Raw genomic sequence first — 65,328 nt, 5'->3', positions numbered from 1 at the left:
TATCCGCGGATCCTTTAAAAAGTCCCTTAAAAAGTCTTAAAATTCATGTAATCTACAAAATAACGGCCTTTAAAAGTATTAAATTTATCAGAAATTTCTAAGATGGTCTTAAATTACAGTAGTCAAGGGTTTCTTTATAATTCATGGATTAAAGTTTCTTCCGTCGCCACGGACGGAATTTCCGTCATTGGGAAAAATGAGGGGGGGGAAAAAAGGTCTACACGTGTTTTTGTTGTGGTTTACTAATGCTGCTCTCGGTATTCACTCTCGCTAATTAGTGAAGGAAAAAAAAGTAATATTGTGGGGGATTATTTTTCATTCTATCATGGCAACCCTGGCCCTGCCTGCGCGTTCTTGAGCAGAGAACTTCTAATATTGTCAATTAGACTGGCTCTGTTATGAGCCGGAACCGTGACAGTCTTTCTGGACGGCAGTGGATTAGCCAAATCGCGGTTGGGTCTCCTGCCGTCGTTTGACGTTGGACAAAAAAAAAAAAGAAGAGAAGAGCGGACCTGTTGGCCCGAGTGGGCCGCGGTCCGAGCGGACCTTGGCGGCGCGCATTCGGGTTTGTTGTTTGTTTGTTTTTTTCGTGAGAAATGTCCGCGGCGCATCTGGCTGCATGGACAACTTATCAGAAAGCAAAACATTTCCATATTAAAAATGCTTTTTTAAACTTTTTTCTATACATTTTGTCTACATTTATTCCTGAATTCATTGAGATGCACCTGTATGCCCTCCTACAGTGGTTTTGTCATTGTTGGTCGGGTATCATTTCAATAACTCTGCTAATTTTTCCATTGTCCCTTGAGTAAAAGTTGATGTGAGTGATTTCAGTGTCAGTCGCGTGCCGGACTCCTTCCTTTCTTCCTTGGTGCTTTTTTCTAGTTTTTGTATTGATTATCAGTTTGTTTATTAATAACAGACAATAAGTAAACTTGACTGATTGTCATTGAGGTTGTAGTACAGTGGGATCCCCAACCATTGCTTAGCCTATATTTATAGGATTTTTTTTTTTTTTTTGGTCTTAAATTTCATTCAAGGTGGCATTAAAAAGGTCTTAAAAAGTCTTAAATTTGACTTGCTGAAACCTGCAGATACCCTGTGTCAGGTCTGTGTTCACTTTTGGAGACAAGTTAAGAACAACAGAGAGTGAGAGAGTGAAATAAAACAAACAATCACAGCAATAAATAAAAATAGACAATAACAGCTGTAAAATTAGTTTGTCTGCCCCAAATGCATCTTTCTTTATTCATAACTTCTCCTTTAATCGGTATCTTACAGTTTGGTGATAATAACTGCGATGGCAAGAACAGCAACACAAATAACTCTGACTGAGAACAGTGTAATTGCTGAAACAAGATCTTTTACAGTGTGTGTATCTGAATAAAATAAGACTCTTATTTAAATTATATTATTGATCGGCATCGATAGATATTCCCAGTATTGGATCAGTCCGGTCAGTTTTATTGATAATGTTGAGTTTAATGTGGCTGCGTAACAAGAATCTGAATCTGTGACAGACGCCTGTGTTAACGACATAGGACCGATCAGAAGAGTGTGTCGTGTTGCGTTCAAGTGCTGCTGGGATTTAACTTTTAATAATATATTTATATTATTTTAAATGATTAAACTTTTCACACAGGTTATTTAATGTACTGTGTGTGTGTGTGTGTATGTTGAATTGAATTGAATTGAAATTTGTTTATTTCGGTCATACAACACCAACATCAAAATCGACCATTTTGTGTGAACAGTTTAGCCAAAACATATTATACACAATTGCAACCACACACACACACACAAAAAAAAGAAAATATCATACAGTGACCGAAAAGGGAATAGGCTGAAGCCCAAGGCTTATATTTGCCTATCCTTTACACTCTATGAAATTAAATTACCTAGAATGTCAGCAGTCCACAATAATAAGATGAAAATAATTCATTACTGTATTTTATAATTTTTTTCATTATTTCACATTTCAAGGCTTTCCTTAAAACTCAACAAAGAACTACATGTCTTCAACTCATCACTGAGCTTATTCCACATTTTAACTCCTAAGACTGAAACGCATTTGTATTTTATATTAGTTCTCACTTTACACATTTCAAAAATCCAATAATCCTCTTAAATTATAGTTTCCTTTTCTTAATTTAAATAACTGAAGGATACAAGCTGGAAGGCTGTTGTTCTTTACTCGAAAAATGATTTCCATTGTCTTTAGGAACACAATATCTGAAAATTTTAATGCATTAGATCTTAAAAATAGTGGGTTGGTAGGTTCACAATAGCACTCTTTGTTTATTATTCTAATAACTCTTTTTTGAAGCTTGATTATAGGGTCTATGTTTGTTTTATAAACATTTCCCCAAACTTCAACGCAGTATGTCAAATATGGAAATATAAGAGAATAATATAAAATATGCAGACATTTCTTATTCAACATGTCCCTTGTTTTATAAAGAATGGCAATGGATTTGGATATTTTTCCCTTGATATATTCTATATGAGGCTTCCAACACAGTTTATGATCAATAATTACTCCCAAAAACTTAGTTTCATATACTCCTATCCGATTTCCACTTGATTTAATTTTAATTTTTACTTCACAATTGGTCCTAGCACCGCTAAACACACATACATTTTGTTTCTTTTCATTTAATGATAACTTATTAATATCAAACCATTTTTTTAGCTGAAACAACTCTACTTCTACTGTCCTCAGCACTTCCTTCAAATCCTCCCCTGAACAATATACATTAGTGTCATTACATACATTAGTGTATGTGTGTAATATGTGTGTGTATGTGTGTTGCAGCACATCATGACGGAGCCTGATGAGATCGCCACCATGTCGGGACAGAAGCTTCCTCTCAAGATGTCGGTCGACTACATCTCCTTCTCCGCTCACACCGACTACCAGCAGACCAGCGAGTTCATCCGGGCGCTCAAACCGCCGCACGTGGTAAAAACAACACACACACACAGACACACACACACACAGACACACACTATTTAAATCCACACTATTTAATTAAATCCACAAAGCGATGTTCCTGGATCCTTTGGGTTTATTGCGACACACTAACAGGCAAAAACACAGTTTTTTCATGCACTGATCAATTTTGAGATTTTGGGATATTTTTCTCTCAGAAAAGTGGAAAGAAATGGTAGAAAATCCACATTAAGGTTTTTTATTTTACTTCATTTTGTCTCTCTCATCAGTAGATTTCTCCTAAATTCACCAAAAGTTATGTCAGGTATCACTGTAAAGCTCCCTCTCTCTCCTGAACAATTATGTGGATCCAAAAACTGTCGTTTCCTCCGTATCCGCAACCAATCGTAAAAGTGCGATTCACATTAATGATCTATGGAATTTTACAGTACAAATCTTTAAAGGCCGTTTTCTCAAAATGAGTTTTTCCTCAGACTCTTGAGCTAGAAATCTCCACTTCAGCAGCACTTACAGACACCAAACCTTCCAGTTTGATTCCTGTCTATATTCTGAAGGTTTTTCCAGAGGGGATTGTTGATATATCATTCACAGCCTGATTTATACAACATTTTATTCATAAAAACATGGCGATATTTGAATTTTTAGGGCTGGTGACAGTATTTTCTCATTTACAGAGTGATACAAAGACATATCCAAAATCCTCCTCTGTAAAAACTTCTGACTCTGATATGTCAACAAAATAAAACAAGAATTTTGAAAGGTTCTTTATCCATTGTTCAGATTTCGGTTCTGGAAATGTATGCAAATTAGCGCATATTTCATCAGATATTGCCTCATTTACATATTTAAACATAAAACTTGACAAAACTTGTAATACAAAAAATATTTGTCTTAATGTAAGTGATAAACTTGGGAAGTTTCATGGTGAAATCTGTTGGTTTATTTTTTTTCCCTATTCACCTGCAGTGTCCCACCTTAATGCAGTTTGTGTGTGTGTGTGTGTGTGTGTGTGTGTGTGTGTGTGTGTGTGCATGTGCAGATCCTGGTGCACGGCGAGCAGAACGAGATGGCCCGGCTGAAGGCGGCTCTGATCCGAGAGTACGAAGACAACGACGAGGTTCACATCGAAGTCCACAACCCGCGAAACACTGAAGCCGTGACGCTGAACTTCAGAGGAGAGAAACTGGCCAAGGTGTGTGTGTCTGTGTGTGTGTGTGTGTGTGTGTGTGTTGTTGTTGTGTTGTTGTATTGGTGTGGGCCGTGTTGTTAACTCCCAGCATGCTTTGCTCTGCTCCGCTGTGCTGTGCTGCAGGTGATGGGCGTGCTGGCGGATGAGAAGTGCTCTCAGGGTCAGAGAGTCTCTGGGATCCTGGTGAAGAGAAACTTCAGTTACCACATCCTGACGCCGTCCGACCTCTCCAGTCAGTCTGCGTGTGTGTGTGTGTCTGTGAGACTGTGTGTGTGTGTGTGTGTGTGTGTGTGTGTTAGGGGTGCAACGGTACAGGTAGCCCACGGTACGATATGTACCTCGGTTTTTGGCCACGGTTCTCGGTACGGTTTCGGTATGTGTTTTGTGCAGAGAACTTTTTTTTTCTCCCAAAATAATGTTTGTTATTTTTAATATTTCTAATACAGCTCTCCTCTATCTCTCTCACTCACACTCACACACACACACACACACACACACACACACACACACACACACCTGAACTGTCAGTGAACAGCCCCTAGCTCCTCCCTCTGCACACTCCTTTAGTCTTTCAGTAGGTGAACAATCTGAAGCAGCTTTCAAACAGAGATCGCGCTATATTGCCGTCATGGAAGACGTCACTATGCTGCAGCCACAGTCTCTCACTGGGAAAGAAGGAGTTAGTCTATTGTGTTTTTTTTAAACAGCCTTTCACCACCTCTCATCCCTGTCAGTCAACTCCTGCTCGACCTCGGTCTCTCTATCGCGCGCGGACACGCGACCACACACGTGCAGTGTGCATGGACAGAGTCCTGCTGGAACTCTAATAAAAGCTAAATGTGCTAAATCGCGCTAATAACTAATTAATTTTCCCCGCGATTAGCGACCGCTCATGCTGCCGCCTGTTTGTTTTCTTTTTTTTTTTTTTTCCCCCTCTTCTGTGTGTGAGCTGCACTTTCAGTTGCAGGGGGGGAGTCACTGTGAGTGTGTGGAGGCTCAACAGTGATTGGACATCGACTGGCGGGGGCGGGCTTTCGCCTTAAACGGCCAGGCACACACATACACGGCACAGCTGCCTGTAAAGCAGTAAGAGCTGATGGAAGCTGAATCTGAAATACCGCGGTCCAAGAGCGTATTGCACCGTGCAGGCCGTACCGAACGGTTCGGTATTTTACCGAGAACCGTTGCATCCCTAGTGTGTGTGTGTATTGTCAAACACTTATTATAATTGATGAATGTTTAATGTTTTTGATCTGTCATCAAATGTTTCAAGCTGCTTCTGTCACAGAAAGTAAACCTCAACATCTGGACTGATTGGTTGGTTGGTTGGTTGGTTGATAGAAAGAAAGAAAGAAAGAAAGAAAGAAGTAAGGAAGGAAAGAAAGAAAGAGTGAAGGAAAGAAAGAAAAAGAGAGGAAGAGGTGGAAAGAAAGACAATGAAAGATTGAAATTCAAGAAAGGAAGACCAAGAAAATAATAATCAGAAGGAAAGAAACGAAGAAAAAAGAAAGAGGGAAGATAAAGAAAGAGAGAAAGAAAAGAAACAGGAAAAAAGGAAGATCAAGAAAGAAATAATCAAGGGGCGGTGTTTAGCTCAGTTGGTAGAGCACCCGCCCCATGTGTTGAGGCTATAGTCCTCGCTGCAGGCGGCCCCGGTTCGAGTCCCGCGTCGGGTGGCCCTATCCTGCATGTCATTCCCCCCCTCTCTGCCTCCCATTTCCTGTCACACTCTCAACTGTCCTATCAAATAAAGGCATGAAAAGCCAAAAAATATACTTTAAAAAAAAAAAAAAGAAAGAAATAATCAAAAGGAAAGAAAATAGAGAGAAAGAAAAGAAACAAAAGGGGCAAAGAAAGAAAAAGATAGTAGGAAGAAAAAAGAAAGAAGAAATACTTAGAAATACTAAAGGAAAAAAGAGGGAAGGAAATGAAGAAAAAGAGAGAAAGAGGAGGAAAGAAAGACAATGAAAGATTGAAAGAAAACACAAGAAAGAAATAATCAGAAGGAAAGAAACAAAGAAAAAAGAGAGAAAGAAAAGAAACAAAAAAGGCAAAGAAAGAAAAAGATAGTAGGAAGAAAAAAGACGAGCAGAAAGAGAGAAGAAATACTACTCCTCTCCTTCCTCCTCCTCCTCCTCCTCCCCCTCTTCCTCTCCTCCTCCTCCTCCTCCTCCTCCTCCTCCTCTCCTCCTCCTCCTCTTCCTCTTCCTCCTCAGACTACACCGACCTCGCCATGGGAACGGTGAAGCAGACTCAGGCGATCCCGTTCACTGGACCGATCTCTCTGCTCGTCACGCAGCTGCGCAGCCTCGCAGCCTCGCAGGTGAGTTGGCTCCGCCCCCTTCGTCCTCTAACTCCTCCCCCTTCTCCTCCTCTTCCTTCTCCTCCTCTTCTTCCTCCTCCTCTTCTTCCTCCTCCTCCTCCTCCTGCAGTAGCATAGATATAGTATATACTGACTAGATGCCGTGTTCTGCTTCTCAGCGTACGTCAACACGGCCGCCATCTTGGTCCGGGGTCTCTGACCATAGACATAATAAACGTCTGACCAGCAGTCAGACCGGTCAGACCCTTGTAAAACAAATTTCAGTGTGTTTATCAGTGTTTCCCCCAGAAAAATTGTTAGTTAAGGTGGTGTCTGACCTGTCGACGGGGGGGGGGGGGGCGGCGGCGGCGCGGATCTGTTGACGGGGGGGGGGGGGGCGCGAGCGGATCGATCGCTTTCAACGCGCGCTGCTGTTATGTATGCGCGCTTCTCTGTGGTGTGTATGTGTGTGAGACAGTGTTGGGCAAGCTACTTGGAAAATGTAGTGAGCTAAGCTACAAGTTACTCTACATGAAATGAAGCTTCACTACACTGAAGCTACCCACCAGAGAAATGTAGCAAGCTACGCTACAATAAAATGACAAAAGTAGCTTAGCTACATCAAAGCTATTTTTTTTTAGAAGTTAAATAAAGTTTTTCATTTATATCGGCCCATTGTGAGTGCTGAAAGATCTATGCAAGTACATTCCAAAAAAACCCGAGTGTCTTTTCAAACAGTGGTTCCTAAACTTTCTTGGTCAGATTTTTTTTTAATTCATCAATTAGGCTACTAGACATTTCAGGCGACCTCATTTGAATCTCAGGCGACCCCACGTGGGGTCCCGACCCCAAGGTTGGGAAACACTGTTTTAAAAGACGTCGGCCACGGACGGAGTGGGCGACATGCTGGGACAAGGAGCTTCCGTTTTAACTGCTGCAGTCGTCTCTCCCTCTCGTACTGTTCAGGGTGTTTGGTTTGATTCATTAAAAGGCGCGTTCCTACAGGAACGGTCCCGTCACTCAGCCTCTCAGTGGCCGTGTCTCCGCTGCAGACAGGACGCACCGGGCTCTTGGAGCGACGTGCAACGGTGCGCGCGGTCGCTGTGCAGCGATAAAGTTGTCCAGCTACGGCTCTGATTCACGAACTTAACTATCCCTCCTCCTCTGTCACCTGCTGCGTGCTGCCCCGCTGCAGCAGATGGGCATCAGCAGATACGTACATTACGTCACATGGAAGCGGTGCGTTTAAGGTCTAGAAATCGCTACATTTTTTTTTTTTAAGACGTTAGTTTAGGCGGCAGCTCTTTGTTGTTAAGGCGGCCGCCTTAACAGGAAAGCGCTGCGGGAATCCCTGGTTTATGCATGTGGGTGTGTGTCTGAGTATGTAAGTGTATGTTTAATACATAAAAACAAAAATTATAAAAAATTTTCAAAGATTTTTTGTTGTTGTTGTATCATAAATATATGTCTGACATTTATAATAAACCAAACGGCTTGAAAATCGGTTGAATATTAGGTGAGTTATGGCGATTTTAATGGTTGATAGACGTCTGCCTCTGTTGACTAGTGCAGTAAGTATGCTGCGTTCGATTGCACTCGGAACTCGGAAAGATCCGACCTCCAACTCGGAAAAATGCAATAGAACGGCCCTTGAAGTCGGAACTCCGACTCGGGAACTCGGATGGGATCCAAGCAGCCCGAGTCGGTCGGAATTACGTCACAGCAATATGGCGTCGCACACCGCGAGAGGTATTTATTTATTTAGGCTATTTATTTTCCAACCTAGAAGGGAGAAGTTGTGGAAAAGGGAATATAGCCTAGTTCCATGCGTACTGCAGCAAGAGTTGAATCTGCACGGCTCGCTGTGACACATGCAGGATTCCCCTCTCTGGTGAGTTCAAGACTGTGTGTTGTAGAAGTGGCGTTTCTATTTCTCTCTCTCCCCCAAGCAGCTAATGTTCTTCCCCAGCAGTACTTTTTGATGCTCGAAAGATATGAGCTTATTGTGGCCGGCCATGTTTTCCGAGGTTGCGCAATGAAACGCATTTACCTCGGAAGTCGGAATTTCCAACCGGGATCTTTCCGAGTTCCGAGTGCAATCGAACGCAGCATTAGACACGGCTTTCCCCGGACCAAGATGGCCGCCGCGTTGACGCATTCCACTCAATAGAGTTGCCTAGGAACGCGGCATCTAGTCAGTATATATATATCAGAGGAGGCTGGTCCATTGAGGCAGAGGAGGTTGGTCCTCCTCTATTTTTGAGAGGCAAAAGGAAAATTTATTTTTTATTTAAGAAAGAGTAACTGGTTGAAATAAATCATTACCAAATCTCAGTATAATTTATAAAATATTATATATGTATTTTATCATAAAAAAAGTTTGTTTTTTGGAAGAAAATCCACTTAAAACGGCTCAACTGCGCCGCCAGCAGGCTCAGGAGACAGAGCAGGCTGTGTGAGGAGCAGGGAGCAGGAAGGTGGGGGCTCTACGGAGGTGGCAAGATTTTTACTTCCCTAACTGGCCTCGGGGCGGGATCTTCTTCCATTGACTCAATGCATTTAGGATGTCTTCATCCTGACCTGTGATTGGCTAAGACACGTAAAATGACGTCATGACGGAGGAGGCTCTTCTGTACCAATCAGCAATCAGAACACAAGATTGACAGCAGGTTGGTCCAATAACAGTTCCCAAATTTCATTCTCACATTTATACAGCTGTAAACAGGAAATACCGCTATGTATTTTACAGCTTTCACTACCAGCTATGCTCGGACAAGAAATATGGAGTTTTCAGCGATATTGGAATCGGTTGGAGGACATAATGTTAGCGGCACGACCGGGACACAATACGGAGCAGCAACGAAGTTGTTTTGTTGTGATATGCTGCTGTCGTGTAGTTACTCTGACAGCTGCATTCGCGTTGACTGTCACAACGGTAACCTGGGGTCGAGGCGCGGAAGGAGAAGATATTTAGCGGCACAACAGCGGGACATAATACGGAACAGCAACGCACTTTGTCTTGGGCGAGTGTACTAATGAGTGTTGTGTGATGTGCTGTGCTGTCCTGCAGTCTTTGTAAACTGCTGCGGTAGCGTAGTGGGTAGAGCAGATGGCTGGCATGCCGGTGACTGTCCGACGGTCCGAGCCCCACTAATTACCGTATTTTCCGGACTATATGTCGCACCTGAGTATTAGTCGCATCTGCCTAAAAATACGTCATGAAGAGGAAAAGAACATATATAAGTCGCACCGGTTTATAAGTCGCATTTATTTTTCAAACATTTAATTAATAGCCGGGTGTCATATAATGACCAGGCTTTGTTTACACGAAAGGCCGGCACCTATAGCGCGCGCTGCTGTTATGCATGCGCGTTTCTCTGTGGTGTGTAGCCTATGTGTGTGTGAGGATGCGGAGATGAATGAAGGCGATCGTCCCAAGGGGGGCGGCGGCGGCGAATATCGCTACTTTTTTTTTTTTTAACACGTTAGTTTAGGCGGCAGCGCTGGAAACCCTGTGATCAGAAACCCTTTGTGGACTCTGTGAAGACAGACGGGAGTGAAGCCGACCTCTCCTCTGCTTCAGAGAGGGATAGCCTGGCACTGTCGGACCTGGCTCTCTGCTCCTCTCATGGTCCTGATGTCAAAGTCACTCTGCCTTGTGGCTTTACAAATTCTAAAGAAAAGGTGAGTACTTAATAGTTCAATTATTTTTTTCCTCAGTGTTTTTTCCAATTACTATGAAACTGACAAAGTTTGATTTCTGCTCACTCTGCACCTCTGATGTTGTCAACAGGATCTCTGCTCCTCTCATGGTCCTGATGTCAAAGTCACTCACCTCCACTCATGGTCCTGATGTCAACAGACTTTTATCATTTAATAAAATGTTTTTTTAAAGAAGTCTTGTACGTCATTGTTTTATTACTCAAATTAAATCGAATATAAGAAAGTAGAGATAGGTAGTTGACTAAAATAACATGACACCGTGGACTGGTTTTCCTCCTGTCCTCCCCAATTTTTTCAGTCACCAGCCGCCACTGATATATATATCTATGCTGCAGTAGAAGCTGTAACTTCCTGTTTCCTCTGTGTGTTTGTGTGTGTGTGTTTGTGTGTGTGTGTGTGTGTGTGTGTGTGTTTCAGGCGACGTGGAGCAGGTCGAGGGGACGGAGAAAATCACGGTGAAGATCTTTAAGAGCATCACGCTGGTTCACGAGGCCGGGATGGTCGTACTGGAGGTCGGACACTCGAACGCAACACGACACTTTTTACACTCATCATCATCCACCACATGTCGCCTGAAATGGCTAAAACTGACCTGTTTGTCAAAACTTTATTAACTCTGAGCACACGAACACGTCCGTTTTTATTTAAACCAGTTTATAAACATTAAATATACAGTTTATGACATGGTTATGTAGCTGCAGTCAGGTTTTTATTAAAGCTCAGTATTTGTTCTACATGTTTATTTCAAACTATTTTGTATATTTTATAATTTTATTTATGTTTTTAGACACAGATCTCACTCAGACCTGGTTACAGATACATTATTAGCCAGTTAATACATTCATTACACAGATATATACAATAATTATGACAATTTTTTATTTTTATCACACTTTTTCAAACACTTCAAAAATCTCAACACCAATAAACTCAAAGAGAAAAATGTAAAAACAACAGACAATTGAAGTAAAAAAACTCTATGAACTAATTGATGCAGCAATATAAATCAATAATGATAATAATGAAAATGTTCTCGTCTCAGTGGGTCGCCAACCCGCTCAACGACATGTACGCAGACGCCGTCACCACGGTGATCCTGGAGGTCCAGTCCAACCCCACCGCCCAGAAATGTCAGTGAACGCATCACGAGGGAATTTATTTTAATTTCACTGATGAACAGAAACTTTACTGACGCTTGTTTGTTTGTTTTTTTTGTTTGTTTGTTTCAGTCCACGAGGGCAGGAAGGAAACGTTCGACATGGAGCTGTTCGTCGAGCGACTGGAGCTGATGCTGCAGTGAGTCTGAACACCTGTAGCTACACCTCGAAAATGTTTTAATGGTTAAAATATCTGACAAAACTGTAGAATCTGACACTTTTTAAGTTAAAATTAAACCTAATTGATCCAAATATAAGAGAATAAAACTTTTAAATGAAGGTAGAGATTAAATATTTTCTGTTTTCACCTGGTAAAATGTTTTTTTTCTGTTTCAGCGACATGTTCGGGGACGACTGCGTGAATTTCAAAGACAGTAAAAGCCTGAGTGTGACGGTGGACGGAGTCACGGCGTGCATCGACCCAGAGACCAGAGTGAGTCCAGCGTCTGACATCTATTCTATACACAAACATTAAAGGGATAGTTCAATATTTTGGCAAATTCGCCTACAGTATAGGGGTTGTCACGATACCAGAATTTCAGTAGTCGATAACCAATATCTGTGAATTTCCACGATTCTCGATACTAATTCGATACCACGATTAAAAAAACAAAAACAAAACAGAACCCATGTACTTTTAAATTCACTACTTTATTGAAAACTATTTCAACATCTTTTTGCACAGAATTTAATAGGGCTGCCCCCAAATAGTCGACCAAGCACTGGTTGACTAGAGCACTGGAAAAGAGAGTAACGACGCCACCATTGACTCCCGTGGTAAGGGGTTTTGCGCCCCGAGTGGCAGGATATGGGTATTGCAAAAGCGCCCAGAAAACTCATTCACTCCAATGTATGTGTGTTGCCTATGTGTTAATATTTATCTGTAAAGGGTCCTCAATGATGCTATTAACGTGGGTGATCTATAAATGTCCTTAAATTATTGAAAATACCACACTTGCTCATTCACCAACAATGCAGTGATGTCAGTTCTTGGGCGCTTTTGCAACACCCATATTCCGCCATCAGGAGGCGCTTCCATTGGACCAATGCGTGTCGTTACTCACTTTTCCAGTGCTCTATGGTTGACCAAAAAAATCATTAGCCAACCAAAATTTCAATGGTCGATTGTTCGCAGGAAAAAAAACAAACATTTGGAGCCGTGTCTTGTTAAAATAGTCAAAATCAATATGACTGAACTGTATATGAAAGGCTATAGGGCTTTTAATTTGAAGGGCCAGATACAGGAAGTCGTGACATGATTAGTCGACTAATGACGACTATTGGTCGACCAAGGGAATTATGGTGATAGGAGAATTTGCCAAAATGTTGAACTATCCCTTTAACGTCTGGTTCATCATAATGGTATTTACAGGGTTCCTACGCAAGTATGGAAAGTATGGGAAAGTATGGAATTTGATTTTATACATTTCCAGGTCTGGAAAAGTATGGAAAATGGAAATTATTGTATGGAAATGATCTGGCTTAATACTTAATACTTATCTGGGTTTGGTCTTATTATATCTGAAGTTATCTGGGTTAATTATTTTTGTATGTGCTACCTATAGCTACAATCTCCTGGAAATAATTTGGTAACATAATGGCATAGGGGAGAGTGGGGTAATTTGTGCCATGGGGCCTGGGTTAAGTTGTGCCAGTGGCAGTGCTGTCTGTGTATAGGAGAAACATGGCAGTGGGCACGGATTCGCTTGAAACTTAACATGTGTGATGAGGGACCGCCCCTGAACACACCTGCCCAGTCTGGTTGTGCTCGTAGTCTGGTGGATGAACAAAACATGGCGTTTCTTTGTGCCACAGCCCCCAGCCTGCCTCAGGCCTCCACGACTACATGGGGACAAGCGAGGGCCCGATCATCGCCGCTTCTGGCTTTAATTTTGTATTGAATGTCTTGCTTTTATATAGCATTAACATTTGTGAGATTAAAATTATCTGTTTTACTTCAATTATCAATGGCACAATTTACCCCAGTGTATTCTCTCCAATGGCACAACTTACCCCGCACCGGGGGCAAGTTGTGCCAGATTTTTTTTTTTTTTTCTAAAGCTATATTTCTGAAACAGTTGATTTAAGATTCAAAGTGATTGTTCCCAGGGATGCACAACATCCTAAACTATATGTACATTTATAAAACGGAAAGGTGAAATCCCGCAATCTGATTGGTTGTTAACCGTGGTATATTGAGCATATACCACGGCTACTATTCTAAAACCTTATCACAGCGTAGGCTATCACTCCGCGTCAGGCACGTATGACTGGTATGAATGGAAGTTGTTGTCATGTATCCATGACAACGGACTGTTGCAGTCCGTAGCCAAACACAGCTGATGTTTTTACGATGTTAAAAAACGGACTAAAGTAGTTGAATTCACATGTTTGAGGTGAACTTTCACCTGCGGGGACGGTTAACAACGGTAGAGTGGACTGAGCAGTGACATTAACCTGAAAAAAAGCGGAGGAAAAGACGAGATGCAGAGCTAATTTGGAGCTAACGTCTGGAGAGGTGGGACTATTTTTTTCACAGTGAGGCTATTTTATTGGATAATATATTTCTGGTTGAATAAAACTACATGAAATTGATTGCGTATCCCTCTTTTATATTGCCTTTATTTGTAACCGTTTTATAAAAGCAATATATCACTCCAGGCCGTGGTAGGTATATGCTCTACTCTAAGGGGGTTGTCGTCCCTCCGCTTCGCGTCGGGCCGAACAACGCCCCTTAGCCGTGGTATAATGAGCATATACCACGGCCTGGAGTGATATATTGCTTAAATATTAGTTGGGGGCATTATTATAATCCCCTTGCTTTAAAGGCAATTTAAGTAAAAATTGGCACTACTTACCCCGCTCTCCCCTACACATTCAGAATAATGAAAACAAATGATTAATTGCATGATTTGTTTATATAATGCACAACTATTTACTCAAATATCACAAATTATTTGAATTTTTTTACCGAGAAGTCTGGAAATTAGGGTCTGGAAAAAGTATGGAATTTGGAAATTTCAAATGTGTAGGAACCCTGGGTATAAATCAATACTCAATAATCAGCTGATAACACCATGATGACCTCTGACCTCTGACCCTCAGGCCGTGACCTGCGCGGACGACGACTCTCTGAGGGAGATGGTGGAAGTGGCCGTCCACCGTCTCTACGACGCCCTGAGCCCCGCCTTCACGCCACGCCCCCTCTGTGATGTCATCAGCAGCAGCAGCAGCGCGTTGCCGTCGGTGATGTAGCGGTGGACGATGAACTGACGTTTCTCTGTCACACTCTCTTCAGTCCTCGTAGTATCGATCGATCGGCAATAATCGGTCGATAACGGACCGATGCAGATGTTCGTTCATTCGTTCGTTCATTTCTTTGACTCGAGGACTTTTGAGTTTTTCCAGCTTCTTCGTTGGAAACTTGGTTCCAAAGGAATCGGCTTCAGGAGACGGACCACCAATACCTTTATTGATTGATTGTTTTTGTACTTGATTTGTCTATAAAACAAAAGTTTGAGTTCTTCACAAGGAAAATAAACATTTGTCCAGAGAGAGAGAGAGAGAGAGAGGGTCACTGAGTTTCTGTCCTCGAAGATAAAAAAGTGAGTTAGATTTAATGTGAGTGAAACCAGTGGCGCCGCCAGCCGGAATCCTGTACGCACTGTGCGTACAATTTTTTTCATAGGTGGAAAAAAAAAGAAGCAATTTTGTTTATTTTGAGCGGGTGTGATAAAGACGCTTGTTGTTTGTAACAGGCTAAACGTGCTGAGTTCATTGATTGTTAAACCAATCAGTGGAAGCCTAACGTAAAAGCCAGTGATTGTCGTTTACATCATGTCATCTGTCTCTTTTTGATTTCTGGCGCCTATTACACTACCGCTATGTGATGATTACGCCCGGTCCAGTATAGAAATGTCAAAAAGACAGTTGAGCCTTTTCCAGGCATTTAAAAAAAAAAAAGAGAGATCCAAACCCACGATCACAAACACGCAGCAGAGCAGCGATAATGAAGGTCTCTCCTCTCTAGCTCCAAACTCACTCGTCTGCACCGCGATTATGGACTCATAAGTGCCGATTCCAGGTTGAGCCCCCACTGGGGGAGCCTCGGCCCATCAGCTGTGTGTCTGTGGGTATGTGTAACCCGTATGTGTGTAGCCTGTGTGTGTTAATCTCTCACGCGCTCTGTTAAGATGAATCAACACAAACCGCTGCAGAGCGCGAGCCTGGCACAGAGGTGCGCGCTCTGGCGCATCTGGCACAGTCGGTTAACGGCACCGAAAGGAAACTGGCTCCGCTCCGCGGCTATTTCGCGTCCGACGTCTATGTTAAGCACATGTTGTTATTGATATTGTAGCGTCCGACCCGACGTAACTACAACAACATAACACAAACTTATCTGACAGCTCTCTCACTTTTTCCTCTGCTCCTCCTCACTCACCTACACACACTGTCTTCCTCACACTCACCCCGGCCCCTCAGCTTCTCATCCAACCATACGCTACCTGCCCGTACACATTCACAGTCAGTCAGGAATCACACAACTTAAACATCACAACAACATTACTGCGGGGTCGCAACAATATTTTCAGTTGTGCAGTATATTATGACAAGTCCCATTGCTACGTGGCATGATGGGCACAGCGACCCCCCCCCCCCCCCCCCCCCCCCGAAAAAAAAATTGTTGCAGCCTATTTGCCGTTTCTGTGCGTACATTGAAATTGAATCCTGGCGGCGCCACTGAGTGAAACAACAATGACATCATCAATACTGCAGATAATTTATCAATCATCTTGTTTTCTATGAAACAAAATTAAGGTTAAAATCATCAAAAATGTTCGTATTGTTAAATAAAAGCAGAAAATTGTTGCATTTTAGAAACTGGAGGCAGAATTTTTTTATTTTCTTTCATTAATTTAGATTTTCTACAAGAATTTATCTGCAAAATATTTTAATTATTGATAAATAATTTAGAGTATTTTCTTTTTTACACTAACTTTAATATTTTTTTGGCTACAGGTTTTATGTTTTTATGATGCAAGTCGATCTCATCTTGGTCTGAATATTGATATTTTTAGATTAAAGCAGAAGTAAGTGATATATTTGTGTTAATATAAGTCTTAAATAGTTATATCTTCCGACAGCAATCACTTACATAGAGTGTTTGGACTGAAACACGGGTCTGTCAGTCACTCTGCTCTGCTCTGAGCCGAGAAGAAAACATTTATCGTATCCTACAGTTTTTATCCAATGAGGAGAGAGAACGGCATGCAGGGCTGTGTGTGCAGCCAAGGGACGCCGTGAATGTGGTGACGTAGGGACGAGGACTGTTATGGTGCGTTCAAGGAAACTCGTATTTTTCCGACCGTGAAGTGGTACCAGTTCGATCTGGTACGAGTTCACGGGTCGGAAGTTACGAGTGGCCGTTATAGTGACTTTCACCGGTAAAACAGGTCGGAAAAACACGAGTGGGTTGCCTGGAACGCTACAAAGTCGTAAGTTGTGACTTGAAGCTGTAATTTACGATTTCAAAAGCCTGCCTGGAACGCAGCATTAGCGAAAACGACCGGACCACTTACTTCTGCTTTAAAATATAAAAATAAAATCACCAGAGATTAAAATAGTCAATAAATTACATTAAAGCAGAATATTTAAAAACAAAACAAAATAATGATCCATTAATGAGAACCATGAGATCTTGCTGAAAGCTCAGGAAGAAACGTGAGTTGATAAAATATCAGAATATCAATAAAAACTCTTTATCGATCAGCACTTTAAATCAGACAGTAGAACAACGACACAGTGACGTTAACAACATGACTCGCAACCGACCTTTAATTGGATCAATACAGACAATCGTCAGCATGTACATAACACACAGACACACACATCACAGTGTACAGGACTCAACACACACACACACAGTATCAGATAGACACAATATTAAAAATACTGACAAGTGCATTTGAATACCACAGGAGAAGAGAAGGCACGTTGAGCTCTGACATGTCAAAAATAAACATTTAAAACGATAATATGGCTTCAATCAATCAACAAAAAAAAAAAAAAAAACACAAAACTTACCACAAAATAAATCTGACACAGTAAAAACATGTGATGAGAATAAACTCTGGTACCAAACAGCTCGAGTGACACAAACCAAACAGCTGAAAACACTCTGAAGTTTAACATCTGTGTCTTTATCCCCCCCCCCCCCCACAAAAAAAACAGACAGTCACAAAAATAAAAGCAACAAAAGCAACAACACAACGATATTTTATACAAAGATATATATATACACACAGTAATAATAATAATCTGCCCTCGTACAGTAAGAAACAAACAGGTGAAATGTTCAGATAACTGACCTCAAACCAGGATAAAATAAAATAACAGGGAGGTGTTTTAAAACTGTTTAGGACAATTTTATACTGAAGTTTTAAGTTTTTCCTTTATTTTTATTAAGTGATTTAACATTTTGTCTATAAAAATTTACAAAATAGTAAAAAAAAAAAATGCCCAATGTAACTTAAAATGTATCAAAAGTCCCTTCAATCAAATATTCAATTTATTATAAAAAAAAAAACAGTTGAGCCATCCATTTATCAATCACAATTTTTTTTAAAGCAATTATTGACTGAAAAACGACTTAAATTATTTGTTTCATTGCTGATCAACATTCAACCAATTAATCAGCTTATTGTTGCAGATGTGATACACAGAAAATAAAATTGATTGACAGGTTTTAGTGGTTTTAAGGAGATGATGAACATTTATGTGATATAAAATACAGTGTCATGTAGCTCAGTGGGTCGAGTTGAAGGCACTTAACACTGTCAAGTTCAAGGGTTCGATTCCCACTGAGTCTTAAAACAGAAACACTTTTTAACCCTTTAAACTCTCCAAACCTATTTTAACCCTATTTGTACTTTATTAATATCATTTATAGAATATAAAAACATTTTGAGCCTTAAAAATAAAACTTTGACCTCTGTGTTTTTGACTTTTACTGTTTTTTTATCTGGCAGCTGCACGTGTCATTGACTCTCAGTGCACTTTGACCTTTTGAAGCTGCAACTAATAATCATTTTGACTATTAATTAATCAATTAGTCTATCACACAGTAAAAAAAAACCAATTGATTCTGATGTAAAGACAAAAAAAAAACATCAAATAACCACAAATTAGAAGTTGACAACGTCAAATCTTTGGCATTTTTTTGTGCTGTTGTGATAAAATATATAATATTTCTAAAGCTTTTAACAACATTATCCATTATTACAACATGTTGTGTTGATGCTGTTTCTATAAAATGCTGGTGACAAACACTTTGTCTCAATAGCGTAAGTTAGAAATAAATGTTTTTCTCTCATTAGACAGAAACTCGTGCACATAAACGATTGTCACATTGAAGTTGAACCTTTTTAAAACATTAAGTTCAACTCAGCAACAGTTTGACTGATGACTGAGCTACAACAAGCGTTACATTTGGCCTTTAGGGAACTAAAACGAGAGCCGGGCTTCAGCTATAAAAGTGAACGACGACTTTATGTAACAGAAATAAACGTGTAACATTCAGGAGCAAAAAAAAATCTTTGGTGGGACGTTCAAGAACTAAAAACGGACGTAGGAGCGTACAGTTGCTGGTCGTATCGTGTAGTGTGTCATCAGAAGACGAGTTGGTCTGAGTTTGTACGGTGGCTGGCGGGGACCAATCGGAGCTTTAGCGACATTTTATTGGACGAATAAAAGTATTGAACAGATGATCGATCACCACAGTTAAACACAGTTTGATTGTGGAAGCAACATCTGATCTGAGCACCGTTCAATCAGCACCAACGACGGTTTGATACCTGGAGAAGGTTCGATACCCAGCAGCGGCCCCTCGCTGCCACAGCTTCAACAGGACAATATGTTAGTTCGAGTCACTAAAGGACGTTAAAGAGACGCGGAGAGGACGGACGGAGCAGCGATTTGAAACCACGGTCTGACCACACAGGACGACGACTGGAAGGAGACGTTTTGTTTCTTTTTCTTTTTCTTATTATAATTAGGGATCAACTGATATGGTTTTATCAGGGTCGATACTGATACCGATTATTAGTAATCAAGGAAACCGATATTTAACCGATATTCATTTGCAGTAAAAATGAAAACTTTGGTGTCAGAATTTAAAAATAACACACCAGGGATCAGACTGAATACAGTCAACAGTTTGTTTCTGTTTTGTTCACTGTGAAAACCTTTGGGACATTGTTAAACAGCCAAGAGAGACGGCTTCGTTAGAGCCAAAGGAGTGCGTTTATGCGTTTAAAAATACATTTATTTTATTGGTTATCGGTGAAAAAAAACGGCCGATATCGATTATCAAAAAAAAAAAGGGAAATATCGGTCGATAATCGGTTGAACTCTGATTGTAATTAAATTCAATAAAAACGTTTTTCTGATTGAATGTGTCTCCATGTGACCAGACTGAGATCTGCTGCAGCAACAAAGCGTCAGTGCGGCGGCTTCAGGACGGAGCCGCTTTAAGAAAATAAAAAATAAAAAAAGTCGTAAAAGTTTGTGAAACCAGCACAGGAGGACGTGAGCGGGACAAACCGGGCACCGTCCGTCCCGTCCGTCCCGTCCCGTCCCGTCCCTCAGCACTGCGTCTCCTTGGTGTCGATCTGGTGTTGCCTCTGCAGCCGGAACATCAGCGCCTTCTCGCTGCGACTCACCGCGCTCGTCTCCGTCAGGTCCTCGAAGGAGCGCCGCCGCTGCTCCGAGCGCTGCGCCGGGCGGCCGAACGCCTCCTGCAGCGCCTCCTCGTCCAGGTGGGAGTCGAAGCTCGGGTCCTCCTGGATGGTGGCCATGCGGGGGGAGTCCAGAGGAGGAGGAGGAGGGGGAGGAGGGGGAGGGGGAGGGGGAGGGGCCGCCACCGCAGGAGGAGGAGGAGGATGGTGAGGAAGATGACAGCAGGAGTCTGGACCGGGGCCGAAGCCGAAGCCGAAGCCGGAGACCGGCGGCGTGCTGGTCTGCTGCGGACCGGACGGCTGGAAGCGCAGGTTGGTGGTCGGGAAGGTCGGAGGCTTGAAGATCCGGACGGACGCGGACTCCAGGCTGCTCAGGAGCTCGGCATTCTGGGAAAATGAACAGAGTCAGTTGAGTTTGATGTAGGGATGTCACGATTATAAATTTTCTTGGATAAATAATCACGGTAGTACGATTACCACGATTATTATGCATTAATTAATTTCACAACACTATATATGAATGTGTAAAATCAAATATAGTCAAAATATAACTACATTATTGATAATATACACAAAATATTTTAAGTATCTATTAATATAGGACCAATTATTACTCCCCCAGAGGAAGTATTTGAAATATTGAAGTCATTAATTGTCATCTATACCAAATGTTTGAGTTTATTTTAATAATTTTTTACATTTTATTATTACAAATGACACACCGACATTTAAATTCCTACCAATTTAATGTTACGTGAGGTAAATGGACCAGTTTCTGTGCATTTACCTTTACTTTGGCGCTACATCTGCCGATACGGTTCCGACAATCTTTTTTGGAGAGTGACAGTATTTAGAAATCTTTACGATTGATTAATTGTGGCGTTTAATACCACGATTAAAGCAGAAGTAAGTGATATATTTGTGTTAATATAAGTCTTAAATAGTTATATCTTCCGACAGCAATCACTTACATAGAGTGTTTGGACTGAAACACGGGTCTCTCAGTCCCTCTGCTCTGCTCTGAGCCGAAGAGAAAACATTTATCGTATCCTACAGTTTTTATCCAATGAGGAGAGAGAACGGCATGCAGGGCTGTGTGTGCAGCCAAGGAACGCCGTGAATGTGGCGACGTAGGGACGAGGACTGTTATGGTGCGTTCAAGGAAACTCGTATTTTTCCGACCGTGAAGTGGTACCAGTTCGATCTGGTACGAGTTCATTACGTTACGAGTGGCCGTTATAGTGACTTTCACCGGTAAAACAGGTCGGAAAAACACGAGTGGGTTGCCTGAAATGCTACAAAGTCGTAAGTTGTGACTTGAAGCTGTAATTTACGATTTCAAAAGCCTGCCTGGAACGCAGCATTAGCGAAAACGACCGGACCACTTACTTCTGCTTTAATTGTGACAATAAGTAATCGTGACATCCCTAGTTTGATGGTTAAAGATGAACTCTCTGTGTCTCTAACCTCCTCTCCATGTGCGTTTGTTTTCAACAACGAAGCCGGTGAGAAATTAATCCATGGAGCGGTGGATAACGTTATTTATCATCTACCATGTTACCATGTGTATATCTGTGTAGTCTTATCTGTCATAAACAAGAGATTACGGGTTACGTTTGTGTGGCGGTGCCGCAGAGACGAGAGCTGGGACACCGGGTCGGAGGCTCTGATCTTACAAGGTTGGTTTTCAGCCAAGAGACGCTAGGTGGAAGGCAGAGAGCCTCCATTCTCCCAGGTAATGATTCGTATCAGACATATTTCCTCCTTTTGCTGCAATTTCATTACATTAATTGTGAAAAACAAGTAATTGTGACATCCCTAAAATACACACAATCAGATACTCACACTGGGGAAGAACAGAGACTTTGTGGTTTGCTCGTATTGTTTATCCAGCTTCTTGTCCTGAGAGAAGAAGATAAAGAAACTTTATTAATCCTGAAGGAGGTTGTTCACAGAAGAAAAGACAAAAGACAAGAGTAAACTAAACTAATCTCTGCACATCTTATAAAATATATATTTAAATGACTGTCCACCTGACCTATACAGACTAAAGACAGGAAAGACTTTATCATCTTCAGATTCTGTCTGTAGCACCTTAATCCCTTAATACTCATGAAAATACAGTGGTAATACGTCTCTGTAACGCGTCAGTCAGACAGTGTGACTGACAGTGTGTAGTTTAGTTCCTGACAGAGACAGAACGGAGCGACTCACCACACAGTGGACCAGGATGCTGATAGGAACCCAGAAGAGCAGAGAGAACGCCACCACCGACCCCACGATGTTGTCGGCCAGAAACTTCCCAAACGTGTTGATGTCCAGTTTGTCGATGAAGTCCCACAGACGCTCCACCACGTCCTGCACCTGCTTCATGCACTTCCCCTGCAGGAGACACACACACACACACACACACAAGCTGTGTTTACACACATACACACACAAGCTTTGTTTACATGGAGCCAAATATTCAGATTAGATTCGGTTTAGAGTCCAAACTGAATGAAAATGCTCCATATAAACAGCTCAATCACAACAAACAAGCCCAAACCAAATCAAGTTTCATTCGGTTTCACAGAGGCAGAATAAACCTTTTCTTAAATCGATCAAAAGTATAAAACAATAAAATAAAATCATGTAAACAGTTGACCTGAAAGACTCATTCAGAAAGGATTCAATCAGAAAGAGGAAAAAGTCTCCATGTAAACCCACCTACACACACTCACATCCCGCTTGTCTTTAATGTGTTTTTTTTTTGGGGGGGGGGGGGTTCCCCCTTTTACAAAGCATTTTATATAATAACACGTGAACATGGGGTGTTTTCTATTATAATAACACAAGGAAATAAATAATTAACCAAAAACTTAAACAAAAGAGGGGCTTTTCAGGGAAATATACCTTTCCAATGCTTTCAGATGTCTTCAAATTTGGAATGAGTGTGATGTCATACCATTCATCAACAGATGGTTTAAGCCATTTCTTTGTGATTACACCTAAACTCAGTTCCAAATAAATAGTTTTCACACTCATAGTAGTTGAGCTAGAAGTTTGTCTTCAATGTGTTTTAAAGCTGCCGTGTGTGTGTGTGTGTGTGTGTGTGTGTGTGTGTGTGTGTGTGTGTGTGTGTGTGTGTGTGTGTGTGTGTGTGTGTGTGTGTGTGTGTGTGTTTCCACTCACCGCTCCGTCACAGAAGCCCACGGTGCAGGGTTTCCCTTTACGCAGGAACAGGAAGTTGCCCGTCTTGTCCTGGTAGGGGGCGCAGATGCCGCTGGTGCTCCGGCAGCAGACTCTGCACGACGCGTTGGTTTCTATAGAGACGAGAGGGAACAGATACAAGACTGAGACGGATGCATCATCATCATCATCACCACCACCACCTTGGTCTCACGCCGGTGTGGTCGTTACCGTTGCAGGCGCAGGGCTGCAGCTTCAGGACGGCCTGACAGAAAGGAACGCACTCCCCGTCCAGACACTCGCCGCTGTCCAGACACGCCGTCTTATCGGGAGCGTTTTCAGGAGGAGGACACTCGCTGCTGTTTCCTGTCACAACACACATAACAACACACACACGTGTAGTTTTTTGGTTATTGTTAGATGATTTGATCAGATCTGATCCAAGAGCATTTGTTGTTGTGAGTCTGTCCCTCACACACCTTGTGCTTCTGAAAGTAAACTGTAAATTATCAGTCAACATGTTGTTGTCAAGGTAACATGAAAGGGGGTAGGTGCTGTTCCATTCATGTTTATAGTATCTGGACCCTCACAGACTCTCACACTCAGTCACTTTACAGCTGACAAAGAGAGAGGGAGTGATGCTGCCTGTCGCTCAGGTGGAGCTGTGACGGAGCTGTGTGTTGATGCTGTGCGTGTGCGTGTGTGTGTGTGTGTGTGTGTGTGTGACAGTAACATCTCGGCAGACGACATGCTCTACACGGAGACGGACCTGGAGGACAGCATGGAGAAGATCGAGACCATCAACTTCCACGAGGTGAAGGAAGTGGCCGGCATCAAGTTCTGGTGTTACCACGCCGGACACGTGCTGGGCGCCGCCATGTTCATGATCGAGATCGCCGGCGTCAAGGTAACGGACGCTCACCGCCACTCACATGACTCAGCTGTTCAACCCTCTGTTGGTGTTTTGTTTTTTGCTTTTTTACTTTATTTTGCAAATAAATCGATGTACAAACCAATAAGGCAAATAGTAAACTTGTAAATATAAATAAATACAAAACATAAGATATAAGAGCATGAAATAAAATAAACAAACATCAAATAAACAAGACAAAGAAAAGAAAGTATGTACAGTAAAGTAAATAAATTAGAAAAATTAAACATTTCAATCAATAATCGATGTGACCAGATCAATAAACTGAGTCTGACAAACAGGAAATCAGAAGTAAGGCTTCTAAAACATGCAGCATCCCTTCAAAATAAAAGCATGGAAATACAAATCCTTTTAAAAAAAGAAACAGTTTTTAACACCGTGTTGTCCTGCACTTTATCGTCATCATGTCTAAATGGAAGCGCATATTGATAAGTAATTTCATCAACTCACAAAAAATATTTCCCAGAATGCACCTCTTCACCTAAACTTCATTATCACATAATATCACATTATGCAAATTATAAACATATGAATCGCAGTGATTCACTCTCTCTGCTGCGACAAAGAACAGATGTTATTATGATTTATTTATCTTAGTTGGAGCAGAAACAGTGAAGATTAAAACGCAGCTGTGTTTTGATTAAAAAGTGATTGATTGAAAATCCTAATCAATAATCACAGACTTCAGGCTCCAGAGTCAATTTCTCTTCATTTGATGAGCAAAATAAACTGTTTAAAGACGTCGCCTCGGGCTTTAAGTTGAAGGATGGTTTTATAATTTTAACATTTTGTTGAATAATCCAATTAATAATAAACAAATGTATACTTTTAGATCATTTTATTCATTTGTATGTTGTGTTAATCCTATATATGCTGGTGTTGATGTATAATTAATTCAAATATCATGACAAGGAGAGTTTGAAGGTGATCCGTGACTAAATCTGAAGTTAATTCCCATCTACTGATTACCTTGTTTTAACCAGTCAACAGGCCTCCTGAGGTGTGTGTATATTAACCTACACCTGAAATACACAGCATCATAAAATATGCATGCACTTAAACTTTTATATGAAATAACAGGGTATCCACGGGGTCTTAAAAAGTCTAAAATTTGAAAATCTAAATTTTAGGCCTTAAAATGTCTTAAATTTGTTGAATTATTGTGTTCAAGTCTTAAATAATTTTAGACAGGTCTTAAATTTTCTTATGCCCACCATGGACGAGCATTTCACTCGCATTTGCCCCTAAAAAAAAATACATGTGTGAACCAGGAAAATCACAAAAAGAAAGAGCACAACCTGCGATTGGTCAAAAACTACAAATCCCACAATTCTCTGGCCTCAACAATAACAGTAGTTAGTGTAAGTAAGGGAGAGTGGAGCTGTCGGTGAAAAGAGGAAACAACGCCACGTCTGGTCCTGTTCTATGTTGTTCGTTCACACCGTCACCGTTTATTCGTTACGTCCGCGGTGTAAAAGGCCGTGACGCAAAGACGCGATTAGGCGCGAGACGCGATTAGGCGCGCGACGCGGTAGACGCGACTTTTTTTTTTTGCGACGCAATACACCCGATTTGTTTTGTGCGACGGGACCTTCGCGTCTTCGTCTATTTCATCGTGTTTGGTGGGAAGACCCACAAGGGGCTTCCCACCAAACACGAGGAACGCTTTTTTTTTCGCTCGAGTTGTGACGCGCGACCAAACGCGAGATACGCGGTTTGACGCTCTTTTTGACTCGTGTCACAAAAAAATTCACGAGCCCGCCAACAACTTTTTTTTTTTTTCAAAGCAGGTTCAACTGGACTTAGTTATTTGTCTAGGAAGACGTTTCACCTCTCATCCAAGAGGCTTCATCAGTTCATGTAGCATCTGACCAGGCTGGGACTGGTCCAACTAACTGGTCTGGAGACTCAGTAGAAGTCCAGTTGCTTTCGATTTAACCTCCTTTGAAATACTATGACCTGGACAAATGAGAATATGCACAGGCCTACAACAACATTTCTGCTCTCATCGACCATGGTTGAGGTCACAACGCTGCTCTGTAGCTGCTCTGGAAGTCCGAGACACTGAGGCCAAACGCCGCCGTCGCTTCTGATCCATGTCGGCGAGTTCCGGGCTGATGAGCTACAGAGACTTTAGAGTCAAAGGAGCAGTGCGTCGCTGTGTCGGACTGTTTGGATTTAATGAAGAAGCTGCACAGAGTCAGGTGAGCAGAAGCTGCCCCCCCCCCCCCCCCCCCCTCACCGTGGAGCCGCTGCTGTCTCACAGCCGCCACCGACCCCTAGAATAAAACACCACCGACCCCTAGCGTGACGCACAGTATACTGTTATGAGACACATTATGCATCCCAACTGTCTTTTTTTTTAGAGGATTTTTTTTTTTAACCAAGAATGCGAAAAATCATGATCCAGGGGCCAAAATTCGAAACAAATATATTTTTAATCATAATTCTCATTATTCTCCTGATGTCGGTTTAATGTAAACAGATTGAGCTGATACGCGAGAGTAATGTGACAGCGGGGCAGTGCTGCAGCTGCTGTGCTGTGATGGACCTGATCAGACTGGTGGTGGTCCACAGTCAATCAGTCCCAGATCCTCCACCGTCAGCAGATCCCCCGAAAGCCCCCGCAAATAATACATCGACAAGAAGTTAAGTGGCAAGTTGCACCTTTTCGTCGGCTTATTATTTGCGGATTTTTTTTTTTATAGCCTATATAACGTCACTGCAACATGCGGCTCTCAGTGCTTGTCGGTGTTGTGTCTATAAATTGTGAAATAACTTTTCCTCAATAGAAATATGAGACGTGGTCGATAGGTTTCATTCATCCATGTTTTGGCAGACAATACAAATAACCAATGATAATGAGATTTCCACCGCGTCGAACCAATCATGTGGCTGGAATAGAGCCAGTCAACAGTAACATGTGCATTTGTTTGGGTTGCTGCAGATGTGCACATCAGCTGACACCGCCAGAGAGAGACACATAACAGCCGCTTCAAGGAGACTAGCGGACTTTTTTTTTTTTTTAATAGCCTCTTCATTCATCTTGGGCGGGGGGCGGTGCGCCGTCTTATAATGTTACAGAAAACCCTGCATTATGTTTTTTACAACTCGTGTTCCTACACTATAGAGACAACTTGCTGTTGGCTCTATATTTCAAGAAACTTGTTTTCTGTTTAAAAGGCACAATTCACCCATCTTTTAACCGGGTAGTTACGTCTCCAGTCTGTCGAGCGGGCGAGCGCACAGCTGATGTGCTTCCATGACAACAGACGCACGGATTCAGTGTGGACAGAGAGCGTCAGATGTGACGCGATTGTCGGACGCTCGTTCGCGTCGCATCCAGTTAGGACACGGTGTGAGCAGCCACATCCACTGCGCTCTGGATCAGCTGATCGGTGCTCAGGTGACGTTAGATCTTCACTTTTTTAAACTCATACAAAGTGCAGCCAAACAGCAGGCTGAAGAGAGAGGACCAGCAGCAGCAGCAGCAGCTCTGACAGCTCCTCTGTGGCGCTGCAGACAGGCTGCAGGTGAGCTGGCCTGAGAGCAGAGTGCCGTCTCTTTTTTTTTTTTTTTTTTTAGCAGCCTTTGTTACAGATAGGCTACATGTCCATGTGCATGTGCATGAGAACTGATTTTGAATCGAAGAGACACCCAAATATTCACATCCTTCAGTCCAGGCTTTTGAAAAGAGAGTAGCCTATAAAATCAGCTTCATGTAGCAGTTTACTTTAAAATGGTTCGAATATATTGCTGCTGAATAAATCTGAAACATGTGATGTGCATTTTTTTGGGGGAATATGGCTTCTGATATAATAGTCTGTAGACATCATCATCATTCAACGTTTTCACATGGTCTGGTGTTAATAAAGCAAACTAAAAATCGCAAAAAGAAAATCAAGAATCGGTTGAATCGAAAATCGATTTTGAATCGAATCGTGACCCTAAAAGTCGGAATCGAATCGTGAGCCACCCAAAGATTCACATCCCTAGTACAGAGACCTGCCACAGTGTCATGGTGCATTAATATAAACTTCAACCTCAGAGCTGTCAGTCCTCAGACTGTCCTGACTGTCCCTGAACATCACACAGGGATGCAAACAGCGCGCCGAAAAGCGAAACTCGCTTTTTTCATGACCAATTGACCCTTCGCCAACTCCTCCCACAAACGGCTATTGTCCAATCCTACGTTAGCAACCGTAACTATAGGCCTGGCAAGCTTTCCGCAGTGAGTCATTACGTTTGCTTTTGTGGACACATTTTGAGACTAGGACGAAAAACATTTGTTTGTAGAGAAGGATGTTGTTGCTGCTGCTGCTACTACGGCGGCGGCGGCGGCGGCAGAAGCAATATAGAGATGTTCAGATATGAGCGGACTTTTTTTTTCGACTTGAGCAAGTGTAGATATGGGGAAAACCATATGTTCACCTCCGAAATGACAGCTGTACTTTTAGGGCTTTTACCTGGGCTTTTAGGGCTTTTACCTGGGCTTTTAGGGCTTTTACCTGGGCTTTTAGGGCTTTTACCTGGGCTTTTAGGCGAGGGATCCTCCAGGCAGGGACTGCTTTCACTGACTGATACAGCGGTGGGAGAAAACAAAACAGCAGCGAAAACTGTATGTGGTTCACAATCGCCCAAAAACTTAGAGTTTGACAACGTTTCATGACCAGTGAGATGACCTAAGTCTTGGTGGGTTGATAGACGGTAAAATGACCGGTCCTTACTGCTGCTCTGTACATTGTCCAGTCGTGTCGTTGAACAGATGTTTTATCCTCCTGCGCGAGTCACGTCACTGAAAACTATGAATGATCTTTGTGATTTCTTCTCTCTATTATCTCAGAACAGTTTATCCAGAAATTTGCTGATATTTCCTTTGAAATCGATACCAAATACTGCCAGGAGCATGGCTGGGAGTGAAAGCTTGCCCGGCGTAGCAACAGTAACCAAGGGGGCGGGGCTTACGCGAAGGGTCAATTAGGTGACTTGTGTGAATCGTTCAGATCCGAAGAGTTTTTGTTTTGGGGGGGGGGTCTCAGCGTCTCAGCTGGGGTCAGTAAAATGTTTTTCTAACAGGCTGACAGTGACAATCACGTGAGGCGAACTCATTCATGGTCTCTGATTATACTGATAACAGCCGACCTCCAATGTAGACGCGCGACATGCACGCACGTTACCCAAAGCGGTGACGCCGTTTTTTCCCCCCGTGCACGTCCGCGGCGCACAGCTCCACGGACGTGCACGGTTCCCTACGTTGCTGTGTCAGGCAGGTGTTTCCATGGAGCTCTGCCCCGTTTCAGAGGTGAAGGAAGCCCTGAGTGGAAAGACGTCGCCTCCGCCATGTAGAATGTGTTCAATTAAAGTGAAACTAACACATTATATAGGCCTATATGTCCATTACACACTGAATGAAACATCCCATGTCTTTATTTCTTCAGTTTATTTTAATAGTAATAATTATGACTAACATTCAGTGAAGACCTAAAAATCAGTATCTCCAAAATTGAAATATTGCAATGGTTTTTATTTTTTTAAAGCATTTTTAATATAGAAATGTTGGCCTTCTGAAAACTGTCCATCTATATGCACTCAATACTTGGTTGGGGTTGAACTACTGGAAATTGACTTTTCTGTGATATTGTTAATGGTGAGCCCCCCCCCCCCCGCCAGACAATACCTCTCTTTTTTGGTCCTGACCCGTTTGCATCCCTGTGTGTGTGTGTGTGTGTGTGTGTGTGTGTAGTTGTTGTACACAGGAGACTTCTCCCGTCAGGAGGACAGACACTTGATGGCGGCGGAGATCCCCAGCGTCAAACCAGACATCCTCATCACCGTGAGTGGAGCCGTTCAACCTGTTCAATCTTTATTTAAACACAGAGCACAGACACTTAACATTGAACCTGTGTGTGTTTGTGTGTGTGTGTGTGTGTGTGTGTGTGTGTTTGTTGTGTGTGTGTGTGTGTGTCAGGAGTCGACCTACGGGACTCACATCCACGAGAAGCGGGAGGAGCGAGAGGCTCGGTTCTGCAACACGGTCCACGACATCGTCAACAGAGAAGGTCGATGTCTGATCCCCGTGTTCGCTCTGGGCCGAGCGCAGGAGCTGCTGCTCATCCTCGGTGAGACCACGGCAACAACGACGCCATGACGACGCACGGCGACCTAAGAGTGGCGCTTTCCCTTCAGCTGAGGGAAAAATGAATTCAGGCTTCAAGTTTTATTTACAAGATTAAACTAAGGGACGTGTTTCTGTCTATGGATCACACAGAAACATTTTCATTCACCATACACACTCGTTAAAGCCCCAGTGTGTAACTTATTTGGCTTTTTAGTAGCAAAAATCAAATATGTCTTTCATAAATACGTATTTCACTGAAGTCGAATCACACCCGCATACAAATGAAAGCTTTCTGGTACCTTAGAATGAGTTGTTACAAGTCGTTACAAACACATAAGTGGGTGACGCACCGAACCGAGGCGGCCATGTTGCATCGTGACCGTAGGTAACCACGGAAACTCAGCAGAGCTGTCGGCTCGGCCTGTTAAAACCATAGATATATAAAGAGTAGATGCCGCATCGAACGCTGGGCCTATTGGCGCTGACGAGCGGTGGGGCCGCCATCTTGGACCGGTCTACCGCTCCACTCAGTGTATCTGTTTGGTAGGTGCAATTGATAGTTTCACTAGTGTCAGTGCATTTAATCAATAACTTACTGAACATGATCCCGCCTATTACACGGCGTACGAGTGAAATAATTCATTTGAAACATAATTTTGACCAAAATACTACTTTTATCGATTTATAAATGTTATAATTTAGCACATCTGCATGTCTGGTCTCCTCTCCGCTGTGTTGCTGAGCCTCCTCCCATTTGTTTTCAACAAAGCCTTTTATAATCAATAACTGGATCGATGGATTATCACATATATGTTACAATGTGTGTAGTCTTATCTGTCATAAACAAGATATTATAGGTTTATAGGGCGTGTTTGTGTCGCGGACTACAGGCTCTGATCTGATCAGCAGGTTTGGTTTTCAGCCAGGATGTGGAAGGAGCCTCTACTCTCTCTGTAAAGGGTTACAAGTCATTTATCTAACATCACTATTAGTCCCAAGCTTTTTACTGAAGGTAAAAATGAAACATAAGGTAAATATCCTGCATAGTTTCTCTGTTCTGTGCTGCGCTGATCAGAGCGGCGTCCCTAGCAACGGTGTGTTACACTTGACAACCATTCATTATACAGAAATAACCATGTATATATGTCTATGGAAATAACAGCCCGTAGAGAGCAGCAATTGATCAGAGAGCAACATTCCTGTAATGAATAAATATATAGAGATAAAAGCTATATGTTAGAGAAAATAAAAATATATATAAACCAGAGAATCAATTCATATCAGGTCAGAGAGAGAGAGGGAGGAGAGAGAATAAATAAATAAATATTCGATTCACAAAATACAACCAATAGTAATGTTCAGTCTTATTTGTGTAAAGTAATCCCCAGAGCCAGCTGTTTTCGATGGTTTTCTGCTGATTAGAACAGAAATAATATGCTGCACAGTGCTCTGCATCCTGTTACTTCTGCTGCTGGACTGAGTAGAACGACCGGTTCAAGATGGCGGCCGCATTTCTCGCGGCGCAGCGTTCGATGCGGCATCTACTCTTTATATATCTATGGTTAAAACTGTCACCACTGTGCAGGGCCGTTGCTAGGAATTCTGGGCCCCCTTAAAGAATACTAAAGTGGGCCCCTCCCCCTAACTTTTCCAGTTTTTTTTCTTAGACTACGTATGTATTATCATTTTTTATTTAGCCTAGTAGCCTACCTTGTTTTGATGCTAATGCAACATTACACTGCAAAAACCCAAGTATCTTACCAAGAATATTTGTCTTATTTCTAGTCAAAATGTAATTTCTAGTCAAAACAAATATCATTATACCTAAAATAAGACTCAGAATATTAAAAGTAGCTTGTTTTTAGACACTTTTTACTTCTTTCAAGCATATTTTCACTTGGAATAAGTAGAAAAAATCTGATAGTGGAACAAGTTTTTCTTCCTTATTACAAGCACAAAAAACTTGCTTTCACTGGCAGATTTTTCTACTTATTTCAAGTGAAAATTAGTTTGAAACAAGTGAAAATTATCTAAAAACAAGTTAATTTTTAGGTTATGAGTCTTATTTTAAGTGGAAAGAGATTAGTTTTGACTAGAAATGAGACATTTGGACAAGAAATAAGACAAATATTCTTGGAAGGATGTTGAGTTTTTACAGTGTACTATGAGTATAGTCAGGGTCTTACACAGAATAAATCAGTCATACAAAGATTAGACTACTGGGGTTTTTTATGGGCCCCACTGGGCGCTGGGCCCCTAGAATTATCATCACCTTTCTCCCCTATACAACGGCCCTGCCACTGTGTAGTGTGAGGAAGGACGGAGGCACTGGTGTTGCATTCAGGTGCAGTCAGGCAGACGGCCGTCGGCAAACCTACCGGATGTCATTTTACTCGACGAGAGAAAGCCGGTAAAACGTGGGTCGGGTAAACAATACGACATCACCATGACAACATATTGTCACGCCTGTATTGTTTTGCCTCGTGCTGGCGGACCACTTGTTTACATAGACGCTTGTTTATCCTGTTACATGCAGCGTCTGTTGTCTGTCTGACGTCAAGAATACGTTCAGATATGCAACCGCACTGCTAGATGGGGGGAATTCCTACATACTATACCTTTAAAGAGGAACTATGCAAGATTTTTACCTTAAAGGGATAGTTCAACATTTTGGCAAATTGGTCCATTGCCATAATCCCTATAGTCATAGCAGTAGGTTCGTTAACTTTATTTGTGTGTGTGTGGACCAGACGAGTACTGGCAGAACCACCCGGAGCTCCACGACATCCCGATCTTCTACGCTTCGTCTCTGGCCAGGAAGTGCATGGCCGTGTACCAGACCTACATCAACGCCATGAACGACAAGATCCGCAAGGCCATCAACATCAACAACCCCTTCGTCTTCAAGCACATCAGCAACCTGAAGGTTTGTTTTGTTTTGTTTTTGTTTTTACTTTTCTGTCCTGTTTTATTGTGTCGTCAGGTTTGTTCTGTCCTTTGTTTTCTGTTTTGTCTGTTTTGGTCAGTGTATTGTCAGTGTATACAGGTAATACTCAGAAAATTAGAATATCGTGAAAAAGTTCATTCATTGAAGCAGTAATTCAGGCAAATGGGGGCCCAACCAAGTACTGAGTACACAAAATGATTATACTTTTCTGATGGCTGACATTTCATTTATTTAAACTAATTTTTCTGTTTATTTCATGTGATATTCAAATTTTTTGAGACTCTGATTTTGGGGTTTTCATAAGCTGTAAGCCATAATAATCAAAATTCTAACAAATAAAAGCTTGAAATATCTTGCAATGCCTGTTATGAGTCTAAATAATATATTTTTAAGTTGAATTACTTAAATGAATGAACTTTTTCACGATATTCTAATTTTCTGAGTATTACCTGTACATTGTGTATGTTTAGGGTTGCAAAGGGGCGGAAAATTTCCAGTTTTTTATTCCAAATTGGAAAATATCCATGGGAATTATGGGAAATTATGGGAATTTATGGGGATTAACTGGAAATCTGGGGTAATTTAAACAAACTGTATCATATCCAAACATAAATGTAAATATTTTGTTTTGTCATAAGCAGACATCCATGCAAAATAACAATACAATTAAAAAACATGACATTTCAACAGATTTATTTGTGAGTAGAACTTTATCAAGTTCTAATTCTTGTATGAACAATCAGCTATTTTACTGAACAACAAAAACATGAATGTTGAGTAAAATATTACTAATTGCTTATTAAGGGCCAACCTTCAATTTTGTAAATTTCGGATTTATTCCCGTTTATTCCCATAGAAAGTTTCCGATATTACCCGATACCCGATATTTTGCAACCCTATGTATGCTATTGCCTGTTTCCATTGTCGTTGTCGTTTGTTTTCTGACGTGTGTGTGTGTGTGTGTGTGTGTGTGTGTGTGTGTGTGTGTGTGTGTGTCAGAGCATGGACCACTTCGACGACATCGGGCCCAGCGTGGTGATGGCGTCGCCCGGCATGATGCAGAGCGGTTTGTCCCGGGAGCTGTTTGAGAGCTGGTGCACGGACAAGAGGAACGGCGTCATCATCGCCGGCTACTGCGTGGAGGGGACGCTCGCCAAGGTGGGAAGGAATCGAACCTGCGACACCTCGGGTCCCTTCTGCAGTTTTTAAAAAAAATTATTATCACAGGAAGTGAAACGTTTCCTCCACTGGTTTTTAGAAATGTCACAGGGTATCCGCGGATCCTTAAAAAGTCTTAAAAAGTCTTAAATTCATGTATCTAAAAATAAGGCCTTAAAAAGTATTAAATTTATCAGAAATTTCTAAGATGGTCTTAAATACAGTAGTCAAGGGTCTTAAATTCATGGATTAAAGTTCTCCGTCGCCACGACGGATTTCCGTCAATGGGAAAAATGAGGGGGGGAAAAAGGCTACACGTGTTTTTGTTGTGGTTTACTAATGCTGCTCTCGGTAATTTCTCCCGCTAATTAGTGAAGGAAAAAAAAGTAATATTGTGGGGGATATTTTTCATTCTATCTGGCAACCCTGGCCTGCCTGCGCGTATGAGCAGAGAACTTCTAATATTGTCAATAGACTGGCTCTGGTATGAGCCCGGTAACGTGACAGTCTTTCTGGAGGCAGTGATACGCCAAATCGCGTTGGGTCTCCTGCCGTCGTTGACGTTGGACCGAGCGGACCTGTTGGTCCGAGTGGCCGCGGTCCGAGCGGACTTGGCGGCGCGCATTCGGTTTCGTTGTTTGTTTGTTTTTTCGTGAATGTCCGCGGCGCACCGCTGCATGGACAACTTATCAGAAAGCAAACATTTCCATATTAAAAATGCTTTTTTAAACTTTTTTCTATACATTTTGTCTACATTTATTCTAATTCATTGAGATGCACCTGTATGCCCTCCTACAGTGGTTTGGTCATTGTTGGTCTGGTACTCATTTCAATACTCTGCTAATTTTTCCATTGTCCTTGAGTAAAAGTTGTGTGAGTGATTTCAGTGTCAGTCGCGTGCAGACTCCTTCCTTTCTTCCTTGGTGCTTTTTCTAGTTTTGTATTGATTATCAGTTTGTTTATTAATAACAGACAATAAGTAAACTTGACTGATTGTCATTGAGGTTGTAGTACAGTGGGATCCCCAACCATTGCTTAGCCTATATTTATAGGATTTTTTTTTTTTTTTTGGTCTTAAATTTCATTCAAGGTGGCATTAAAAAGGTCTTAAAAAGTCTTAAATTTGACTTGCTGAAACCTGCAGATACCCTGTGTCAGGTCTGTGTTCACTTTTGGAGACAAGTTAAGAACAACAGAGAGTGAGAGAGTGAAATAAAACAAACAATCACAGCAATAAATAAAAATAGACAATAACAGCTGTAAAATTAGTTTGTCTGCCCCAAATGCATCTTTCTTTATTCATAACTTCTCCTTTAATCGGTATCTTACAGTTTGGTGATAATAACTGCGATGGCAAGAACAACAACACAAATAACTCTGACTGAGAACAGTGTAATTGCTGAAACAAGATCTTTTACAGTGTGTGTATCTGAATAAAATAAGACTCTTATTTAAATTATATTATTGATCGGCATCGATAGATATTCCCAGTATTGGATCAGTCCGGTCAGTTTTATTGATAATGTTGAGTTTAATGTGGCTGCGTAACAAGAATCTGAATCTGTGACATACGCCTGTGTTAACGACATAGGACCGATCAGAAGAGTGTGTCGTGTTGCGTTCAAGTGCTGCTGGGATTTAACTTTTAATAATATATTTATATTATTTTAAATGATTAAACTTTTCACACAGGTTATTTAATGTACTGTGTGTGTGTGTGTGTGTATGTTGAATTGAATTGAATTGAAATTTGTTTATTTCGGTCATACAACACCAACATCAAAATCGACCATTTTGTGTGAACAGTTTAGCCAAAACATATTATACACAATTGCAACCACACACACACACACAAAAAAAAGAAAATATCATACAGTGACCGAAAAGGGAATAGGCTGAAGCCCAAGGCTTATATTTGCCTATCCTTTACACTCTATGAAATTAAATTACCTAGAATGTCAGCAGTCCACAATAATAAGATGAAAATAATCATTACTGTATTTTATAATTTTTCATTATTTCACATTTCAAGGCTTTCTTAAAACTCAACAAAGAACTACATGTCTTCAACTCATCACTGAGCTTATTCCACATTTTAACTCCTAAGACTGAAACGCATTTGTATTTTATATTAGTTCTCACTTTACACATTTCAAAAATCAATAATCCTCTTAAATTATAGTTTCCTTTTCTTAATTTAAATAACTGAAGGATACAAGCTGGAAGGCTGTTGTTCTTTACTCGAAAAATGATTTCCATTGTCTTTAGGAACACAATATCTGAAAATTTTAATGCATTAGATCTTAAAAATAGTGGGTTGGTAGGTTCACAATAGCACTCTTTGTTTATTATTCTAATAACTCTTTTTTGAAGCTTGATTATAGGGTCTATGTTTGTTTTATAAACATTTCCCCAAACTTCAACGCAGTATGTCAAATATGGAAATATAAGAGAATAATATAAAATATGCAGACATTTCTTATTCAACATGTCCCTTGTTTTATAAAGAATGGCAATGGATTTGGATATTTTTCCCTTGATATATTCTATATGAGGCTTCCAACACAGTTTATGATCAATAATTACTCCCAAAAACTTAGTTTCATATACTCTATCGATTTCCACTTGATTTAATTTTAATTTTACTTCACAATTGGTCCTAGCACCGCTAAACACCATACATTTTGTTTCTTTTCATTTAATGATAACTTATTAATATCAAACCATTTTTTTAGCTGAAACAACTCTACTTCTACTGTCCTCAGCACTTCCTTCAAATCCTCCCCTGAACAATATACATTAGTGTCATTACATACATTAGTGTATGTGTGTAATATGTGTGTGTATGTGTGTTGCAGCACATCATGACGGAGCCTGATGAGATCGCCACCATGTCGGGACAGAAGCTTCCTCTCAAGATGTCGGTCGACTACATCTCCTTCTCCGCTCACACCGACTACCAGCAGACCAGCGAGTTCATCCGGGCGCTCAAACCGCCGCACGTGGTAAAAACATCACACACACACACACACACACACACAGACACACACTATTTAAATCCACACTATTTAATTAAATCCACAAAGCGATGTTCCTGGATCCTTTGGGTTTATTGCGACACACTAACAGGCAAAAACACAGTTTTTTCATGCACTGATCAATTTTGAGATTTTGGGATATTTTTCTCTCAGAAAAGTGGAAAGAAATGGTAGAAAATCCACATTAAGGTTTTTTATTTTACTTCATTTTGTCTCTTTCATCAGTAGATTTCTCCTAAATTCACCAAAAGTTATGTCAGGTATCACTGTAAAGCTCCCTCTCTCTCCTGAACAATTATGTGGATCCAAAAACTGTCGTTTCCTCCGTATCCGCGACCAATCGTAAAAGTGCGATTCACATTAATGATCTATGGAATTTTACAGTACAAATCTTTAAAGGCCGTTTTCTCAAAATGAGTTTTTCCTCAGACTCTTGAGCTAACCTTCCAGTTTGATTCCTGTCTATATTCTGAAGGTTTTTCCAGAGGGGATTGTTGATACATCATCCACAGCCTGATTTATACAACATTTTATTCATAAAAACATGGCGATATTTGAATTTTTAGGGCTGGTGACAGTATTTTCTCATTTACAGAGTGATACAAAGACATATCCAAAATCCCCCCTGTAAAAACTTCTGACTCTAATATGTCAACAAAATAAAACAAGAATTTTGAAAGGTTCTTTATCCATTGTTCAGATTTCGGTTCTGGAAATGTATGCAAATTAGCGCATATTTCATCAGATATTGCCTCATTTACATATTTAAACATAAAACTTGACAAAACTTGTAATACAAAAAATATTTGTCTTAATGTGAGTGATAAACTTGGGAAGTTTCATGGTGATATCTGTTAGTTTAAATTTCTACCCTATTCACCTGTAGTGTCCCACCTTAATGCAGTTGGTTTGTGTGTGTGTTTGTGTCCGTATGTGTGTGTGTGTGTGTGTGTGTGTGTGTGCGTGTGTCCGTATGTGTGTGTCTGTGTGTGTGTGTGTGTGTGTGCGTGTGCAGATCCTGGTGCACGGCGAGCAGAACGAGATGGCCCGGCTGAAGGCGGCTCTGATCCGAGAGTACGAAGACAACGACGAGGTTCACATCGAAGTCCACAACCCGCGAAACACTGAAGCCGTGACGCTGAACTTCAGAGGAGAGAAACTGGCCAAGGTGTGTGTGTGTGTGTGTGTGTGTTGTTGTTGTGTTGTTGTATTGGTGTGGGCCGTGTTGTTAACTCCCAGCATGCTTTGCTCCGCTGTGCTGTGCTGCAGGTGATGGGCGTGCTGGCGGATGAGAAGTGCTCTCAGGGTCAGAGAGTCTCCGGGATCCTGGTGAAGAGAAACTTCAGTTACCACATCCTGACGCCGTCCGACCTCTCCAGTCAGTCTGCGTGTGTGTGTGTGTGTGTGTGTGTGTGAGGTTGTGTGTGTGTGTGTGTGTGTGTGTGTGTGTGTATTGTCAAACACTTATTATAATTGATGAATGTTTAATGTTTTTGATCCGTCATCAAATGTTTCAAGCTGCTTCTGTCACAGAAAGTAAACCTCAACATCTGGACTGATTGGTTGGTTGGTTGGTTGATAGAAAGAAAGAAAGAAAGAAAGAAAGAAAGAAAGAAAGAAAGAAAGAAAGAAAGAAAGAAAGAAAGAAGTAAGGAAGGAAAGAAAGAAAGAGTGAAGGAAAGAAAGAAAGAGTGAAGGAAAGAAAGAAAAAGAGAGAAAGAGGTGGAAAGAAAGACAATAGCTGGGTTTCCATCCAAGTCGTATCGAATTTAAAAGCGGATTTTGTGAAAATGCGCAAAAAGCAAAGCGAATTTATGCCCGTTTCCATTCATTAGTGTTTTGCGATTAGGAGGAGTGCACCGTGAGATTACGTCATAAGAGAGCGTGAATGTATCCAACAGTTGACACTCAGCTGACACTCAACATCATGGACAATTTACGTACTTTCCGGACTATAGACGCACCTGTATAATCCGCACCAGCTACATTTTAAAAGAAAATACATATATAGGCCGCACTTGAATATAAGCTGCAGGTTTTCATGTTGTAACATGAGATATTTACACAGAAAGACAGTAGGAACTGTGACAGTCTGCTCGCTTTTCCGCTGTTTTGGTTATGCTCCTCTCCTCCATGTGCATCTGTTTACATACGAAGCCGGTGAAAAATCAATAAGTTACATAACGATGTTACGGCGTGTGTTTGTGTCGTCTTAACCGTCATAAACAAAAGATTATGGGTTACGGAGCGCGTTTGTGTCGCGGGGTGCAGAGACGAGAGCTGGGAGACCAAAAACTCGCATTTCCTTTATTTGATACGTTGACAAATCCACCCCCTCCAAGCGTATAAACTTTTATGCGCATTTACTGCCTTTATTCGAATTTCTGGCGTTTCCATTCAAGTATTTATGCGCATTTTCACAAAATGCGCATAAGAAAAGGTGGATGGAAACCCAACTAATGAAAGATTGAAAGAAAATGCAAGAAAGGAAGACCAAGAAAATAATAATCAGAAGGAAAGAAACGAAGAAAAAAGAAAGAGGGAAGATAAAGAAAGAGAGAAAGAAAAGAAACAGGAAAAAAGGAAGATCAAGAAAGAAATAATCAAAAGGAAAGAAAATAGAGAGAAAGAAAAGAAACAAAAAGGGCAAAGAAAGAAAAAGATAGTAGGAAGAAAAAAGAAAGAAGAAATACTTAAGAAAAAAAGAGGGAAGGAAATGAAGAAAAAGAGAGAAAGAGGAGGAAAGAAAGACAATGAAAGATTGAAAGAAAACACAAGAAAAATAATCAGAAGGAAAGAAACAAAGAAAAAAGAGAGAAAGAAAAAAAACAAAAAAGGCAAAGAAAGAAAAACATAGTAGGAAGAAAAAAGACGAGCAGAAAGAGAGAAGAAATACTTAGAAATACAGAAGAGAGAGAAGTGACAAAAAAGTAAAGAAAAAGAAAGACAGAGTGAAGAAAAGGATGAAGACAGAAAGAGAAGTAGAGACATGAACGATGGAGTGACTAACAGAGTTCAAGGTCAAGGTCAAGTTTATTTATATAGCACCTTGAACCAAAGTGCTTTACAGTTAAAACAATTTCAATTACAGTTTAAACATCAGATAAAAACACAATAATAAAAGCACAATAAATAAAATAAACATTGGATAAAACATTGGATAAAAGCACAACATACAATAAAACTGTAATGATAAAACAATCGGTCAAGGGTTAAAAGCCCGGGAGAAGAGGTGGGTTTTCAATAGAGATTTAAAATGTACTAAGTTTGGAGCTGTTCTGATTGGGAATGGCAGGCTATTCCAGAGTTTAGGAGCGGCGACTGCAAAAGCTCGATCGCCTCTTGTTTTTAATCTTGACTTTGGTGTGCTGAGGAGGAATTGGTCAGCTGACCGTGATGTTCTGCTTAGAGTGTGGGGAACAAGCAGGTCACTTAAATAAAGGGGAGCCAAGCCATTCATGGCTTTAAAGGTCAACAATAAAATTTTAAAATTTATCCTCTGGCAAACAGGAAGCCAGTGGAGAGACCTCAACACTGGGGTTATATGCTCGGTTTTCCTAGTACTTGTTAAAAGGCGAGCGGCCGCATTTTGGACTAGCTGGAGACGCTGGATAGAGGACTGGTCTAGGCCCACATACAGAGCATTGCAGTAGTCCAGCCGGTTGGTAATAAAAGCATGCACCACTTTTTCTAAGTCGCCCGGGGGAATGTAGGCTTTTATTTTGCTTATTAATCTCAATTGAAAGAAGCTTGAGCTGACCACAGATGAAATTTGTTTTCTAAATTTAAAAGAGTTATCGAGGTGCACTCCAAGACTTTTCACAGAGTTACGTGTATTTGAGGAGATTGGCCCGAGGATGGGTTCATCCCCCAATGACAGCGGGGAGCCAAACACAATGAATTCAGTCTTGCTCTCATTTAGTTTTAAAAAGTTTGATGACAGCCACAACTTGACTTCATTCAGACAATCAAGCAGAGGTTGCAATGCACCTTTGCTTTTAATTTTAACGGGCATGTATATCTGAACATCATCAGCAAAGCAATGGAACGAGACATTATGCTTTTTAAATATAGAACCTAGGGGCAACATATATAATGAAAATAGGGTGGGGCCCAGAACCGAACCCTGGGGGACACCACATACGAGCGGGGCATGTCCAGATGAGTAATCTCCCAGGCGAATTGAAAAAGTCCTGTCCGTCAGGTAGGAGTTGAACCATTTCAGAGCAGAGCCCCTGATCCCAACATAACTCTCCAGGCGGGACAGGAGGATATTGTGGTCGACTGTGTCGAAAGCAGCCGTTAAGTCGAGAAGAACAAGGACTGCCGAGTGACCAGAGTCGACTGCTAAGATCAGGTCATTAAAAATCTTTAAAAGAGCTGTCTCAGTACTATGAAGCTGTTTAAAACCAGATTGAAATTTTTCATGGATACCATGTTGATCTAAAAAATCTTGAAGCTGTGATAAAACAACTTTCTCTAGGACTTTGGACAGAAAGGGCAGTTTGGAAATGGGCCTAAAGTTAGAGAGTACAGTGGGATTGAGATTTTTGTTTTTTAACAGTGGTTCTACAACAGCATGTTTAAAGTGAGCAGGAACACAACCAGATACAAGACACGTATTTATCAATGAGAGGATTGATGTCCCCACTGTGTCGAAAACCTCCTTCAACAGGCGAGAGGGAATGTTATCAGAAGGGCAGTTAGTAGGGCGGAGATGGTGGACAACTTCTTGTAGAGCTGCCAGTGAGATTGGCTCAAAATGATCCAACACTGCTGGGCACATAGATACAATATGAGGGTCAAGATCACTGGAACTGGTCAACAAAGATCTGAGGACAGATATTTTCTCAGCAAAAAATCTTAAAAATCTATCACAGAGGATGGGCGAAGGTGTGACTATGACTGCGTCGCACGGATTGGCCAAAGAATTAAAGGCACTGAACAATACCTGTGGCCTATGACAGTTTTTTGAGATTAATTGAGATTAATTGAGACTCCTCCTCTCCTTCCTCCTCCTCCTCCCTCCTCTTCCTCCCTCCTCCTCCTCCTCTTCCTCCTCCTCCTCCTCTCCTTCCTCCCCCTTCCTCTTCCTCCCTCCTCCTCTCCTCCTCCTCCTCCTCCCTCCTCCTCCCCCTCTCTTCCTCCTCCTCCTCCTCCTCCTCCTCCTCCCCCTTCCTCCTCCTCCTCTTCCTCCTCTTCCTCTCCTCCTCCTCCTCCTCCCTCCTCAGACTACACCGACCTCGCCATGGGAACGGTGAAACAGACTCAGGCGATCCCGTTCACTGGACCGATCTCTCTGCTCGTCACGCAGCTGCGCAGCCTCGCGGGTGAGTTGGCTCCGCCCCCTTCGTCCTCTAACTCCTCCTCCTCCTCTTCCTCCTCTTCCTCTTCCTCCTTCCTCCTCCTCCTCCCTCCTCTTCCTCCCTCCTCCTCCTCCTCTTCCTCCTCCTCCTCCTCTCCTTCCTCCCCCTTCCTCTTCCTCCCTCCTCCTCTCCTCCTCCTCCTCCTCCCTCCTCCTCCCCCTCTCTTCCTCCTCCTCCTCTCCTCCTCCTCCTCCTCCTCCTCCTCCTCTTCCTCCTCCTCCTCCTCCTCCTCCTCCTCTCCTCCTCCTCCTCCTCTTCCTCCTCCTCCTCCTCCTCCTCCTCCTCCTCCTCCTCAGACTACACCGACCTCGCCATGGGAACGGTGAAACAGACTCAGGCGATCCCGTTCACTGGACCGATCTCGCTGCTCGTCACGCAGCTGCGCAGCCTCGCGGGTGAGTTGGCTCCGCCCCCTTCGTCCTCTAACTCCTCCTCCTCCTCTTCCTCCTCCTCCTCCTCCCTCCTCCTCCCCCTCTCTTCCTCCTCCTCCTCCTCCTCCTCTTCCTCCCTCCTCCTCCTCCTCTTCCTCCTCCTCCTCCTCTCCTTCCTCCCCCTTCCTCTTCCTCCCTCCTCCTCTCCTCCTCCTCCTCCTCCCTCCTCCTCCCCCTCTCTTCCTCCTCCTCCTCCTCCTCCTCCTCCTCCTCCTCCTCTCCTCCTCCTCCTCCTCCTCCTCCTCCCCCTTCCTCCTCCTCCTCCTCCTCCTCCTCTCTTCTTCCTCCTCCTCCTCCTCTTCCTCCTCTTCCTCCTCCTCCTCTTCCTCCTCCTCCTCCTCCTCCTCAGACTACACCGACCTCGCCATGGGAACGGTGAAACAGACTCAGGCGATCCCGTTCACTGGACCGATCTCTCTGCTCGTCACGCAGCTGCGCAGCCTCGCGGGTGAGTTGGCTCCGCCCCCTTCGTCCTCTAACTCCTCCTCCTCCTCTTCCTCCTCTTCCTCTTCCTCCTTCCTCCTCCTCCTCCTCCTCCTCCTCCTCCTCCTGCAGTAGCATAGATATACAGTATATATACTGACTAGATGCCGCGTTCTGCTTCTCAGCGTACGTCAACACGGCCGCCATCTTGGTCCGGGGTTCTGACCATAGACATAATATACGTCTGACCAGCAGTCAGACCGGTCAGACCCTTGTAGAACTAAGTTCAGTGTGTTTATGCATGTGGGTGTGTGTCTGAGTATGTAAGTTGAAGAGTTCCAGTCCTTGAACTCGCGTGTTCGTTTGATGAAGTACGCAGGAGACGTTCAGTTACAACATTTTAGATATTTATTTATAAAAGAATCAACTAGGAAAAGAGATTGTGTACAGAGCTCCGGACCAGACTAAGTTTCCCTGACCAACATGCCGCAGCAGCATCAGTTCACGAAGTCTGATGCTGTCTACTGTCCCTGTCCGGTTTTATAGTTACTGATTACACAAATGCAAGATATGATGTAATTGATGTAATGTGCATCCTCATTGGCTGGAGTCCGTACGCCATGACCTCGTGTCTGACCCCAATCTCATGCTTGGTGCTGATTAGGGATGGGAATCGAAAACCGGTTCCTCTTCGGAACCGGTTCCAACTTGGATCAATTCCTGGAATCGTGTGCGTGTCTGCTTTAACGATTCCCTTATCGATTCCGTTTGGTTCAGAAACTCGCGCATTAATTGATTAATGACGTTACGTAACGTTCCGTTAAAATCAATCTTCATTATAAATGAGGGTGCTTAGTGTTTATATCCACGTGTCACCGTTTGTTCTCCCAAAATAAAGTTAGTGGCGTGTCTGCGTGGAGCGGAGCTGCTGACAGATGCAGCTGACAGTGACGTTTCTTCATCACTAACCTGTGAGCCAGAGCCTCCCTCCGGTCCTCCCTCCCTCACGTCGTGAGGACAGGTCAACGTCTCCTGAACAGGCTACATGTCTATGCTTTCTGTTTTTCTCTCTTCATTTCCAACCACCTCGTTTCAGGTTTTGCTCGTAGCCAGGTGAAACGGTAGCTGCGCCCTGTGTCTTTTCTCTTGCGCGCTCTCTCTCTTTCGCTCGCTCACTCGCTCCGCATAAAAACGAACGTTATGAAAACAATAACTAGTGAGAAGATACAGATGCATAAAAACTATGTAATGGAAACATTGTTAAATTCCTCCTGTGAGCACAGCTGCCCCACAGCCACAGTGGTCTAGTGTTAACCTGTCCAGGCAGGTCGGTCCTGTCAACTTTTTTAATGTCAGAGCCATTAATGCAGTGTTTTCAACCTTGGGGTTGGGACCCCATGTGGGGTCGCCTGGAATTCAAATGGGATCGCCTTAAATGTCTAGTAATTGATTAAAAATAAATAAATAAATAAATAAACTAATTATTTTTCACAATCTTAAACAACTATATTCTTGATAATTATAGATTATTGTGATGTTATATATCAAAGTGCCCATAAATCAGACCTTGCCTCACTCAACATAGCCTATAACAGACTCTGTAGATTTGTCCTTGGATGTCCTTTTCTTACTCATCACTGCACAATGTACACTAGACTCAACTGGCCAACATTGAACATGAGAAGACACATGCACTGGTTACAGCTGATATACAAATGTATTTATTTTAATTACCCATCCTATCTACAGCAGTATCTTATACCATATACAACAAGTTATCATATCAGACATTCATCGCAGCCCTTTTTTTCTGTTCCCAATGTCATTAAATCATTTGGTAGAAGAGCTTTTATGTTTAAAGCACCTGCAGATTGGAACAACCTTCCTGCTAATATCAGATCCAGTTCCTCTCTTGGTATTTTCAAGCATGCTTTGTCTTCTCATCTCATGGTGACCTGTTCCTGTTCTCACTGAAGACGCATTTCTGATTTGTTGATCTGTTACTTATCATTATATACTGTCTTTTTAGTCCCAGTGTTGACCTTTGTGGCCCTACTATGGTTGTTTTGTTTTGTCCCAATGTAGTTACAATAACTGTGGTTTGTCCTTGTTTGTACTATTGTTCTTGTCTTTTGGTTTGCTTGTTTTGTTTGTTTATTTGTCTGTTTGTTTTTCTATATTGTTGAGAACATGTTTGTCTGTTGAATCTATGTTTGTCTATATGTTTGGACCCCCTCGAAAACGAGATGATACATCTCAAGGGGTTTTATCCAAATAAACAAATTTCAATATATTCACTTTCTTGAATAAATCAAGATAAAATAAAATGCAGCATATACAAATATCTGAGCTTGCTCATCTTGAATGAGGGTCACCAGAAATTTGTGATGTCAAAAGGGGTCATGAGCCAAAAAAGGTTGGGAACCACTGCATTAATGCAAACAAACCCATTTCTCTTTTATTCCCTCACCCAATGAGAATCGATAAGAGAATCGATAAGGAATCGAATCGATAAGCAATATCGATAATGGAATCGGAATCGCTAAATTCTTATCAATACCCATCCCTAGTGCTGATCAGCTGTTGATAGCTCCTATTAAACAAGGGACAAGAGAAAGAGAAAAGGACAAGACACGCAACCCCCTGCATTTGTCAGCCTTCCCCTGTGTCAGCTGACTATCACAGTTACACTAGGTACGAAGACCAGATATCCCAATTGTTTATCAAACAACCAGTACACTCAGTCCCTGTGTGTAACTGCTACTTCCCCTGTCATGTGTAGGCTATGTCATTCTCTGGGCTGTAAGAGCAAAACACAGTAATTACACCAATTATAGAAAAGTTGATTACATGCTTCATTATTAAACTGATTGTCACGAGCTTATCATATGTCTAAGGCAAATGTCAATATCCCAAACATTATAGCAATATACGATTTTGGGGTAAATATCACAACAAAGTGTATGTTTAATACATAAAAAAAAAATTATAAAGATTTTTTGTTGTTGTTGTATCATAAACATATGTCTGACATTTATAATAAACCAAACGGCTTGAAAATCGGTTGAATATTTGGTGAGTTATGGCGATTTTAATGGTTGATAGACGTCTGCCTCTGTTGACTAGTGCAGTAAGTAGACACGGCTTCCCCCTGACCAAGATGGCCGCCGCGTTGACGCATTCCACTCAATAGAGTTGCCTAGGAACGCGGCATCTAGTCAGTATATATATATATATCTATGCTGCAGTAGAAGCTGTAACTTCCTGTTTCCTCTGTGTGTGTGTGTGTGTGTGTGTGTGTGTGTGTGTGTGTGTGTGTGTGTGTGTGTGTGTGTGTGTGTGTGTGTGTGTGTGTGTGTGTGTGTGTGTGTGTGTGTGTGTGTGTGTGTGTGTGTGTGTGTGTGTGTGTGTGTGTTTCAGGCGACGTGGAGCAGGTCGAGGGGACGGAGAAAATCACGGTGAAGATCTTTAAGAGCATCACGCTGGTTCACGAGGCCGGGATGGTCGTACTGGAGGTCGGACACTCGAACGCAACACGACACTTTTTACACTCATCATCCACCACATGTCGCCTGAAGTGGCTAAAACTGACCTGTTTATCAAAACTTTATTAACTCTGAGCACACGAACACGTCCGTTTTTATTTAAACCAGTTTAGAAACATTAAATATACAGTTTATGACATGGTTATGTAGCTGCAGTCAGGTTTTATTAAAGCTCAGTATTTGTTCTACATGTTTATTTCAAACTATTTTGTATATTTTATCATTTTATTTATGTTTTTAGACACAGATCTCACTCAGACCTGGTTACAGATACATTATTAACCAGTTATTACATGTTAATACATTCATTATACAGATACTATATACAATAATTATGACAATTTTTTATTTTTATCACACTTTTTCAAACACTTCAAAAATCTCAACACCAATAAACTCAAAGAGAAAAATGTAAAAACAACAGACAATTGAAGTAAAAAAACTCTATGAACTAATTGATGCAGCAATATAAATCAATAATGATAATAATGAAAATGTTCTCGTCTCAGTGGGTCGCCAACCCGCTCAACGACATGTACGCAGACGCCGTCACCACGGTGATCCTGGAGGTCCAGTCCAACCCCACCGCCCAGAAATGTCAGTGAACGCATCACGAGGGAATTTATTTTAATTTCACTGATGAACAGAAACTTTACAGACATTTGTTTGTTTGTTTTTTTTGTTTGTTTGTTTCAGTCCACGAGGGCAGGAAGGAAACGTTCGACATGGAGCTGTTCGTCGAGCGACTGGAGCTGATGCTGCAGTGAGTCTGAACACCTGTAGCTACACCTCGAAAATGTTTTAATGGTTAAAATATCTGACAAAACTGTAGAATCTGACACTTTTTAAGTTAAAATTAAACCTAATTGATCCAAATATAAGAGAATAAAACTTTTAAATGAAGGTAAAGATTAAAGATTTTCTGTTTTCACCTGGTAAAATGTTTTTTTTCTGTTTCAGCGACATGTTCGGGGACGACTGCGTGAATTTCAAAGACAGTAAAAGCCTGAGTGTGACGGTGGACGGAGTCACGGCGTGCATCGACCCAGAGACCAGAGTGAGTCCAGCGTCTGACATCTATTCTATACACGAACATTAAAGGGATAGTTCAATATTTTGGCAAATTCGCCTACAGTATAGGGGTTGTCACGATACCAGAATTTCAGTAGTCGATACCTCAATACCTGTGAATTTCCACGATTCTCGATACTAATTCGATACCACGATTAAAAAAACAAAAACAAAACAGAACCCATGTACTTTTAAATTCACTACTTTATTGAAAACTGTTTCAACATCTTTTTGCACAGAATTTAATAGGGCTGCTCCCAAATAGTCGACCAAGCACTGGTCGACTAGAGCACTGGAAAAGAGAGTAACGACACCACCATTGACTCCCGTGGTAAGGGTTTTGCGCCCCGAGTGGCAGGATATGGGTCTTGCAAAAGCGCCCAGAAAACTCATTCACTCCAATGTATGTGTGTTGCCTATGTGTTAATATTTATCTGTAAAGGGTCCTCAATGATGCTATTAACGTGGGTGATCTATAAATGTCCTTAAATTATTGAAAATACCACACTTGCTCATTCACCAACAATGCAGTTGTCAGTTCTTGGGCGCTTTTGCAACACCCATATTCCGCCATCAGGAGGCGCTTCCATTGGACCAATGCGTGTCGTTACTCTCTTTTCCAGTGCTCTATGGTTGACCAAAAAAATCATTAGCCAACCAAAATTTCAATGGTCGATTGTTCGCAGGAAAAAAAACAAACATTTGGAGCCGTGTCTTGTTAAAATAATCAAAATCAATATGACTGAACTGTATATGAAAGGCTATAGGGCTTTTAATTTGAATGGCCAGATACAGGAAGTCGTGACATGATTAGTCGACTAATGACGACTATTGGTCGACCAAGGGAATTATGGTGATAGGAGAATTTGCCAAAATGTTGAACTATCCCTTTAACGTCTGGTTCATCATAATGGTATTTACAGGGTTCCTACGCAAGTATGGAAAGTATGGGAAAGTATGGAATTTGATTTTATACATTTCCAGGTCTGGAAAAGTATGGAAAATGGAAATTATTGTATGGAAATGATCTGGCTTAATACTTAATACTTATCTGGGTTTGGTCTTATTATATCTGAAGTTATCTGGGTTAATTATTTTTGTATGTGCTACCTATAGCTACAATCTCCTGGAAATAATTTGGTAACATAATGGCATAGGGGAGAGTGGGGTAATTTGTGCCAAAGGGCCTGGGTTAAGTTGTGCCAGTGGCAGTGCTGTCTGTGTATAGGAGAAACATGGCAGTGGGCACGGATTTGCTTGAAACTTAACATGTGTGATGAGGGACCGCCCCTGAACACACCTGCCCAGTCTGGTTGTGCTCGTAGTCTGGTGGATGAACAAAACATGGCGTTTCTTTGTGCCACAGCCCCCAGCCTGCCTCAGGCCTCCACGACTACATGGGGACAAGCGAGGGCCCGATCATCGCCGCTTCTGGCTTTAATTTTGTATTGAATGTCTTGCTTTTATATAGCATTAACATTTGTGAGATTAAAATTATCTGTTTTACTTCAATTATCAATGGCACAATTTACCCCAGTGTATTCTCTCCAATGGCACAACTTACCCCGCACCGGGGGCAAGTTGTGCCAGATTTTTTTTTTTTTTTCTAAAGCTATATTTCTGAAACAGTTGATTTAAGATTCAAAGTGATTGTTCCCAGGGATGCACAACATCCTAAACTATATGTACATTTATAAAACGGAAAGGTGAAATCCCGCAATCTGATTGGTTGTTAACCGTGGTATATTGAGCATATACCACGGCTACTATTCTAAAACCTTATCACAGCGTAGGCTATCACTCCGCGTCAGGCACGTATGACTGGTATGAATGGAAGTTGTTGTCATGTATCCATGACAACGGACTGTTGCAGTCCGTAGCCAAACACAGCTGATGTTTTTACGATGTTAAAAAACGGACTAAAGTAGTTGAATTCACATGTTTGAGGTGAACTTTCACCTGCGGGGACGGTTAACAACGGTAGAGTGGACTGAGCAGTGACATTAACCTGAAAAAAAGCGGAGGAAAAGACGAGATGCAGAGCTAATTTGGAGCTAACGTCTGGAGAGGTGGGACTATTTTTTTCACAGTGAGGCTATTTTATTGGATAATATATTTCTGGTTGAATAAAACTACATGAAATTGATTGCGTATCCCTCTTTTATATTGCCTTTATTTGTAACCGTTTTATAAAAGCAATATATCACTCCAGGCCGTGGTAGGTATATGCTCTACTCTAAGGGGGTTGTCGTCCCTCCGCTTCGCGTCGGGCCGAACAACGCCCCTTAGCCGTGGTATAATGAGCATATACCACGGCCTGGAGTGATATATTGCTTAAATATTAGTTGGGGGCATTATTATAATCCCCTTGCTTTAAAGGCAATTTAAGTAAAAATTGGCACTACTTACCCCGCTCTCCCCTACACATTCAGAATAATGAAAACAAATGATTAATTGCATGATTTGTTTATATAATGCACAACTATTTACTCAAATATCACAAATTATTTGAATTTTTTTACCGAGAAGTCTGGAAATTAGGGTCTGGAAAAAGTATGGAATTTGGAAATTTCAAATGTGTAGGAACCCTGGGTATAAATCAATACTCAATAATCAGCTGATAACACCATGATGACCTCTGACCTCTGACCTCTGACCTCTGACCCTCAGGCCGTGACCTGCGCGGACGACGACTCTCTGAGGGAGATGGTCGAAGTGGCCGTCCACCGTCTCTACGACGCCCTAAGCCCCGCCTTCACGCCACGCCCCCTCTGTGATGTCATCAGCAGCAGCAGCAGCGCGTTGCCGTCGGTGATGTAGCGGTGGACGATGAACTGACGTTTCTCTGTCACACTCTCTTCAGTCCTCGTAGTATCGATCGATCACCAATAATCGGTCGATAACGGACCGATGCAGATGTTCGTTCGTTCATTTCTTTGACTCGAGGACTTTTGAGTTTTTCCAGCTTCTTCGTTGGAAACTTGGTTCCAAAGGAATCGGCTTCAGGAGACGGACCACCAATACCTTTATTGATTGATTGTTTTTGTACTTGATTTGTCTATAAAACAAAAGTTTGAGTTCTTCACAAGGAAAATAAACATTTGTCCAGAGAGAGAGAGAGAGAGAGAGGGTCACTGAGTTTCTGTCCTCGAAGATAAAAAAGTGAGTTAGATTTAATGTGAGTGAAACAACAATGACATCATCAATACTGCAGATAATTTATCAATCATCTTGTTTTCTATGAAACAAAATTAAGGTTAAAATCATCAAAAATGTTCGTATTGTTAAATAAAAGCAGAAAATTGTTGCATTTTAGAAACTGGAGGCAGAATTTTTTTATTTTCTTTCATTAATTTAGATTTTCTACAAGAATTTATCTGCAAAATATTTTAATTATTGATAAATAATTTAGAGTATTTTCTTTTTTACACTAACTTTAATATTTTTTTGGCTACAGGTTTTATGTTTTTATGATGCAAGTCGATCTCATCTTGGTCTGAATATTGATATTTTTTAGATTAAAGCAGAAGTAAGTGATATATTTGTGTTAATATAAGTCTTAAATAGTTATATCTTCCGACAGCAATCACTTACATAGAGTGTTTGGACTGAAACACGGGTCTGTCAGTCCCTCTGCTCTGCTCTGAGCCGAGAAGAAAACATTTATCGTATCCTACAGTTTTTATCCAATGAGGAGAGAGAACGGCATGCAGGGCTGTGTGTGCAGCCAAGGGACGCCGTGAATGTGGTGACGTAGGGACGAGGACTGTTATGGTGCGTTCAAGGAAACTCGTATTTTTCCGACCGTGAAGTGGTACCAGTTCGATCTGGTACGAGTTCACGGGTCGGAAGTTACGAGTGGCCGTTATAGTGACTTTCACCGGTAAAACAGGTCGGAAAAACACGAGTGGGTTGCCTGGAACGCTACAAAGTCGTAAGTTGTGACTTGAAGCTGTAATTTACGATTTCAAAAGCCTGCCTGGAACGCAGCATTAGCGAAAACGACCGGACCACTTACTTCTGCTTTAAAATATAAAAATAAAATCACCAGAGATTAAAATAGTCAATAAATTACATTAAAGCAGAATATTTAAAAACAAAACAAAATAATGATCCATTAATGAGAACCATGAGATCTTGCTGAAAGCTCAGGAAGAAACGTGAGTTGATAAAATATCAGAATATCAATAAAAACTCTTTATCGATCAGCACTTTAAATCAGACAGTAGAACAACGACACAGTGACGTTAACAACATGACTCTCAACCGACCTTTAATTGGATCAATACAGACGATCGTCAGCATGTACATAACACACAGACACACACATCACAGTGTACAGGACTCAACACACACACACACACAGATACAAACAATATTAAAAAATACTGACAAGTGCATTTGAATACCACAGGAGAAGAGAAGGCACTTTGAGCTCTGACATGTCAAAAATAAACATTTAAAACGATAATATGGCTTCAATCAATCGACAAAAAACCCAAAAAAAAACACAAAACTTACCACAAAATAAATCTGACACAGTAAAAACATGTGATGAGAATAAACTCTGGTACCAAACAGCTCGAGTGACACAAACCAAACAGCTGAAAACACTCTGAAGTTTAACATCTGTGTCTTTATCCCCCCCCCCCCCCAAAAAAAAACAGACACAGTCACAAAAATAAAAGCAACAAAAGCAACAACACAACGATATTTTATACAAAGATATATATATACACACAGTAATAATAATAATCTGCCCTCGTACAGTAAGAAACAAACAGGTGAAATGTTCAGATAACTGACCTCAAACCAGGATAAAATACAATAACAGGGAGGTGTTTTAAAACTGTTTAGGTTAGGACAATTTTATACTGAAGTTTTAAGTTTTTCCTTTATTTTTATTAAGTGATTTAACATTTTGTCTATAAAAATTTACAAAATAGTAAAAAAAAAAAATGCCCAATGTAACTTAAAATGTATCAAAAGTCTCTTCAATCAAATATTCAATTTATTATTAAAAAAAAAACAGTTGAGCCATCCATTTATCAATCACAATTTTTTTTTAAAAGCAATTATTGACTGAAAAACGACTTAAATTATTTGTTTCATTGCTGATCAACATTCAATCAATTAATCAGCTTATTGTTGCAGATGTGATACACAGTAAATAAAATTGATTGACAGGTTTTAGTGGTTTTAAGGAGATGATGAACATTTATGTGATATAAAATACAGTCTCATGTAGCTCAGTGGGTCGATTTGAAGGCACTTAACACTGTCACGTTCAAGGGTTCGATTCCCACTGAGTCTTAAAACAGAAACACTTTTTAACCCTTTAAACTCTCCAAACCTATTTTAACCCTATTTGTACTTTATTAATATCATTTATAGAATATAAAAACATTTTGAGCCTTAAAAATAAAACTTTGACCTCTGTGTTTTTGACTTTTACTGTTTTTTTATCTGGCAGCTGCACGTGTCATTGACTCTCAGTGCACTTTGACCTTTTGAAGCTGCAACTAATAATCATTTTGACTATTAATTAATCAATTAGTCTATCACACAGTAAAAAAAAAACAATTGATTCTGATGTAAAGACAAAAAAAAAACATCAAATAACCACAAATTAGAAGTTGACAACGTCAAATCTTTGGCATTTTTTGTGCTGTTGTGATAAAATATATAATATTTCTAAAGCTTTTAACAACATTATCCATTATTACAACATGTTGTGTTGATGCTGTTTCTATAAAATGCTGGTGACAAACACTTTGTCTCAATAGCGTCAGTTAGAAATAAATGTTTTTCTCTCATTAGACAGAAACTCGTGCACATAAATGATTGTCACATTGAAGTTGAACCTTTTTAAAACATTAAGTTCAACTCAGCAACAGTTTGACTGATGACTGAGCTACAACAAGCGTTACATTTGGCCTTTAGGGAACTAAAACGAGAGCCGGGCTTCAGCTATAAAAGTGAACGACGACTTTATGTAACAGAAATAAACGTGTAACATTCAGGAGCAAAAAAAATCTTTGGTGGGACGTTCAAGAACTAAAAACGGACGTAGGAGCGTACAGTTGCTGGTCGTATCGTGTAGTGTGTCATCAGAAGACGAGTTGGTCTGAGTTTGTACGGTGGCTGGCGGGGACCAATCGGAGCTTTAGCGACATTTTATTGGACGAATAAAAGTATTGAACAGATGATCGATCACCACAGTTAAACACAGTTTGATTGTGGAAGCAACATCTGATCTGAGCACCGTTCAATCAGCACCAACGACGGTTTGATACCTGGAGAAGGTTCGATACCCAGCAGCGGCCCCTCGCTGCCACAGCTTCAACAGGACAATATGTTAGTTCGAGTCACTAAAGGACGTTAAAGAGACGCGGAGAGGACGGACGGAGCAGCGATTTGAAACCACGGTCTGACCACACAGGACGACGACTGGAAGGAGACGTTTTGTTTCTTTTTCTTTTCTTATTATAATTAGGGATCAACTGATATGGTTTTATCAGGGTCGATACTGATACCGATTATTAGTAATCAAGGAAACCGATATTTAACCGATATTCATTTGCAGTAAAAATGAAAACTTTGGTGTCAGAATTTAAAAATAACACACCAGGGATCAGACTGAATACAGTCAACAGTTTGTTTCTGTTTTGTTCACTGTGAAAACCTTTGGGACATTGTTAAACAGCCAAGAGAGACGGCTTCGTTAGAGCCAAAGGAGTGCGTTTATGCGTTTAAAAATACATTTATTTTATTGGTTATCGGTGAAAAAAAACGGCCGATATCGATTATCAAAAAAAAAAAGGGAAATATCGGTCGATAATCGGTTGAACTCTGATTGTAATTAAAGGACAATTCCAGGCGAATTCAACTCAGGGGTGTATTTTCATATCATTTTAGGTCTAAAAGAAGGAATCTGAAGATTTTCAGTTTAATTGCTCCTGTTTTGCGGTAGTTGCGTCTGTCCCCGCATCGCCACGGCAGCAATGAATGGGAGTGGATGTAAGTTCCGCTGTTTAGGCTGTTTACATCCCTCAAAGCCGCATTTTTTTTCCACAGACAGCGTCAGATGGCTACTCAAACATGCACCGAGAAGTTTATTTACTTCAAGCAAGCCGACATGTTTGTAAAAGTCGATCTAATTCAAAGTCTCCCGGAGTCTCGCGCGAGACCCAAGTTGCAGTGCTGGTGTATTCAGGCGCAGTAGGAGCTACCGCTTGTGTCATAAACACAGGAATATCAACTCTTGACTTGCTTGAAGTGTACATTTTTTTCCACAGACAGCGTCAGATGGCTACTCAAACATGCGCCCAGAAGTTTTTTTTACTTGAAGCAAGTAAAGAGTTGATATTCCTGTGTTTATGACACAAACGGGAGCTTTTCCCACTGCACCTGAACACACCGCACACAGCAACTGGGTCTCGCGCGAGACTCCGGGAGACTTTGAATTGGATCTAGTTTTACAAACATGTCGGCTTGCTTGAAGTAAATAAACTTCTCGGTGCATGTTTGAGTCTCCATCTGACGCTGTCTGTGGAAAAAAACTGCGGCTTTGAGGGCTGGAAACAGCCTAAACAGCGGAACTTACATCCACTCCCATTCATTGGCGCCGTGGCGATGCACGGACAGACGCAACTACCGCAAAACAGGAGCAATTAAACTGAAAATCTTCAGATTCATTCTTTTAGACCTAAAATGATATGAAAATACACCCCCGAGTTGAATTCGCCTGGAATTGTCCTTTAAATTCAATAAAAACGTTTTTCTGATTGAATGTGTCTCGATGTGACCAGACTGAGATCTGCTGCAGCAACAAAGCGTCAGTGCGGCGGCTTCAGGACGGAGCCGCTTTAAGAAAATAAAAAATAAAAAAAGTCGTAAAAGTTTGTGAAACCAGCACAGGAGGACGTGAGCGGGACAAACCGGGCACCGTCCGTCCCGTCCCGTCCGTCCCGTCCCGTCCCTCAGCACTGCGTCTCCTTGGTGTCGATCTGGTGTTGCCTCTGCAGCCGGAACATCAGCGCCTTCTCGCTGCGACTCACCGCGCTCGTCTCCGTCAGGTCCTCGAAGGAGCGCCGCCGCTGCTCCGAGCGCTGCGCCGGGCGGCCGAACGCCTCCTGCAGCGCCTCCTCGTCCAGGTGGGAGTCGAAGCTCGGGTCCTCCTGGATGGTGGCCATGCGGGGGGAGTCCAGAGGAGGAGGAGGTGGGGGAGGGGGAGGAGGGGCCGCCACCGCAGGAGGAGGAGGAGGATGGTGAGGAGGAAGAGGAGGATGACAGCAGGAGTCTGGACCGGGGCCGAAGCCGAAGCCGGAGACCGGCGGCGTGCTGGTCTGCTGCGGACCGGACGGCTGGAAGCGCAGGTTGGTGGTCGGGAAGGTCGGAGGCTTGAAGATCCGGACGGACGCGGACTCCAGGCTGCTCAGGAGCTCGGCATTCTGGGAAAATGAACAGAGTCAGAGTCAGTTGAGTTTGATGTAGGGATGTCACGATTATAAATTTTCTTGGATAAATAATCACGGTAGTACGATTACCACGATTATTATGCATTAATTAATTTCACAACACTATATATGAATGTGTAAAATCAAATATAGTCAAAATATAACTACATTATTGATAATATACACAAAATATTTTAAGTATCTATTAATATAGGACCAATTATTACTCCCCCAGAGGAAGTATTTGAAATATTGAAGTCATTAATTGTCATCTATACCAAATGTTTGAGTTTATTTTAATAATTTTTTACATTTTATTATTACAAATGGCACACCGACATTTAAATTCCTACCAATTTAATGTTACGTGAGGTAAATGGACCAGTTTCTGTGCATTTACCTTTACTTTGGCGCTACATCTGCCGATACGGTTCCGACAATCTTTTTTGGAGAGTGACAGTATTTAGAAATCTTTACGATTGATTAATTGTGGCGTTTAATACCACGATTAAAGCAGAAGTAAGTGATATATTTGTGTTAATATAAGTCTTAAATAGTTATATCTTCCGACAGCAATCACTTACATAGAGTGTTTGGTCTGAATCACGGGTCTCTCAGTCACTCTGCTCTGCTCTGAGCCGAGGAGAAAACATTTATCGTATCCTACAGTTTTTATCCAATGAGGAGAGAGAACGGCATGCAGGGCTGTGTGTGCAGCCAAGGAACGCCGTGAATGTGGCGACGTAGGGACGAGGACTGTTATGGTGCGTTCAAGGAAACTCGTATTTTTCCGACCGTGAAGTGGTACCAGTTCGATCTGGTACGAGTTCATTACGTTACGAGTGGCCGTTATAGTGACTTTCACCGGTAAAACAGGTCGGAAAAAACACGAGTGGGTTGCCTGAAATGCTACAAAGTCGTAAGTTGTGACTTGAAGCTGTAATTTACGATTTCAAAAGCCTGCCTGGAACGCAGCATTAGCGAAAACGACCGGACCACTTACTTCTGCTTTAATCTTTAATTGTGACAATAAGTAATCGTGACATCCCTAGTTTGATGGTTAAAGATGAACTCTCTGTGTCTCTAACCTCCTCTCCATGTGCGTTTGTTTTCAACAACGAAGCCGGTGAGAAATCAATCCATGGAGCGGTGGATAACGTTATTTATCATCTACCATGTTACCATGTGTATATCTGTGTAGTCTTATCTGTCATAAACAAGAGATTACGGGTTACGTTTGTGTGGCGGTGCCGCAGAGACGAGAGCTGGGACACCGGGTCGGAGGCTCTGATCTTACAAGGTTGGTTTTCAGCCAAGAGACGCTAGGTGGAAGGCAGAGAGCCTCCATTCTCCCAGGTAATGATTCGTATCAGACATATTTCCTCCTTTTGCTGCAATTTCATTACATTAATTGTGAAAAAACAAGTAATTGTGACATCCCTAAAATACACACAATCAGATACTCACACTGGGGAAGAACAGAGACTTTGTGGTTTGCTCGTATTGTTTATCCAGCTTCTTGTCCTGAGAGAAGAAGATAAAGAAACTTTATTAATCCTGAAGGAGGTTGTTCACAGAAGAAAAGACAAAAGACAAGAGTAAACTAAACTAATCTCTGCACATCTTATAAAATATATATTTAAATGACTGTCCACCTGATCTATACAGACTAAAGACAGGAAAGACTTTATCATCTTCAGATTCTGTCTGTAGCACCTTAATCCCTTAATACTCATGAAAATACAGTGGTAATACGTCTCTGTAACGCGTCAGTCAGACAGTGTGACTGACAGTGTGTAGTTTAGTTCCTGACAGAGACAGAACGGAGCGACTCACCACACAGTGGACCAGGATGCTGATAGGAACCCAGAAGAGCAGAGAGAACGCCACCACCGACCCCACGATGTTGTCGGCCAGAAACTTCCCAAACGTGTTGATGTCCAGTTTGTCGATGAAGTCCCACAGACGCTCCACCACGTCCTGCACCTGCTTCATGCACTTCCCCTGCAGGAGACACACACACACACACACACACACACATTGACACATCCTGCTCGTCTTCACTCACTGGGTCTCATTCATGAAACGTGAGTAAATCTGTGTGTAGATTTGCACATAAAAGCTCACTCTACTAAAACTCTACTCCGGATTCATGAACGGTGCCGGAAACTCAGATTTGATCGTAAACACGTGTGTAAGTTCATGAATGCCAACCCATCGTAACCTAACAACACGCCCCCGGTGATCAGCAATCAGCATAGATCTCCATACATGAATAGCCATATAAGGAGATCCTGACCACCATATTAGGAGGTAGGTGCATCCTGCTCACCTGCGGCCATGACGCAAACGAGGAAAGAGGGAGAGAGAGAAAAAAAGAGAGATCACGGATCAAAGTCATTTTGGGTGAAGTGGAGTCCAGAAAAAATATGTAATTATTTTCTGTTAGTAGTGGTGTGACTGGGACAGGTCAAAGGCTGGAGGGAAGAAACAGATGTAGTGAATTAAGTAGGCCTATCCTTGGTTGATTAAAGAACCGTTTAAGAAGTAAGGCCAGAATAGTTCGATATGAAACATGAAAAAAAATAAAAATAAAAATACACACAACTCCAGAGCTACAGCAGCGATGGGAGGAGGAGTCTCTTCACAGCCTCAGCTGTAGAGGAACATGGTTGGATCAACACATGAAGTTATATAGGCAGGTTATAGAAGCACCAGCCGTCTGTCACAGCTCCATCCAAACCGGTGCCGACTGCGCTGCTGCGCAGGGTGAAGTGTGCGCCCACCGAGCGTGTACTGTAGCAACACAAATACGTTTTTTCCGGTTTTATATCAGATTATTATCATCATAAAATGGAGCCTTGCCGTGTTTGTGCGTGTCCGATCCCTAAAACGTCTCTCTCTCCAAATATTTCTAATTGTTTGTCATGTTTAAATTACGTGTTTCAAAGGCATCGGCGTATTTTGAACATGAGAGAGAGTAATACGGATTAAAATTGTAATTTTCAACAGTGACGAGCAGTATTTATTTGCATTCCTACATTTACACAAGCGCTACACACAGTCCGGAGCAGGTGTAGATTTTGTGAGTAGCTACGAAAAAATCAGCACTACTAAAAGATTGATGAATGCGGAAATCCACGTAAATTTGCGCTGCTCAGGGTAGGTGCTGTTCCATTCATGTTTATAGTATCTGGACCCTCACAGACTCTCACACTCAGTCACTTTACAGCTGACAAAGAGAGAGGGAGTGATGCTGCCTGTCGCTCAGGTGGAGCTGTGACGGAGCTGTGTGTTGATGCTGTGTGTGTGTGTGTGTGTGTGTGTGTGTGTGTGTGTGTGTGTGCGTGTGTGTGTGTGTGTGTGTGTGTGTGACAGTAACATCTCGGCAGACGACATGCTCTACACGGAGACGGACCTGGAGGACAGCATGGAGAAGATCGAGACCATCAACTTCCACGAGGTGAAGGAAGTGGCCGGCATCAAGTTCTGGTGTTACCACGCCGGACACGTGCTGGGCGCCGCCATGTTCATGATCGAGATCGCCGGCGTCAAGGTAACGGACGCTCACCGCCACTCACATGACTCAGCTGTTCAACCCTCTGTTGGTGTTTTGTTTTTTGCTTTTTTACTTTATTTTGCAAATAAATCGATGTACAAACCAATAAGGCAAATAGTAAACTTGTAAATATAAATAAATACAAAACATAAGATATAAGAGCATGAAATAAAATAAACAAACATCAAATAAACAAGACAAAGAAAAGAAAGTATGTACAGTAAAGTAAATAAATTAGAAAAATTTAACATTTCAATCAATAATCGATGTGACCAGATCAATAAACTGAGTCTGACAAACAGGAAATCAGAAGTAAGGCTTCTAAAACATGCAGCATCCCTTCAAAATAAAAGCATGGAAATACAAATCCTTTTAAAAAAAGAAACTGTTTTTAACACCGTGTTGTCCTGCACTTTATCGTCATCATGTCTAAATGGAAGCGCATATTGATAAGTAATTTCATCAACTCACAAAAAATATTTCCCAGAATGCACCTCTTCACCTAAACTTCATTATCACATAATATCACATTATGCAAATTATAAACATATGAATCGCAGTGATTCACTCTCTCTGCTGCGACAAAGAACAGATGTTATTATGATTTATTTATCTTAGTTGGAGCAGAAACAGTGAAGATTAAAACGCAGCTGTGTTTTGATTAAAAAGTGATTGATTGAAAATCCTAATCAATAATCACAGACTTCAGGCTCCAGAGTCAATTTCTCTTCATTTGATGAGCAAAATAAACTGTTTAAAGACGTCGCCTCGGGCTTTAAAGGGATAGTTCAACATTTTGGCAAATTGGCCAATTGCCATAATCGCTATAGTCATAGCAGTAGGTTCATTACCTTTAATTGTAGGTGTAAGCTATTTTCAGTACGGCGGAGCGCAGCAGCTGGCTGCTCAGAGCTATGCTATGGAGGCTAAGGGAATTTCTTGGTTTCCCTCATTAAACTCATCAAATTCAACATCCCAAAACTCCACAGCGCTTTTGTAGACAAGTTGTGACCTGCACAACCACCACGCTATGAGATGAAATGACGGAACGATATGAAACGGAGCCGTTTTCGAGGTAAATACAGGGTAAATACGGAGACTGCTTGCTGAAAAACTGTCCCTGAACGCAACGCGCATCAGCGGTTTTGTATGAATTTACCTCGAAAACGGCTCCGTTTCGTATCGTTCCGTCATTATCTCATAGCGTGGTGGTTGTGCAGCTCACAACTTGTCTACAAAAGCACTGTGGAGTTTTGGGATGTTGAATTTGATGAGTTTAATGAGGGAAACCAAGAAATTCCCTTAGCCTCCATAGCGCAGCTCTGAGCAGCCAGCTGCTGCGCTCCGCCGTACTGAAAATAGCTTACACCTACAATTAAAGGTAACGAACCTACTGCTATGACTATAGGGATTATGGCAATGGGCCAATTTGCCAAAATGTTGAACTATCCCTTTAAGTTGAAGGATGGTTTTATAATTTTAACATTTTGTTGAATAATCCAATTAATAATAAACAAATGTATACTTTTAGATCATTTTATTCATTTGTATGTTGTGTTAATCCTATATATGCTGGTGTTGATGTATAATTAATTCAAATATCATGACAAGGAGAGTTTGAAGGTGATCCGTGACTAAATCTGAAGTTAATTCCCATCTACTGATTACCTTGTTTTAACCAGTCAACAGGCCTCCTGAGGTGTGTGTATATTAACCTACACCTGAAATACACAGCATCATAAAATATGCATGCACTTAAACTTTTATATGAAATAACAGGGTATCCACGGGGTCTTAAAAAGTCTAAAATTTGAAAATCTAAATTTTAGGCCTTAAAATGTCTTAAATTTGTTGAATTATTGTGTTCAAGTCTTAAATAATTTTAGACAGGTCTTAAATTTTCTTATGCCCACCATGGACGAGCATTTCACTCGCATTTGCCCCTAAAAAAAAATACATGTGTGAACCAGGAAAATCACAAAAAGAAAGAGCACAACCTGCGATTGGTCAAAAACTACAAATCCCACAATTCTCTGGCCTCAACAATAACAGTAGTTAGTGTAAGTAAGGGAGAGTGGAGCTGTCGGTGAAAAGAGGAAACAACGCCACGTCTGGTCCTGTTCTATGTTGTTCGTTCACACCGTCACCGTTTATTCGTTACGTCCGCGGTGTAAAAGGCCGTGACGCAAAGACGCGATTAGGCGCGAGACGCGATTAGGCGCGAGACGCGGTAGACGCGACTTTTTTTTTTTTGCGACGCAATACACCCGATTTGTTTTGTGCGACGGGACCTTCGCGTCTTCGTCTATTTCATCGTGTTTGGTGGGAAGCCCCTTGTGGGTCTTCCCACCAAACACGAGGAACGCTTTTTTTTCGCTCGAGTTGTGACGCGCGACCAAACGCGAGATACGCGGTTTGACGCTCTTTTTGACTCGTGTCAAAAAAAAATTCACGAGCCCGCCAACAACTTTTTTTTTTTTTCAAAGCAGGTTCAACTGGACTTAGTTATTTGTCTAGGAAGACGTTTCACCTCTCATCCAAGAGGCTTCATCAGTTCATGTAGCATCTGACCAGGCTGGGACTGGTCCAACTAACTGGTCTGGAGACTCAGTAGAAGTCCAGTTGCTTTCGATTTAACCTCCTTTGAAATACTATGACCTGGACAAATGAGAATATGCACAGGCCTACAACAACATTTCTGCTCTCATCGACCATGGTTGAGGTCACAACGCTGCTCTGTAGCTGCTCTGGAAGTCCGAGACACTGAGGCCAAACGCCGCCGTCGCTTCTGATCCATGTCGGCGAGTTCCGGGCTGATGAGCTACAGAGACTTTAGAGTCAAAGGAGCAGTGCGTCGCTGTGTCGGACTGTTTGGATTTAATGAAGAAGCTGCACAGAGTCAGGTGAGCAGAAGCTGCCCCCCCCCCCTCACCGTGGAGCCGCTGCTGTCTCACAGCCGCCACCGACCCCTAGAATAAAACACCACCGACCCCTAGCGTGACGCACAGTATACTGTTATGAGACACATTATGCATCCCAACTGTCTTTTTTTTTTAGAGGATTTTTTTTTTTTAACCAAGAATGCGAAAAATCATGATCCAGGGGCCAAAATTCGAAACAAATATATTTTTAATCATAATTCTCATTATTCTCCTGATGTCGGTTTAATGTAAACAGATTGAGCTGATACGCGAGAGTAATGTGACAGCGGGGCAGTGCTGCAGCTGCTGTGCTGTGATGGACCTGATCAGACTGGTGGTGGTCCACAGTCAATCAGTCCCAGATCCTCCACCGTCAGCAGATCCCCCGAAAGCCCCCGCAAATAATACATCGACAAGAAGTTAAGTGGCAAGTTGCACCTTTTCGTCGGCTTATTATTTGCGGATTTTTTTTTTTATAGCCTATAGAAACGTCACTGCAACATGCGGCTCTCAGTGCTTGTCGGTGTTGTGGTCCTATAAATTGTGAAATAACTTTTCCTCAATAGAAATATGAGACGTGGTCGATAGGTTTCATTCATCCATGTTTTGGCAGACAATAGAAATAACCAATGATAATGAGATTTCCACCGCGTCGAACAATTCATGTGGCTGGAATAGAGCCAGTCAACAGTAACATGTGCATTTGTTTGGGTTGCTGCAGATGTGCACATCAGCTGGACACCGCCAGAGAGAGACACATAACAGCCGCTTCAAGGAGACTAGCGGACTTTTTTTTTTTTTTAATAGCCTCTTCATTCATCTTGGGCGGGGGGCGGTGCGCCGTCTTATAATGTTACAGAAAACCCTGCATTATGTTTTTTACAACTCGTGTTCCTACACTATAGAGACAACTTGCTGTTGGCTCTATATTTCAAGAAACTTGTTTTCTGTTTAAAAGGCACAATTCACCCATCTTTTAACCGGGTAGTTACGTCTCCAGTCTGTCGAGCGGGCGAGCGCACAGCTGATGTGCTTCCATGACAACAGACGCACGGATTCAGTGTGGACAGAGAGCGTCAGATGTGACGCGATTGTCGGACGCTCGTTCGCGTCGCATCCAGTTAGGACACGGTGTGAGCAGCCACATCCACTGCGCTCTGGATCAGCTGATCGGTGCTCAGGTGACGTTAGATCTTCACTTTTTTAAACTCATACAAAGTGCAGCCAAACAGCAGGCTGAAGAGAGAGGACCAGCAGCAGCAGCAGCTCTGACAGCTCCTCTGTGGCGCTGCAGACAGGCTGCAGGTGAGCTGGCCTGAGAGCAGAGTGCCGTCTCTTTTTTTTTTTTTTTTTTAGCAGCCTTTGTTACAGATAGGCTACATGTCCATGTGCATGTGCATGAGAACTGATTTTGAATCGAAGAGACACCCAAATATTCACATCCTTCAGTCCAGGCTTTTGAAAGAGAGTAGCCTATAAAATCAGCTTCATGTAGCAGTTTACTTTAAAATGGTTCGAATATATTGCTGCTGAATAAATCTGAAACATGTGATGTGCATTTTTTGGGGGGGAAATATGGCTTCTGATATAATAGTCTGTAGACATCATCATCATTCAACGTTTTCACATGGTCTGGTGTTAATAAAGCAAACTAAAAATCGCAAAAAGAAAATCAAGAATCGGTTGAATCGAAAATCGATTTTGAATCGAATCGTGACCCTAAAAGTCGGAATCGAATCGTGAGCCACCCAAAGATTCACATCCCTAGTACAGAGACCTGCCACAGTGTCATGGTGCATTAATATAAACTTCAACCTCAGAGCTGTCAGTCCTCAGACTGTCCTGACTGTCCCTGAACATCACACAGGGATGCAAACAGCGGCGCCGAAAAAGCGAAACTCGCTTTTTTTCATGACCAATTAGGTGACTTGTGTGAATCGTTCAGATCCGAAGAGTTTTTGTTTTGAGGGGGGGGGGTCTCAGCGTCTCAGCTGGGGTCAGTAAAATGTTTTTTCTAACTGGCAGACAGTGACAATCACGTGAGGCGAACTCCATTCATGGTCTCTGATTATACTGATAACAGCCGTCCTCCAATGTAGACGCGCGACATGCACGCACGTTACCCAAAGCG

The 65,328-nt window shown here is 41.7% G+C and overlaps 5 protein-coding genes across 5 annotated transcripts; 3 read left to right on the top strand and 2 right to left on the bottom strand.

Moving 5' to 3' along the window:
• Positions 1-2,810: 2,810 nt before the first annotated feature.
• On the top strand, positions 2,811-4,223 carry LOC146960371 (cleavage and polyadenylation specificity factor subunit 3-like). Its single transcript, XM_085772436.1, has 2 exons — positions 2,811-2,962; positions 3,993-4,223. Exons 1-2 carry the CDS (start codon positions 2,822-2,824, stop codon positions 4,221-4,223), a joined length of 372 nt encoding a protein of 123 aa, XP_085628562.1. The 5' UTR covers positions 2,811-2,821.
• Positions 4,224-10,587: 6,364 nt separating this feature from the next.
• Positions 10,588-14,594, top strand: LOC146960370 (cleavage and polyadenylation specificity factor subunit 3-like). The gene is made up of 5 exons (XM_085772432.1): positions 10,588-10,679; positions 11,210-11,297; positions 11,397-11,463; positions 11,661-11,757; positions 14,430-14,594. The coding sequence occupies exons 1-5, from the start codon at positions 10,665-10,667 to the stop codon at positions 14,577-14,579; spliced, it is 417 nt and encodes a 138-aa protein (XP_085628558.1). The 5' UTR covers positions 10,588-10,664; the 3' UTR covers positions 14,580-14,594.
• Positions 14,595-19,966: 5,372 nt separating this feature from the next.
• On the bottom strand, positions 19,967-23,612 carry LOC146960369 (disintegrin and metalloproteinase domain-containing protein 17-like). Its single transcript, XM_085772434.1, has 6 exons — positions 23,462-23,612; positions 23,234-23,364; positions 22,274-22,441; positions 21,905-21,961; positions 20,246-20,446; positions 19,967-20,164 (listed from the first exon to the last, which is right to left on the bottom strand). The coding sequence occupies exons 1-6, from the start codon at positions 23,610-23,612 to the stop codon at positions 19,967-19,969; spliced, it is 906 nt and encodes a 301-aa protein (XP_085628560.1).
• A 136-nt stretch (positions 23,613-23,748) lies between these two features.
• On the top strand, positions 23,749-51,100 carry LOC146960368 (cleavage and polyadenylation specificity factor subunit 3-like). The gene is made up of 15 exons (XM_085772433.1): positions 23,749-23,762; positions 23,960-24,137; positions 29,905-29,994; positions 30,130-30,280; positions 33,030-33,205; positions 34,226-34,384; positions 37,243-37,389; positions 38,438-38,590; positions 38,692-38,800; positions 42,654-42,752; positions 47,063-47,157; positions 47,697-47,784; positions 47,884-47,950; positions 48,148-48,244; positions 50,929-51,100. The coding sequence occupies exons 1-15, from the start codon at positions 23,749-23,751 to the stop codon at positions 51,076-51,078; spliced, it is 1,773 nt and encodes a 590-aa protein (XP_085628559.1). The 3' UTR covers positions 51,079-51,100.
• Positions 51,101-56,240: 5,140 nt separating this feature from the next.
• Positions 56,241-58,715, bottom strand: LOC146960367 (disintegrin and metalloproteinase domain-containing protein 17-like). Its single transcript, XM_085772431.1, has 3 exons — positions 58,554-58,715; positions 58,185-58,241; positions 56,241-56,711 (listed from the first exon to the last, which is right to left on the bottom strand). The coding sequence occupies exons 1-3, from the start codon at positions 58,710-58,712 to the stop codon at positions 56,241-56,243; spliced, it is 687 nt and encodes a 228-aa protein (XP_085628557.1). The 5' UTR covers positions 58,713-58,715.
• Between the last annotated feature and the right edge of the window lie 6,613 nt (positions 58,716-65,328).

The sequence above is a fragment of the Trachurus japonicus genome, unplaced genomic scaffold, assembly GCF_045865225.1.
Source record: "Trachurus japonicus isolate A0001 unplaced genomic scaffold, Traja_1.0 AP030458.1".
NCBI classification, from domain to species: domain Eukaryota; kingdom Metazoa; phylum Chordata; class Actinopteri; order Carangiformes; family Carangidae; genus Trachurus; species Trachurus japonicus.
This window is presented reverse-complemented; position numbering and strand designations above follow the sequence as displayed.

Coding starts and splice junctions, on each gene's coding strand:
- LOC146960371 (XM_085772436.1), top strand. CDS start 2,822: ATGACGGAGCCTGATGAGATCGCCACCATGTCGGGACAGAAGCTTCCT. Junction 2,963..3,992: donor CGCTCAAACCGCCGCACGTG/GTAAAAACAACA, acceptor GTGCATGTGCAG/ATCCTGGTGCACGGCGAGCA.
- LOC146960370 (XM_085772432.1), top strand. Junction 11,298..11,396: donor CAACCCCACCGCCCAGAAAT/GTCAGTGAACGC, acceptor TGTTTGTTTCAG/TCCACGAGGGCAGGAAGGAA. Junction 11,758..14,429: donor GCATCGACCCAGAGACCAGA/GTGAGTCCAGCG, acceptor TCTGACCCTCAG/GCCGTGACCTGCGCGGACGA.
- LOC146960369 (XM_085772434.1), bottom strand. CDS start 23,612: ATGTGTGTTGTGACAGGAAACAGCAGCGAGTGTCCTCCTCCTGAAAAC. Junction 23,365..23,461: donor GCAGCCCTGCGCCTGCAACG/GTAACGACCACA, acceptor TCGTCTCTATAG/AAACCAACGCGTCGTGCAGA. Junction 20,165..20,245: donor ATCCTCCTCCTCCTCCTGCG/GTGGCGGCCCCT, acceptor GCCACCATCCAG/GAGGACCCGAGCTTCGACTC.
- LOC146960368 (XM_085772433.1), top strand. Junction 30,281..33,029: donor GGAGCTGCTGCTCATCCTCG/GTGAGACCACGG, acceptor TGTGTGGACCAG/ACGAGTACTGGCAGAACCAC. Junction 34,385..37,242: donor TGGAGGGGACGCTCGCCAAG/GTGGGAAGGAAT, acceptor TGTGTGTTGCAG/CACATCATGACGGAGCCTGA.
- LOC146960367 (XM_085772431.1), bottom strand. CDS start 58,712: ATGAAGCAGGTGCAGGACGTGGTGGAGCGTCTGTGGGACTTCATCGAC. Junction 58,242..58,553: donor GCATCCTGGTCCACTGTGTG/GTGAGTCGCTCC, acceptor TTCTTCTCTCAG/GACAAGAAGCTGGATAAACA. Junction 56,712..58,184: donor AGTCTCTGTTCTTCCCCAGT/GTGAGTATCTGA, acceptor TCATTTTCCCAG/AATGCCGAGCTCCTGAGCAG.